The sequence below is a fragment of the Hordeum vulgare genome, chromosome 4H (genome assembly GCF_904849725.1).
Source record: "Hordeum vulgare subsp. vulgare chromosome 4H, MorexV3_pseudomolecules_assembly, whole genome shotgun sequence".
NCBI lineage: Eukaryota > Viridiplantae > Streptophyta > Magnoliopsida > Poales > Poaceae > Hordeum > Hordeum vulgare.
In genome coordinates, this window is record NC_058521.1 from 371,487,383 (window position 1) to 371,559,471 (window position 72,089).

The following is a 72,089-nucleotide window of genomic DNA, read 5'->3' on the forward strand; positions in this document are numbered from 1 at the left end:
TAAGTCTTAATGGGCCAGCATGCAATTCCTAATAAAAGGGATTTCCTTCCTATTCTCAAAACTCGGAAACTAAAACGTTAAAAAGGAAATCAAATCAATTCGGAATAAAGAGTTTTTATATACTAAAATTATCAGGAAAATAAAATATAGATGATGGGCATTTTTCCGCGGCAAAAATAAAAACTTCAGAAAAAAAATATTTTTCCAAAAATCCCTAAAAGCATTATTTCTTTTTGCAAATAATTTTCAAATGATCCTCTAAGTTCGAGGGTTCAAATAACTTTCAAAATGCCCGTGGGTTCGAGGGTCATGTTCCTCCTCTCTGGAAATGTATTTCCCGGCATTTTGTTGCACGAAGAAAACGAATGGAAATGCAGGGAAATTCAAATGCAAACACCTCCGTTCAAATTCTTTATAGTTGAAGAAGTGCCTATGGACAAATCCTATAAATCTAACTTAAGGCAACCATTAGTCCATAGGAATTGTCATCAATTACCAAAACCACATATGGAGATATATGCTCTAACACCTTCGTCCCTCGGGATGTCCACCATGTAGACATCATAAGTGGAGGTGGCAATCCATCGTCCTGTGACGGCAGGGTGTGGTGATTTAATAGCCATGTCCATATCTTCGGCTTCTTTGGAAGATAAGTCTAACAGATCGGTTAGATATTCAATGATGGAGACAAAGTGGGTGGTGGGCGATGAATGAAGTTCCGTGCACTTAGCTCCAAGGCCGGAAAGGTCCTATGTAGGAGGCCGCTTGTGTGAATAGGCATCGGTTCTTTCTTGGGTCATAGTCTCATTTGACCATGAGAGATCCGCCAGACCGACGATGGAAACCCCGATGGGACTGCACTCCGAGGCTCCGGTGTAAGAAGTGTATTCGGGTGGGATGACCGTCGTGCCCTCGAACTCCATAGTTGGATCTTGGCTTAAGGACGAATCGGTTTTAAAACCTATCCCGGACTCGAAGCCCAAAGTAGGGTCCGAAGTTGAAGCTTCGGATTCTCCGAGGTCCTCGGGAACAACCGGAATCTTGAAAAAGATCTCGTCTACCCGGGCGTTGGTGACGAATTCCAACTTGCCGAACTTAAATTCCTACCCTGGAGTGATCCCATCGATCTGATGGTGAGCCGCCTTGAAGTGCGAGGTGCTGCCGAAAGCAGAGGGTTGGTCAGATACAAAGATATCTCTGTGACCATTCTCTGGATAATACCTTGAATACCATCTTGGTCATCATATAAACTCCTTGAACCCAACAGATGGACTTCAAGAAGTGCCTATGGACAAATCCTATAAATATAACTTAAGGCAACCATTAGTCCATAGGAATTGTCATCAATTACCAAAACCACATATGGAGATATATGCTCTAACGATCTCCCCCATTTTGGTAATTGATAACAACCACTTCAAGAGAGTTTATACAAGCAAATAAGCATAACCAAGCGCACACATACAAAGAAATAATGCATGCGTGCAAGATGTAAATGCTTACACAATAAAAGAAAAACCCTCTAAACATATCCAAAGTAACTCTCTAAACTTCTCTCCCATTGGCATCGATTGCCAAAATGGACGAAAAGTTTAGAAAGACAGTATAGTAGGTGGTCCTCCAAAAAGTGTGTACTTCTCAGCAAATGAGTGCAAAGAAATACACAAATACAATGATAAGTAGTTGGAGAAAAACAAACTATATTGAGGACGGAAAGATTGCAAATAATAGGATCGTATGCCACAAAAACATACAAAAATAGAGGCAAGCAATCAAAAGATACCAGATGGAACAAACAATCATATGGTCCTTCGAACCACATGAATAAAAGATATTATGATAAAGGCAACATAGTGTTTTATCAAAACTAGAGAAGCTCCCCATGATTTGTGCACACATAAGAGATTTTTGTATTTGATACAAGTGCACAAAATAGGATCGTTGCTCCCCCAAAATTAATAAAAACACACAACGAGTGCAAGAAGATAGATGAGACAATAAGCATATCACTTGCACAAAACAAATAGTTGAGCAACATGTAAAAGAAGCAACTTAAGAATAGGCTCAACCAAAATAAGTGTGTGTGAGTCATGGCAAAGCACTTGAGAAGACTAAGATAAGGATTTGCATTACTCATCAACATAGTCTTGATGAAATGAGACACAAAGTGCAAGACATATCATTCCCACACACATATACTAGAAAATGGGTTCACAAGCTTACTAATAAACGAAATAAGAACCAACGCTTGTGACAACCCATGGTGAAGATAGGAAATAAGAACCTTGTCAAGAGGAGGGATACCAATCGAAATGGCAAAACCCTCATCCAGACAAGCATGAGGAAAAATAATCTTCACGGCCAAAGAGTGCATCAAGATGTAGGAAAATAAGATACGCACTCAAGACAAATCCTTTCACGAAGCTGTTAGAGCATATATCTCCATATGTGGTTTTGGTAATTGATGACAATTCCTATGGGCTAATGGTTGCCTTAAAGCTATATTTATAGGATTTGTCCATAGGCACTTCTTGAAGTCCATCTGTTGGGTTCAAGGATTTTATATGATGACCAAGATGGTATTCAAGGTATTATCCAAAGAATGGTCATAGAGACACTAGGTTGATCAAGATCTCAGACAAAGAGTAAATCAAGATGATCAACACACAAAGCGTATAAGATGTACCGAGAGGGATCAAGTGATCCCATGGTATGGTAAGCATTGTCCATTACGTGTTTGTGTACTAACCCATGGTCTTTGTGAGAGTCCTATGTGGGGGTTAGGTGTGCTTCCACTCCGCTTGCGTCAAAAGGAAGATCTCATACAACCCATGAAGGATGACGTCAAGTGGTGATCGTCATCAAGATTGTGGTGTGCAAGTTCAAGTGGATCAGCACGAATATATCATTGAAACTATTGTTAATGATCATGTGTTGATAAGGACAAGCTCATGTGCTAACAAGGACAAGATCAAGATAAGCATTCCTGAGCACTACATGTTTGATTCTTGTGGATGTTCACATGATGGACAAATGAGATGAATACATAATCTAGGCTTTCCACATTGTGTATGGGAGAGCTACTTGAAGACTTCATCATGTCTTGCTTTCAACTTGAGCCAAGAAGGAACAACAACATCAAGCTCAAGTGAAAGGGCTAACTCAAGGTATCAGTTACTTTGATGTTAGCGGTGCGGAGTGATGATTAGCGAATAAAAGTACACACTCAAGTATGGATCATCGGTATCCCTTTTACAATTCTTGAGTCTTTAGGGATCCCGCACTATTAAGAGGGGATCACAGGTTTTTGTGATGAACTTCCTCAAACTAGATATCCACTATTCTGCTCAATACCACATATTCTCTACTCTGCTCCTATCTCAAAACAGGTCTAATGTCTCGGACTTCCGGCTCCCTTCGGACGTCCGAGGGCCGGTCAAGGGTCGGACGACCGACAGGCTTCGGAAATCCGGAGCCCTGCACCAGAAGAACTTGAGCCCTATAACTCGGATTTCCGGCTCCCTCCGGACATCCGAGGGCCAGTCGACCGACCAACTTCGGAAATCCGGAGCCGTGCACCAGAAGAATGTGAGCTCTATAACTCGGATTTCCGGCTCCCTCCGGACGAAGTCCGTCCCCCTTCGGAAATCTGGAACCTCCCACCAGAAGAAGTTGAGTCGAGATTTCCGATCCTCTCCGGACGTCCGGTCGATGTTCAATTCACATTATTTTCAGTCATATCTACAGGCCTCGGACGACCGACACCTATCGGACGTCCGGTCCATGTTCAACTCACAGTGTTTCCAGACATATCTACAGCTCTCGGACGACCAACCCTTGTCGGAAGTCCGACCCCTTGCGGACGCCCGGACTTTCGTAAACTGCCGGACGTCCGACCCGTGTGTGACTTAAAGTGTCCCCAACGGCTGTTTTTCTCTCGTCGCTATAAATACCCCCCCCCCCTCCCACTTCATGAGAGGGTGCCCAACACAGCCTTATCCTCATAAGAACACACTTCTACCTCACACACATTTGCTCACACCAAATCTTAGATCCCAAGAGCATTTGTGAGCCCCTTTGAGAGTTGTTCCAATCAAAAGATAGATCGTCTCCCTCTCCTCCTCTCAACCCAAGCTATTTGAGATTTGAGCAAGTTTTGAGCATTCCCCGTGATCTTGTTACTCTTGGAGGTTGGAGACTCCTAGGTGGTAGGAGTTCTTCGGAGAGGAATCAATCCGTGTGATTATCCCCCGGAAAAGTTTGTGAGGGTTTGGAAGCCACCTCAAAGGCTTACCACTAGTGGTTGAGAAACGCCTTCGTGGTGTTATCTCAAAGGGAGAATAGGGTGAGCTTTCATGGCGTTGGTGTGCCTTCGTGGTAACATCCACCTCTCTAATGGTGACTAGCTTCCCTCCAAGGAAGTGAACATCGGGATACATCTTCGTCTCAGTGACCTTGGTTATCCTTAACCCTAACTTCTTACTTGTGGTTTACTTGTGTTACTTGAGCATACATACATTGCATATTGTTTGTGCTCATTATATTGTGTTGGCTATTTCTTGTACAAGATTAATCATTCAAGCATACCTTGTATATCCACACGTTCATACTTGCAGCTTTTGATATATCGTGTGATATAGTGTGATCTAGTATCTTGTGTTGTTCACCTACTCGTCGTGTGATATAGCTCAAGTAAGTTTGTGCAACTTACTTGTGCTTGTTAGTAACTATATTGTCTCCATCTTGGTAGATCGTGTTGTTGATACACGTTGCAGTGCCTAGTGCATTTAGGATTTGTGCTTGACAAGTACCCTCTTAGTTTATTTCTGCATTAGTTTCAAGCCAAATCCAAAGAAGTTTTGAAATAGCCTATTCACCCCCCCCTCTAGGCGTCATCGAGTTCTTTTCAGAAGCCACCAAAACTGAAAAAGAAAATGCAACGGTGGACATGAAAGAAAAGAGGATATCAATTAGAGATGTAACTTCTCTCATGTGTAAAAGATTCTAAGTAGAAGGCAATCGTGATGATATATATCCACAAAGAAGGATGTACACACGAAATGGTTACAAGAAGGAACAAACAAGATATCAAAAAGGAAGTCATAAATGTATCAATAAGATCTTTGCTTGGAAGCATAGTACATGGCCTGATATTTTCTTATTGTACAATATGAACTTCCAACATACGAACATCAAAGACATCCCAACTAGCAATAAGACATCATCATTCGGATGCTTTGAGAAAGGAAACAAGTATACAAGAACGAATCAAGAGATTCATGCCATGATGCAACATGGAAAAGAAAAGACAGGTTTGGGCCTTTGCAAGAAATGAATGCATGAAGTAGATACTTGTTATCGAGACAACATTGGATTGATGTAGTAGACAGTTGTTCGTTGATCATCCTAACTTGGCTCCAATAATCAGATGGTCCCAACACCTTCCTTATAGGTGAGCCAAGCATCGAATGCATCTCCAATTGTTCCTGGAACAACAAAACAAACAAAATGGTGCCCAAGCTCATTGGGACCAAAGAGTTAGAAAACCAACAATACATAGGACAAACTCCACATACATATGTGCACATAGATATGAATTTGAATTTCATGCACACTTTAGCCAATTTATGACAAGGTGGAGTTTCCCCTATATATTGGGTCAAAGAAAGAAAGCAAGCAAAAGAAGCTATATATAGTGAATATGCATGCTCAAGGCTTTCAAGAATCAACACAACACAAAGTTGATAATACACCAAAAGACAAGGTATCAAGTGATAATAAGATACCAAATGAAAAACTATCACTTGAAGGATATCAATGAAAAGATACCTCAAGGAATGAGATATCCATTGACACATGCCAAATAAAAGGAAACAAGATACCAATTGAAGGAAAACAAACACGAGGTATCTAGTTTCCAAAAGAGAGCTAGGTTCCAACAAACCAACCCTCGACAAATTTTCATGATGGCACAAAGCATAATAAAGAGCAAGACTTTCCTCCCTTCAACACACACTTGATGGGAATCACAAAATTTTATGATGGGCGAATAAAGAGAGTGTTCTAAAGAAAATAGGATAGCTCCCCCAAGAGATGTGCATTATATAGAATTTGCATTTAAATACAAAATGCACAAGATGGGATCGTCACTTTCTCTATATCTATAAAAACACTAGGCATGTTAAAATAGATCCACAAGAGGCAAGGAAGACAAACGAAACACAAAATCCAATGTAAAGACGATTAGCAATTCCTACCACATGATGGGAATACCAATTGTCAAGGACAAGAAGTATTTTGGAAATAATACTCATTGGTAGATCGCAAATATATCCAACATCATCTTTACCCATAAAACGAAAGCAAATGATACTTGTAGAGCTAACATGCCACCTAGGAACAAGATAATTTACAATATCAACACTAAGTGGCAATACCTCAAATGTACACATTTTCTAGGCTTGTAATATGCACATAGCATATTACTCCCCCATAATGTGATAACCCAACAATATTAACAAGTGGAAAATTAAAACCAACAAAAGATAATTAATGGACCATATAGAATTTGAGTTTCTCACGAGTAAGACATACCACATAGAAACTAGATAATCTTGAAATATCAATACTAAGTGGTATTCCCCATGTATACACATTTATAGGATTGTGAAGTGTGCAAAGCACATCACTCCCCCACGATGGGATAATCCATTAATCTCTCACAAGAGCCAACAAAGATACAAACAAGATGCAAAAAGGCTCAATACAAGACTCACATGTAGATGATATGCAAACCAACATACACATACTCGATTACTCAAGATAAGCAAGTTGGAAGCACAACATATACAAACACATGCAAGGTACAAAACCACAACATGCAAAGGGGCAAGCAACTAACAATGTAAACAGTTTAAGTACAAGTTACCGTAAGAAGGCACATTGGATATAAGATAGAAACTCGATAATCCAAATGACTTGGCTTGAGACAATATGAATGATGAAGACCCCTTAATTCTTCATTATGTATCCAAGTCTCTAATGTCCTCCACAAACACCTATTGATCAAGTTTGAGCTTGTTGGTCCCCAACCACGTTGGGTCCTAAAAGGTTAGTCACAATAGGCTTGGCAACCCAAATGGTACTTTTCTTGACACCACTTTGAGTACCAACAAACTTGGCAAACACATTGCCAACCTTATCCTTCCCAAGAGAATAGATATCATCAATAATGATTGGGTTGGATAAATTACCTCTCGTGCAAGAAGTAGCGAAGTGACCCTTCTCACGACATAACTAGCAACATCTACCCTTTAATTTCTTCCCTATTGATTTCTCAACATGAGGAGTGTTGGCTTGGGTCTTCTTGGGAAGGGGCCTTTCCTCAACTTGTAATTGAGTATGTGAGTGCACTTGTGGACTCTTCCCTTGTTGCTTGTGACTTTGGGGCTTCTTCTTTAGTGGGCAAGATCTAACATGGTGCCCTTCAATTTTACACTTGAAGCAAATAATCTTGGCTGGATTATTGACTTGTTCTTGGCCCTTCTTCTTGAAGTTTTGGACTTATTCTTCTTGTTGGAGTTGAATCCAAGTCCAAATTTGTCATTCGGAATTTTTGCTCACACAAAACATTGTTGAGCGTGGACATTCCTTCATGACTCTTTTCCAAGTCTTTATTCAAGGAAGTGACTTGGGCCTTGAGCTCTTTGATTTCCTCTACATGGTTAGTATAAACACAAGTACTAGAGGAAGTATAAGCTTCATTGTTAGAGCAACAAGGCATGGAAAGTAATTCATCACAAGATGTAGCAACATTATGAGTAGATGAATTACGAGGACTAGCACATGGCAATATAGATTTTTGACTAGAAGTAGTGCTAATGTCCATATGAGGCTCACTCGATGTTACCTTGGTAGTAATAGCCTCATGAGCTGATTTTAGCACATTATGGGATACTAGAAGATCATCATGAGAGCTTGTGAGCATTACATGACTTTCTTCCAATTTCCCATAATTGCTAGATAGCAACTCAAGTTGAGCCCTTAGCTCAACATTCTCCTTTAAAATTGATGCTTCACAAGAAGTAGAGTTAGTAGCACAAGCATCATTATTAACAATAAGAGGAGAAGGCAACTTGGCAAGCTCTTTAGCATATGAAGCTTCAAGTTGAGCATGAGACTCGGTGAGTTCGATGAGCGAACTCTTAATAGCCCTTGAGCCATTTTCGAGGTGCTCATAGTCCTCAACGAGTTTATCATGTGCAACTTCAAGCTTATCGGTTTTAGTTCTAAATTCATTAGCCACCTCGAGAGCTCTATCATGGGATTCCTTTAATCTAGATAATTCTATAGCAAAGGTTTCCTCAAGAGATTCCTTGGTGGTTTGTTCATTTTCAAGAGCTTGAGATAGCTCCACTATCTCGTTAGTGTAATCATGCTCATGACCTTCCATTGTCTCAATGGTGGCCTCATGCTCCTCGAGATGAGCTTCCAACTCCTCAATGTATTTCTTGCCCTCAGTGGCAATATACATGATTTCCAAGAAGTTGGAACAAGCAAGTTTATTCTTATAAAGAGATTTAAAAATAATTTCACCCTTAATTTTTAAGGATGCAATAATATCACTCTCTTCATCATTATTCTCATCCTCATTGTCATCAACATCATCATCATGAGATACATTGGGATTCAAAGTAGGAGATACCTTTGAAGCCTTAGCCATAAGGCAAAAGTGAGTAACAATAGATGATGATGTAGGATTCCTTAAAGCATCATTCAAGGCCACATCTTGTTCCATGGAGTGATGAATTTCCTCTACACTGTTAGCACAACAACTCGAGGAAATATATATATTTTTATCATGGCAACAAGATATAGGAAGCATATCATCGTGAGATTTAGTCAAGCAGTTTTTACATGATATGCAAGGACTATCAACACAAGCATGTAGAATATTTAGAGTGCTCGAAGTGTTAATGCCCAAAGATGAATCATTGCAATAATATAGTGATGAAGGATCATCAACAAGAAACCCACTATCATCATTGCAATGATCACCACTACTCACCATATCATTACCTTGTGGCAATCCACATGTAGGTGAAGTAGATGAAGTTGAGAAGACCACACGACCGGAGGTGGAGGGAGAACAATCATTCCCACAAATCTTGGACGTACCATATTTATCTTGAAGCTTTGACCACAACTCATGAGCATCCCGGAATGGCATGAGTTGAAATATAACTACATTGCTCAAAGCATCAAAAAGCACATTAGAAGCTTGAGCATCGAAATAAGAGTTTTTCTCATCCTCTAAAGATATATTTTGAGAATCCTTTGGAGGAGAAATACCCATATCTACAATTCGCTCTAAATTTGGGTACAAGACCCAAAAGTGATTAAGCATGCGAATTACCCAAACATCAAAATTTGTGCCATCGAAACTAAGAGTGGCAGTGAATCCTAAACCCCTAGTCGACATCCTTACTCTCTAGGTGGTTAAACCTAATAAAGATAGACCTACCTCTGATACTAATTGAAACGACGTGGATGTCGCCTAGAGGGGGGTGAATAGGCGCTTTAAAATAATTACGGTTTAGGCTTGAACAAATGCGGAATAAAACTAACGTTTAATTTGTCAAGCAAAAAACCTAAAACAACTAGGCTCACTTGTGTGCACCAACTCCTTATCCTAAGCAAGATAAATAACTAAGTGGTAGTGAGATATATGAAAATAAACAATATGGCTATCACAAAGTAAAGTGCATAAGTAAAGGGTTCGGGTAATAGATAACCGAGGCACGCGGAGACGATGATGTATCCCGAAGTTCACACCCTTGCGGATGCTAACCTCCGTTGGAGCGGTGTGGAGGCACAATGCTCCCCAAGATGCCACTAAGGCCATCGTAATCTCCTCACGCCCTCGCACAATGCTAGATGTCGCGATTTCACTAAGGTCCCTTGAGGGCGGTCACCGAACCCGTACAAATGGCAACCCTTGGGGGCGGTTATCGGTACCCGTACAAATTGCTCGGGGCAATCTTCACAACCTAATTGGAGACCCCGACGCTTGCCCGGAGCTTTACACCACAATGATTGAGCTCCAAGACACCACAAACATTCTAGGACGCCAAAGCATCCACGAAGAACAATCTCTAGGGTACTAAGTACCAAAAGGTAATATGGCTTCTCAAACTTCACTTCCATGTATCATTGTGGAGAACTCAAACCGATGCAACTCATGCAATGGCAATAACACACAAAGTGGTCAAGTCCCTCACACTCAAATCCTTCCACAACAACAAAAGCTATGGAGAAATATGAGAGGAAGAACAAGGAGCTCACAAAGAACTCCAAGATCTAGATCCAAGGGGTTCCCCTCACATAGAGGAGAAAGTGATTGGTGGAGATGTGGATCTAGATCTCCTCTCTCTTTTCCCTCAAGAACAAGCAAGAATCATTGGAGGGATTGAGAGTTAGCAAGCTCTAAGAAGGTCAACAATGGGGGAAGAACACGAGCTCAACAGATAGATCAGTCCAAGGGGGAAGAAGACCCCCTTTATATAGTGGGGGAAGAAATCAGACCGTTACCCCCACTTACAGCCCGAGCACAGCGGTACTACCGCTAGCCCTGGCGGTACTACTGCTAGACCCTGGAGGTACTACCGCTAGACCCGAGCGGTACTACCGCTAGCCCTCGTGGTACTACCTCTAGCCCCGGCGGTACTACCTTTAGAGAAAGTCTTCGCAAAAAGTCCGACAAAGAACAACCGCTCAGGGAGAGGTACTGCCGTCCCGAAGTGGTACTACCGCCCGCCCGGAGCGGTACTACCGCTCCTAGAGCGGTACTACCGCTAGGGAGTGGTAGTAAGAAATTACTACCGCCCTGGGGACAGTACTACAGCTCCGGGGGTGGTACTACAGCTACAGGAGCGGCACTACCGCTAGCACCAGGAGCGGTACTACCGCTCGATACTGAATCTTCTCTAACTTTCGCATACGGACTTCGATTTCAACGAAACCAAGTTTCTTGGAAAGCTAATGACATGGGATAACACAATCTTGATAGAAATATCAATAAGAATCAAGTGAGAAAAGGCACATAAGAAAATGGTGAGAATCCTTCTTTGAATAAGACCGGTAAAAACTTCCAACATCGAAAACATCATAGAAGATGCATATGGACTCCGTTTTCGATGAACTCGAGCTTTTCATGAAGATGGCCATAAGCTCTAAAACTCACAAAGAGAAAAACCAAACAAGAACCAAGAAGGATTATGCAAGGATGCAAATGGTTTGAGCTCTCAACGAACGATACGAAATCCTATCCTAAAACAGAAAGCCTATCAAGGGCAAACCTATACCTTGCACCTTGTCCTCTTGATCTTGATGATGATGATCTTGGATTCCTCAAGATGGACCATCTTTCTTGATTGCGTTGGCTTGATGAAGACTAGTTGATTGATCCCCCATACTCACTATGGGTGAGCCACTCTTCAGCATATCTTCACAAGGCAATTGCCACCACAATGGACGACAAGCTTCAAGCATGATATCTTCGTGCTGATCCACTTGAACTTGCACACCGCAATCTTGATGCCGATCACCACTTGATGTCATCCTTCATGGGTTGTATGAGATCTTCCTCTAGACGCAAGCCCATGGAGACACACCTAACCCCACATAGAACTCTCACGAAGACCATGGGTTAGTACACAAACATGTAATGGACAATGCTTACCATACCATGGGATCATTTGATCCCTCTCGGTACATCTTGTACGCTTTGTATGAGATCTTCCTCTAGACGCAAGCCCATGGAGACACACCTAACCCCACATAGAACTCTCACGAAGACCATGGGTTAGTACACAAACACGTAATGGACAATGCTTACCATACCATGGGATCACTTGATCCCTCTCGGTACATCTTGTACGCTTTGTGTGTTGATCATCTTGATTTACTCTTTGTCTGAGATCTTGATCAACCTTGCGTCTCTACGACCATTCTTTGGATAATACCTTGAATACCATCTTGGTCATCATATAAACTCCTTGAACCCAACAGATGGACTTCAAGAAGTGCCTATGGACAAATCCTATAAATATAACTTAAGGCAACCATTAGTCCATAGGAATTGTCATCAATTACCAAAACCACATATGGAGATATATGCTCTAACAGCTTCGTCCCTCGGGATGTCCACCATGTAGACATCGTAAGTGGAGGTGGCAATCCATCGTCCTATGACGGCAGGGTGTGGTGATTTAATAGCCATGTCCATATCTTCGGCTTCTTCAGAATATAAGTCTAACAGATCGGTTAGATATTCAATGATGGCGACAAAGTGGGTGGTGGGCGATGAATGAAGTTCCATGCACCTAGCTCCAAGGCCGGAAAGGTCCTATGTAGGAGGCCGCTTGTGCGAATAGTCATCGGTTCTTTCTTGGGTCTTAGTCTCATTTGACCATGAGAGATCCGCCGGACCGACGATCGAAACCCCGATGGGACTGCACTCCGAGGCTCCGGCGTAAGAAGTGTATTCGGGTGGGATGACCGTCGTGCCCTCGAACTCCATAGTCGGATCTTGGCTCAAGGACGAATCGGTTTTAAAACCTATCCTGGACTTGAAGTCCAAAGTAGGGTCCAAAGTTGAAGCTTCGGATTCTCCGAGGTCCCCGGGAACAACCGGAATCTCGAAAAAGATCTAGTCTCCTCGGGCGTTGGCGACGAATTCCAACTTGCCGAACTTAAATTCCTACCCTGGAGTGATCCCATCAATCTGATGGTGAGCCACCTTGAAGTGCGAGGTGCTGCCGAAAGCAGAGGGTTGGTCAGATACAAAGATATCTCCGGACTCAATGTCGTCGTTGGTGATCAAACAAGCCATTGATCCTTCCCGTGATCCAGTAGCAGAGCTCTCAATGAAAGCACCAATGTCGGTGTCAAAACCGGATGATCTCGAGTAGGGGGTACGAACTATGGATCTAGGGTCGATGGGTAACAAGAGACAATGGGGACGGTGTTTTACCCAGGTTCATACCCTCTTGATGGAGGTAAAACCCTACGTCCCGCTCTTGTTGTTATTGATGAGAGAGTTCACAGTATAGAGTTCATCTACTGTGAGATGGATGTTGTGGTCTAAACCCTAATCGTAATGAGCTTGATCTATCCTGCGAGCTATGACCCCCTGGCTTATATCGACACTAGGGGTGTCAGGGTTTACACAAGGTCGGTTACAACATAGAAGGAATATGTCGATGCATGTATCTCCTTCGATTGCATGCCAAGTCTTCGAAACATTCCATCTAGAATTCAACACTTTTGTCCATGGTAGAACAGCTCAGAGAGCCCGGCGCATATGGATAGGTAAGCGACACAAGAACCCCCTAATCCCGAACTCCCTCACTCAGCCTAACCCACTGGTCGGGAGACGATGTGTTGAGTACCCCCTATTCCCGGACACCGTCACTTGAGAAGGCTAGAAATCGAGATTCATATGGTTGGACTGGAATATCTTGATCTGAACACATGATTAGTGGTTCTCTCTTAGAAAATGGATGCGACAAGTGTTGGCTTGTTCTGAGTGCTCTCTCTATGAATGAGAGGGAGGTGGATGGGTATATATTGGCATCTCTAAAAATCCAACTGTTACAACATTATTGCCCAACTCGATGGAACCGAAGCAGAAACTCGGTTACACCAACTAGTGCAAAATGTGGCAACTTTCAGCGTTTCAATGAGATCGATGTATAAAACTCGGTAAGTGTTATATTGGCTCGCCTAGGTAGTTCCTCACTTCGGTGGCACCAATTCATAAAATTCAGAAATTCCGACTTTTAGTAAATGGATACGAGAAGGTTGATCACTGTTTTTGGTTGTAACAAAATGGAACTTGGTACCACCGAGTGGCTAGGGTTTGCCTCTGGATTCTGTCTAAGTAAAAACTCGGTAGGGTCGAATGTGTAAACTTGGTGGCACCGATTTTAGGTTTTAGGGTTTGGAAATAATATATTTGTGGGAGAATTCATGAGGGTTTTTTGTGGCTAACTCTAAGCACTTGAGCAACCATATCATCATAGATACCTCGTCTCGTTTTAATAGTATTGGCTTTCCTATGGACTCAAATGTGATTTCTCACAAAATGCAAAATGTAGAGTCTTGAAGCTTGTTGCCGTTTGATGTTCCATGCATCTAGGGAATCTCCTTATAACCCTTTGCCAATCCATTCATTGAACTCTTCCTGAAATATACTCGGTAGAATCATTCGTCCAATGAAATATATGTTATTATTAATTACCAAAACCACCTAGGGAGAAGTTGTGCTTTCAGTATCCATGGAAAAAAGTTTGTGGTGCACAACACTAGAGAGACACTAGCACGATTGCTCGAATAGTCATGATACAAACTTGTGCACAACATATAAGAAACAAAATGTGTCGTCTTTCTGTCCCGACTTTGCTATGTATGTATGAGGCGGGATGTTACTCGCTCAAGTGATCCAAGATGATCAAGTACGATATGAAATTTGGTGATGCTATTGCTTTTTATCTTTTCTTCGAATCCTTTCTTCTCCTTTTCTTTTGGCGGTGATATTTGTATAGTCACTATGTGGGACGTGCACACCAAGATAATAATTATGTATGTGCAAGAACTATTTTTGTAACACAAGAGATGATACGATGATATATGCACGGAATTGTAGCTATGCAGAGTATGTATCACTAAAGTGCACAACTAGCGTAGCCCGGCAATACTCAATGGCTAGTCTCGATAGGCAAGTTACGCAAATAGGCTCGGGGTAACAATGCAATGATAAGGGTATAAACAAGAGTGTCATCGCGGTTACCGCCCTTGCTTACGGTGAGGTGTCAACAATTAGTTGGTCAGAGATTATTCGCGCGAAGATGAGTGGCGGTAACGATGAAGAAATGCTCCTAAGTAGTCAAAACACCTTAGGAAACAACAAATATGCGACTCAAAATCTCAAATGGCGAAAAGATTGCGAGAATGCGGAAGCGAAAAAAACTGTTTAGGCAGGAGGTTTCGGGGATGCCAGATGTTCCGGAGGCCGGAAGGTCCATGTCGTCGAGAGAGTCCGATGGCCGAAAGTTCTGGGTGGGGGCGAAAGTTCCTTGGATCGGGAAAACTCGGACGAACCATAATTTCCAGATCTGAGACTTGGGCAAAAAAACGGAGAGAAACCAAATTCGTCGATGAAAAAGAAAATTTGGTATAAATTGGTCGGAGGGAAGGCCACATCCACTTGTCAAACACGAAATCCACTGATCAAAATCAACAAAATCCCCTCAAAACCAACAAATCCTAGAAATTTTGGTAAGGCTATTTTTATGGTGATTTTTGAAATTAGGTCAAATCAAATGAAAATTGGCTATCAGATGGGGGATGAGACTCCAAAATGTGAATCAATGTGGCTCATGATACCAAGATGATACAGGGCAAACCTGGGGGTGTCGATCTTTTCACACAAGGAGGGGTGAAAGGGAGAAAACCAAATATAAATCAACAAACTCTCAAGAATAATCTTCGACCACACATCATATAGATCCATAAAAACACACGAGGATACATTGATCTGAGTTCAACATGGGATACAAGTAATAGGGTAGTCTTCCTGCTCTCGAGAGATGGGGCCTTGAATCCTTGGAGGATCTTTCCTATGATATGGGCCTTAACATCCACTTAGATATTCTCACATAGAGGTCATCCCCATGGAGAAGAAGTGGAAGGAGCAATGCCCAACTAACTAAGATTAAAACATGTACTAACCCTAAAATGAGGGTAGGAGATAAGTATTTATAGTCTAGGGCGATATGTGAGGGAGGATGGCTGGTGGGAGCCCAGGTTGGTTCTGTAACCTGGAATGTCGTGCCCTTATGGTAGGGTTCTACATCCTACCACCAGGGACCTTATTGGTAGGGTGTGCTCACAATGCATTTTTTGCACATAACGGTAGGGTTCTGCACCCTACATCCCAGTCAATCAATTTCCTCTCCACATCTTTACGGTACCTCTGCCAGTTCCGCTCCTTCACAAAATATTTATGCTCTACTCCCTAGTCTGTGATCGAATGACATCTGTGCTTGCCCTTCCTGCAAGGCATAAGCAACGCAAAACATCATAAGAATTTCAAACGCAACGAGAACACGGTAACAGAGAACAATTCACTCACAAGTGGAGGTCATGGACACCGTTTTCATTCGGCATGCACGGTGGGGTATTTTGATAAATCCCAAACTGCATCACCACGCGGTGTGGCAAGTGCCACTCGACAGTGTACACATATATCATGGGTACCATGCACCGCCAGCTAGTGCAGTCCTTATCGCACATCACGTTCAGCTCGAACCCCCACTCTAGGTCATGAGACAACCACCAGATAACCTATTACAAAAACATTGGTAAGTCATCGATGCAAGTGGCTTCAAAAAGATAGGTGAGCTAGTTTATATACCTACAAAGGCGTCCAAGTGTCCAGCTTGCCGGTGAAGACCTTATACAAAGCCTAGGATGTGTCCATGTAGACACCCACCATGTCCGAAGAGTACACATACCGGGCGTTGCTTCGGTCCTTTGGGTTGCGTCGTCAAGCTACAAAACATCAATTGATGATCATATAACACAATATTAAGGAGCATACATCCATAAAAAAACAATGAGAATGGTATAAGTAGGCTAGTCCAACAGACCCCCAAATGTACCTTGCATCCTAGTCGGCTACGAAGTAGAGATACATGCATAGGGCAGTGTCCCCTGAGGAGTCTGGAAAAACAACCTCTATGAGAATAAACCACGGGTAGGCCCTCACGTATTGCTCCACCGTCCGATCATCGACATTTGTCACGCACATCCTCTGGGTCTTCAGGGGCTAGGACAGCGGTACACCAGATGTCCGATTACCCTTAGCGGGAAGGGGCGGTCATCGATGAGGGTGGTAACCCTATCCTGCCAGTTCGTCCTCTCCACTCGCCTAGTGAGAGCATGGCCCTCGATCAGTCGGGCTGTAATCATCCCTCAATCCACGAGGGTCACAGTCATCTCCCCACATGGGAGATGGAAATTGTGCATCTCGGACCGTCACCGGTCGATCAAAGCTGTGAGGGCTGAGTGGACGAGCGTCGATGGTTGACGCTTGAACCGTGGGATGAAACCCAACAACCAGGCTCTCCTGAAGTACGGCGCGCAGCGCTCGTCGTACCACATCTTCACGATATTCATGTGACCCCTCATGTGCAGTGGCGGGAGCATCTGTCAAAATGTGGCCGTCAAAAATTAGTAACTTATTTTCATTAATTCCAAAGATTTGGTTCAATATTTCTATCATAGTAATTACCACTCCGTTCCCTATGAAATGGGCATGATGGCCCGCAGGGTCAAGCATGGGGTACCTAATGTCGATGTTGTCCGCAAGAGGTGGCCACCTAAATAAAATTACCAAAACATAAGCATTATAAGATACACATATATGATTTTTTTTCAAATATAACATCCAAATAATTAATTCATTCATATATTTATTCATCCATTCATATAAATTTCTCCAACAACATCCACTATACATGCATCACATCATATCAACATGCATCATAGCAAAACAAACATAAGAGTTAATCCTCCAACATGCATCATACCATCCTTTTTTCAAAAAATAAGAACATGAACTAGGGTTCATCTTAAACATATTTCCTCCGACAGCATCCACTATACGTCATGCATCATATCATATCAACATGTGTCATATCAAAACAAAAGTATGATTTAATTTCTCCAACATGCATCATACCATCAATTTAAAAAAATGAACTAGGGTTCATCTTCACACTACCATTCCAACCAGTGATTAGAATTCATATCCAACCACATAGAACATCTAGAATCAATCTAAAACAATCCTAGGGTACAAAATAATTAAATCTAGTTCAAAAATATGGGTGATTTGAAGCAAATAATGCGATGAATCAGAAGCTATTTGACTAAAACTAATTTGTGGGATCGAAGGAGCTTAATTTTCTCGTTTCGAAGCCATCTCGATCCGTAAAAACAGTGAAGAAACGAAGAAGATCCGAGAGGGAGTGGAGTAGATGAGAAAGGGGCCGAGCGGAAGAACAGAAAGAGGGGAGAGGCAGCTGGGAAGGGGAGATTTGATGGGGTGCAGACAGGCCGACTGCTTATAACTGCGAGGACCCTACCGTCAGGGACCCTGGCGGTAGGGTTAGACAGGCTACCGTCATGGCAAGCGACGATAGGTGGGCAAAAGGGAACGACGTTCGTCTATCTATGCTGACGTGGATTAATTGCCTATTGTCACATCCTTGGGCGATAGGTTGTCCCCTAACGGTAGGGAAAATAGTCAAATGACAAAAAAATCAAGGAGGGTCGGCGAGCAACCAACATCGGCTATAATACTACTATATGGTGGTACGAGCCATATCGAATTTTCGTTTTAGTACAATCTACCTTGATGTACAAATACAAGTAGCAAGTTCTTGTACTATGGTGTATACTCCGATCCCTTTCGGTTTATATAGCTCAATTCAAAATTTTCACTAACCAGGATAGATTGTGTGGTGGAATATCTTTTTGTAGTTTGCAAAGTACAAAATCTCACTATCTTGATGTTTGTGGTGGAATATTTACTAATGTGCTCGTTTTCCATGCTTTAAGATTTGAATTGAAAACTGTTCATCCAATCATACAAACATCTCCCTTGAGTGTGTTAATCCAAGAAGCTTGGGGGTGGTTACATAAGTAATTATCGGATCCTAAAAAATTTGCCTGTACCAAACAAGGCCACTCTCATAGAAAACCCCATGTAACAACACCTTCTGAAACTGAGCCAGAGTCAGCTATAAACAGAACGAACTAGGGAAGCTCTGAAGCCATCCTCCTGCAAACTATGGAATCGGTCTTTCTTTTGCCTCAGTGTATCCTAAATGATGTACTGTATAAACTTCTACTTCTGGGTAAAGGTTAGCCGCCTTGGTCAAAACCCACCAGCAGACTGCTAGAACCACCTGCGGAGTCTGCGAAATTTGTTATACCTTTTCCTAGCTAATCCACTGTCACTAAAACTACCACCTGAAACCTGATCCTGAGCTTCTGAAAATTCCTCTGACCATGATTCCAGTGGAATAAGATGGCTGTCATCCTTTGCCTTCCTCTTTTGCTTCTCAATCTGCTTCACGTTCTCAGATATTTGGTGGAGTGTCTTGTTTATCTTCGTGAAACTCCTTTCCATAGGCTCGACGACGTGGGAGACTGTGTATTTGACATCATCGACCATCTGACAAGGTACCATAAAACAAGTGAGACGAATGTGAGAGAAAAATTGATAAAATTTGGTACAGAAAACTGATCACTATTACTCCCTGTGTATCACAATACTTGTAGTTGGGGGCACTTGTATTAGTGTTCCCCAACAAGTATTTAGGTACAGAGGGAGTAGAAACTTACAATTTCACCACTTCCTAACACAACATCACGAACACTCTGAGGAAAACTCAACCGCCTGTCTCTGGATTCAGGGCGAGAGGTTTCCATGATTGTTAAATTATCAATCTCTTGTTCTTCTTCAGGATCTGGAGCCCCCAGGGATGCGTAATCAGACATGACAGCAGCATTATAAACACTTCTCTCGCCACGCCTGTAGGGCTTAGCCGGGAATACTTTCATATGAACCACTGCCGCCACCCCCATCTGTCATGCAAGGAACACAAAACGCTGTGGGAATAAACTTCAAAAGACTCTTTTTCTTAAAGAATTAGAGAGCATACTAGCAGTGTCAGTAAATACCACAGCTACTTAAGCACAATGCAAATAACATCAGCGGTTGTGAACACAAGTTCATGTACAAAAATGTGCACAAGCAAATAAAATCACTGGTACAACAAACACATTGTATACACTGGTGATACAGGACAATTCAAAGCAACACATGAGCCAAGCAATATTGGAAAAGGTATATGGGAGCTTCCCATAACAATATCCTCCACATGAACATGCAACATGAAAAAAAGTAACTCAGAAACAATCTACAGTAAAATCACTCACTGATATGCAAACTACAAAAGGCACTCTAGGCATAGGCAATACATGAGTCAGAGGTTAATATGCATGAACAGACCTATACTTCTATAGTGCAAACTATCAGAGCTAACTCGTTTCCAAAGTAAACTACACCATGAATGAAAAAATGAAGCATAGGCATGTAACAGTTGAATAAACCAGCTGCTCGTGTTGGCGTTGCCAAAGAAGATTCTCAAGATGCTTGAGAGGATCCAGCGAGGGTTCCTTTGGGCCGGCCGCGCCGAGGCTAACGGCGGTCACTGTCACGTTAGCTGGCGTCGGATTGCGTGCCCAAAATGCCTTGGTGGGCTCGGAGTGCACTACTTGGAGCGCACCGGCATGGCGCTGAGGACTCGTTGGCTATGGTTCAGCAAAACTGATGACCGCCGTGCATGGGCTGAGCTCGACCTCCAGTTTTCTGCTGAGGAACGCGCCTTCTTTTTCACGAGCACCCACACGATCATCGGTAACGGCGAGAGCACTAGATTCTGGGAGGACCGGTGGATCAATGGCCGCTCCGTCTACGAGATCGCGCCCCTGCTCCACGCTTGCATCCCCAAGCAACGGAGAAAGAGCAGGACGGTGGCTGAGGGCTTACAGGCCCACCTTTGGGCGCTCGACATCCACGGTGTCCTGGGAGTCCACGAGACTGGGCAGTACTAGCTGCTTTGGCGTCTCCTCGAGAGCGTGTCACTCTCCCTCGAGCCGGATAAGCTGGTTTGGAAGTGGAACGAGTCCAGCACATACACCGCTAGATCTGCCTACCACGCATCCTTCCACGGATCGATCGCCTCCGATGACTGGAAGCTCATCTGGAGGAGCTGGGCGCCGCTGAAAGCCGCCGAAAGTGAAATTCTTCCACTGGCTCGCCAGCTTAGATCGCTGCTGGACGGCGGATCGGCTCGCTCGGCATGGAATGCAGCACCATGCGGTTTGCCCCTTGTGCGACCAGGCCCCGGAGACGCTGCACCACCTCCTGCTATCATGTCCCTTCTCGCGGCAGGTTTGGCATGAGCTCCTTGCTTGGGTGCGCACGACCTGCAGACCGCCCGACAACGAAAGCTAGCTGCTCGACTGGCGGCACCATGCTAGGTAGGACACCCCTCAGCTGATGCACAAGGGACTTGCATCCGTGGCGCTCCTGACACCTTGGATGATTTGGAAGCATAGGAACGATTGCCTTTTCGATCACGCGCAGCCGTCCGTCCACACTCTCGTGGGCAGGATCAAAGACGAGGCCAGGCTTTGGGCCACTGCTGGTGCCGAAGGGCTTAGGGTTGTGCTTCCAGCCTCATGGGATGTCCACTAGTGGCCATCCGATTTGTGTAACCACCTCCTAGGAGGACTGTAATTTCACAACTATCTCTCTTTTCAATGAAATGAAACGCAAAGATCCACTGCGTTTTCCCGGAAAAAAAATGTTTTTGCATGTGTTCTGGATGCTCCTATGAGGATAAAAGCAAGTGAATATAATCCATTTGAAAGGATAGAGGTGACTTGCTGAGAAAACAAGAAGTAAAAGCAAGTGAATCAACCCAAGACTAGAAACTGTAAAAAAACATAATGGATAGAACATACCTCCAGACATATTATATAATCCTGGATACGTGTTTGCAAACTTTGTGCCAGATGTCCATTAAAAAGCCCAGTTGAAAACAGAAATGCAACAGCAATACCTTGCCACCATGTCAAAAATATAATAGATTTGAAAGTTAGAAACTTGGACAGGGGCTTAATAGGTTCCAGCTTCTCCTTGGTAGCAGTGTAGAACTGTATGAGACAGTACAATGCCCATGTCTGGCTGAAATTTAGGACAACAGCCAAATATGGGTACCTGCGAAGGGATTGACTGACACTGAGAACGCCAAACTTGAAATATTTTGCTCATTCCCAAGGCAGAATCAGATTAATTATGCATAAAACAATGAGCATCTTTAAGTTTGCCACAAATATTCAAGAGATTGCTCAGGAAAAACAACATGCAAAGGAAACAGACTCCTACCCATATCTCCATGCAAATTTTCCTTCTCCATAGATACCCAGAAGTTCTAGAAAAATTGCCAAGATAGCACAAATAGGCTTGAGTATCATCTACAGAAAATCATAAACTACTACATCAGAGCAGTTACATACATGAAGCAAAGAGGCACAAAGGTAAAAAGCTTGTCACCATAAAATACGTACATATTGCACAATCCCAATCTTCACGGCATAATAGAAGTCAGGACCGAGGTACCAGTTTCTCATAAACCAGTTCAATGGGAATGGATGTTTCACAATACCATAATCATAATCAACGTCCAGCAGAGGAGAACTATCACTGGGTTGAAACTGATCCTCCATGTATCTGATGGTACTTTCCTCCCCACCTAAAATGATAAAAGATTAAATCAAATGAACAGCATAGATATAAACAAGGAAAACTGAGAGTTGTAGGCTAAAAAACTAGGTATTTGGCATATTGACCCTCACTCCAATATAACAGGTTTTATGCACTGACCAAACTAAAGCAGAAAACAGAAAAACGTGCTTCGTCAGCATCGACATTCTTACGATTAAAAACTGATGAGAATGTAACTCCAAAGTCAGAAAGGCAATGTCACTCAAATTGTAACTTCTTATAATTAAATTCCTCTTTTGACGATTGATATTTCTGCATTACCCGAAAAAAGAAACCTTTGTATTACCCAAGATAAGATTAATCAAGTAATCATTCCCAATAACGAAAAGGTTAGTTGGAAAAATAGGTTAAAAGTCACAACCGTGTACAATTTGACTTCCAACTATTGATAAAGAAGACAATTCTTATAGTAAGGATCCAAATGGAGAAAGTACCAACCTAAGCATGCTATCAGATATCTCTCAAAGCAATACATTGCGAATGCCTCGTAACAATCCCGCATCATCTCACAGATGAAAGCAACCTTTGAATTCAGTAATGAGAAGAACTACAAAAACATAAATAAGAAAGGACTGTTGGCATTGAAGGAAATAAAATCATAGTCACCACATATACACAGAAAAATAAAGTTGGTGAAAGCCAAAAGGAGGTACAAGAAAGGAACAAAGGCACTAAGAGTAATACTCCCTCCGTCCCAAAATTCTTGTCTTAGATTTATGTAGATATGAATGTATCAAGTCACGTTTTAGTATTTAGATACATTTATTTTTAGACAAACCTAAGACAAGAATTTTGGGACGGAGGGAGTATAAGTTATCCTCAATAAGCACATTTGCAAATGGAATTACAGGGTGCTATATCAAATATAAAAGAATATTCTAGACATACTACATACAAACACTCACAAGGCATACTTAAAATAGCGTAAGTATGTAATAATGCTACCAGGTATATGTTTATAAATTATGATCACAGAATAATACTAGCGAAGTAATCTTTAGAAAACGGTCACAAACATAATATAGTGAGCACAACGTTGATGCTGTCAGTTTCAAAAATATCAATTGTTCAGATGCTCACTCCATGTATCAGCAATGTGATATCAACGCTGAACTATGAAGTTGTACAAAAATTTGGAACAGAAACAAAAACAGACAGGTCTGCTTACTGATTGAACAGCATATACTGGAACCATCATAATGAGACCAATCAAGAACTTCTGCTCCTGCAATGGACAAGGTAAGGAACCGAAATTGAAAGTGCAGCAGTCCAAAAGAACAGTATAGATAGTTGAAAACTGAGAACAAATGCAGCTCATGGTGGTATGAAATCTTTCATATCAGAATATATTCTTCTAATAAACCAAAAGCTGAAATTCTGAAAGAAAGCTACCTCAGGTTGATGGTACGCACAGAGATGCTCGAAAGTTAGAAACAAGGACAGAACAAGTGCAACAGTTACAGATGCCCCTGCGCTGAAAATTGGCCAGCTTGACAATGACTTCGCCACTGAGATAAAGCTAGGAGAAAACATTTTCCCTGATCTACCCAAACAACTGCTCACATGGATCAGCACCAAAATGAAACGGATCACTTTTTTCGGCACCATACTGCCCAAGACTGTATTTTGGTGGGAAATTTGCTCGTGGTCTGTCCTCTATCTATAATTCCGGCTTTGTCTTCTACAAGCTAGAGAATTGAGGATTCAGAAACTGAGGCGTAAATCTTCTTTTGTGCTTCTTTAATATGCTCAAACTCTCTTTAGTCTTCTGCAAAACTTTGCTGCGTAGCATACTGGTCCTTCCCTACAGATTGACAACGATTGTAAGATAAACACAAAAATATTTGCTCTTAAGATAAAGTGACAGAGCTTATGGCAAAGGAATGCATGTAAGATAAGGGCACTTTTAGCTTATAAGTATCAAATAAATTTTTCATGCAATTATAGAAGCTAAAACCAACGACATGAACAGCATCCAGGAAATCATAGGAGACCCATCTTTTTTTCTAATAATTACGCCATGGAAGGTGGCACGATCGCATGTCTTAGATGCCCATCTCCATTGTGGAAAAAATGGCAATAATGAATTAATAAATTTCTTCCTTTTAGTGTCATGTTCCCTTTGATTCAGTAGAGCATACCCAGTGCTTAGAGCTCCCACATAAAGTGGGGCCCAGGGAAGGGAACTTCTAGACAGCCTTACCCTTGCATAATAATTCTGCAAGGAGGTTGGATCGAACCCAGGACCTCCAGGCTACAAGTGGACAGACTCTACCACTGCGCCAGGCCCACCCTTCATTCCCTTTAATTCAGCAGAGGTAACAAATAATCCAATGAAAAATACTCAACCTTACACAGATGCAGCCATTCAATTACTCTGCGAACGACAAGCCATCCCTCTTGCTAAATCTTCTACATATTCACACAAAACTTCGTATAAATAATTGACATACAATCATCATTATTGGAAGTTGGAACCAATCTTTATTTAACTACAAGGTGGTAAGAAGCCAAATCGTCAACAAATAAAGCATTTCCATCTTAGTAAAACAAAATACGAATGTAATTTCCCTCGAAGAAAAGTAGCAATTCGGCATAGAATTCCAAATAACTCGCTTAAAATTAAATTTAAGGCGAAGAGCAGAGTTAAACCCTGAAATTAATGTAAGCCCTATTCCAACAGAGTAGGCAATCAACCCAGGAATCAATGGAAACTCTCTTTCAGTTCAGCGATGGTTGCCCAAGGTTATGCTGGCTTTTACTGAGGGGCCAAGACCTTTTACTCTTGTACTACAATGAGTGGGAACACAGTTCTGGGGATACATCATGACGAAGTGTTAAGAGGGCATAGCAAGGGTAGAACAGGAGAGAGAAGTGTTCCTGCTACAATGACTAGAGTGCAATTATATTTGCTTGACTGCTTGATTTTTTAAGCGTGTGGAGGCATAAAGAGCTATTCCGTCCACAACTCAATCAAAACTAAGATAGAGTGGGAGACTCGAACCTGGGCCGATGGGTAGGCTCATAAGAGAAAGAGAATGCTGGCTGCTCAACTATTCTCTCCTTGGCCCTTGGGTATATTGAGTGACAGAAAAACTAGAGAACACACTGCCAATTATACGACACGATGTGATGCATGTATAGCATGAAAAACTCACATAAGGTCCACCTACCCTTCCCAACAACCAGTCAAAAGTTGGACAACCAACCAATTTATCCACATCACAAATTAGGAAACGACACAGGCAGACGTAAATCAATGGGATAGCCATCTCCAGTGTCCGCACTGCTTAAGTGTGCGGACAACTGACCATGTCCAGCCAATTAGCAATCTAGCGACCGATCAAGTAATAACAGCAGCAATAAAACAGGGCCAGACATCGACGCGGACTGATAAGTAATTACTAGTTCAGTCATCTCACTGGGTCGAAGCAGTTCGTAATAAAAACAAAAAATAATACTAATAGCAGAAGTGAAGCAACCGGAACCGCCCAAAACTACACCGACGCGCCTCGCGATTTACCCACCACCACCACGACCGCACGGACCACCCGGCATTGACGAGTTCTATGGATTAGCGCAACCTGCTGCCCCCTTCCCCGGCGCCCAGATCATCCTACTCCATGGTCCACACAAACAAGCCCGATTTCTTTCAGGAAAAGAAATAATAATAATAATAATAATAACAGCAGAACAACTAGCGAATCTATGGTACGAAATCAACCACCTCCGACGGGTCAAACTGGATGGGGAATCGCACTGAGACGAGGGATGCAGACCTTTGGAGTGGGAGGGGGGGGGGGGGGGGCGAGCAGATCGCACCGAGGCGGCTAGCCCCTCCGCCTCGGGTGTGGAGAAGGGGCCTCGGCCGGCCTCGGCTCCCGCTTCGCTTCCAACGGAGACGAGACGAGACGAGACGAGTATTTTTGTTGGAAGAAAAATCTCTGGGTTGGCCTCGACTGAGACTATGGGAGTCGAGAGCGACGGGGCTTTTGCACTTGCACGCCTGGGGCCCCTCCGAGCAGGTGGTGGTGGTTGACTCGTGGATGTGCCTATTCTGCGGATGCCCGCAAGCGGTGGTGGCGTGAATAGGCGGCCAGGTCGTGGGCCCATCTGCCTGCCGCGGGAGACCTGACCCGGATCGGATCGTGACTCACAATTTTCTCCTCTTTTTCTTTTTTTTTGAGCATTTTCCTTTACACAAATGTTTAAATATATATATATCTACTAATAGAAACACGAGAGGACAGATCCAACTCATCATCTCAACCGTCTAATCACTTAATGAAGGATCTAAACACGTCGTTAACGAAAGTAGACAGTTTTCGTTAGCGCTAAACAATCCCTCGCTCGCACGCTCCACGTCTCGCGAGGAATCAATCCTGACGGTTTAAAAAAAAGAATCAATCCTGGCTCGCACGCTCGACCGCCTCCTCCTGTTCGGACCGATCGCCGCGCCTCCTCCCGTCGCTCGCCGCGACCCCTCCCTCCGCTCGCCGCGCCTCCCCCCCCCCCCCCCCCCCCGACGCGCGCCGCGCCTCCTCCCGCCACCGCGCCTCCTCCCGTCCCTCGCCGCACCTCCTCCCCCCGCTCGACGCGCGCCGCGCCTCCTCCCGCCACCGCGCCTCCTCCCGTCCCTCGCCGCGACCCCTACGCGTCGCGCCTCCTCCCGCCACCGCGCCTCCTCCCGTCCCTCGCCGCGCCCCCTCCCCCGGCTCGTCGCGACCACTCCCGCCGCTCGCCGCGACCCCTCCCCCCGCTCGCCGCGACTCCTCCCCCCGCTCGCCGCGCCTACTGATCCACGAGCATATAGCCAGCGGCTCTTCCCCTGAGTCGAACTGTCACACGAAGAGGCTGCCCCCATCCTCCACCCCTCCACTCGGTGGTAGCTCCCTCCTTCTCATGCCATGCGCCTGTTATGTTTGCTTATTGTCTTTAATTTTCTTTTGACAGCATGTTTTTTGTTTTGAATTAAGGAGAAGACCATCTGTGATATCAAACTAGCAAGAAAAACATAACTATAGTGTGGAGGAAGTAGAGGGATTAGCCTTGCTGCAGGGTCTAAACTAGCAAGAAAAACAGAGCTATAGTGCCAAGATTGAATTGAACCAATTTGTAAGACATAGAATTCTTCTCTTTTTTGTTTTGCACAGATTGCAATTGAAACTGTTGTTTCTGGTTTTGCCTGCAACTGAAGCACCGATTCCTCTACTGGAGTTCGTGGAGGTTCATGTGTAAGCGCAGTGCTGGGCCAACCCTGACAAGGAGGTGCTGGGGATCTTACAAGCTGAATCCAAGGCCAAGCAGGTAATAAATCTACTGTAACGTCATACAGAGTACTTGCTAAATTAACATATGTTTGATGGATCATTGGTTCATATCTAGGGGATATGAGGATGGATGGGAGTGTTTGTCTATATTGATTTTTCTGCTGTTTGTGTTGATTTGAACCCTGAAATTTTTCTGCTGTAGAGATAATGAAAATAGAAACTGAAGACTGAAGCACAACTGAACCCTGAAATTTTATGCCTTTTCCAATGCACAATGCAAACTTGCTTCTTTTTGACAGAAACTATGGGCATATATGCATGAAGTTCTGAACCACCAGGTGTATCAGAGGGTTTGTTAGAAGTGCTTCATTGAAGAAGAGACCGGGTTTCAAAACTTCTTTTGTTCGCATGTAGTTGTTCTATTTAGCCTTTTATAACTTTTGACAAGTGAGAAGCTTGGAGGAATCTAACTCGAACAGTTTCTCAAATCCTGTATCAGAAGATTCATCTGATTTGGGGCTTGAATATGATCTGAAGATTACTCCGTTTCAAAAGAAAAATCCTATTCTGCTCCTCCGCTCATATGCTCCCTAATGAACAGTAGAATCGAGAAAAATAGTGGAAAAAAATCTGATTTCTAGAGGTCAACTTTGTATGACATTTGTGGGAAGTGTGTCAAAAATAATTATTCCAGTTTGCATCCAGTTCAATTACAACACAATTGAGTTGGAATTTTAACTTCTAACTCAAAATGCACACTACAAAATTAATTGTACAACCAAAAGAGGCAGCAAGCGGCTGGCTACAGCTCACTTTCCACTCTGATCCGTTCTCGATCACCGGATGTCTCCGTAAACTGAATCTTATTTCTCTGAATTTTAGCCGAATTGCAGCGAGAAGGAGGCAACGAGGACACCGACGCCAAGCCGACGACCAGGGTGGACACCAGCTCAATCTCCGGTCATTTCTTCCTCTGGTATGAACGCACGATCTCCACCTATACAAAATTAGTAAGATGACCGTGCATAATTTTCTACAAGTGGATGCTATAGACATAATTTTGCTGCATGTGCTCCTTGCTCCGGTGTTCTCACAAAACTATACAAAATATATATTTTCCTCGGAGAAAAGGATTATTTCAGTTTGCATCCAGTTCGGTTACAACACAATTGAGTTGGAATTTTAACTTCTAACTCAAAATGCACACTAAAAAATTAATTGTACAGCCAAAAGACTTTTCTCTCCACACACTTCACATTTTCATGCATCCCTACAAATATAGACTCAAATTCATATATATGAAAATGGGAAGATGAAGATCCATGTTAGGGAAAATCGAGTACCAAACACTCATGGAAGACATCCAACTAATATCCAAGAATCATAACTGGAGCAATCAGTATGCATAAAAATATTATATAAAAAGTTAGTTGATGCTTTTTCATATACTTACATGAAAAAAAATGCTACAAAATGGCTAAGAATTAAAGAAAAGAATTGTTCTCTACTACAAACTCTCCGTCACAATGTCTCAGACTCAAGAAAAGCACGTTCGGCTCCACAACCATATGCTTTCATGCTGATATTTTCTTTACTCATATAGTCTGCCTAATTTAAAATGTGTAGTTAGAAGTGGGATGTTAAAGTTTGCTTTAGACTTATTTTTCTATCAACTCTTCAGAACAAGCAGAAAGAGACTAAAACACCTCGATCCGTTCTATGTGTAATATGAGCTCGCGTCCCAGTAATGTACGAGCAGCCAAAAGCTTCAATTATATTGTATATGTAGCAGAAAGGGGGAAGTGCTATTCTCAGCCTGACCTCGTATGCGCCCGTAAAATCTTAAGGCCGTGTCGTAAAGGTTCGTCCGATACAGCATCAAAGAAACTGTACTGTAGACTGTTGTTGTCATTCGTTCACAGCAAGTTATTTATAATACACTCTTTCACTGCATGCACACGGTATGTAAGATGTGCATCCTTTGCCCTCAGTTCAGCAAACACTTCAATTGTCTTCTTCACATCGTCATCCGTCTGCTCCATCGCCGCCAAGGGCCAGCGTGGTCTTTGGATGAGATGAGGATGTTGTTCGATGAGTCTGGACACTTTCCAGCAATTTGCTGCAACAATGCGTATTATTTAATGGATAATTGTTGGAGCTAGCTCCGCCCCTGATTCCTTCGTAGATTGATTTGGTATTTGTGGGGGAGTTGACCCCGTCTTCATGGTATGTATATCTGTGTGTTGCAGGCTTGCAGCCCAAAGCAAATGCCTAAGATGAATGTCGAATGTCAGGCGATGGACGCGGTGGTGCTCACTTACGCGACATGTGCTCTCTGTTGAAACAATCAGTACGTAGTTGTTAGTGTGTTAATGCACGCATACTGTCAGCTAACCACGTCCTCCACTTTCTCCTAGATTAGCTGGATAAGATAGCATTCAGTTAGCTGATCATGTGCCTTTCTATATGTATAAAACATTAAAATTCCATGATGTCAATGTAAATAAGTGTGCCGCATAAACTCTCTCTATCATTCTTTACACTCTCCATGGTCGACAGGGTCAGCTCCTACTGGCTCCCGGATCTCAGGTGCATCAAGGTAATCTTGCGTTCTATGGCTTGGTTTGTGGTTGTGGCAAACTCATAGGTTAGGTCCTGACATGGTTGGTCATTCCCAGGGTTGTCCATCTTCATTTGTGCCTTCCAATGTTTTTGTGGTTACAATTGAAGACGCATGTGATCATGGTGGGGTGCAAGTTGGACTTGAGGGATGACCAACAGAACAGACTTAAGCAAACGAGGGCACCCAGCATGCAGTTGTTCCATGAGATGGAGACCTCCATTGAGATTTGAGTGCTCTACGCTTCGCCAAATCCAGGTCAATAAGACCGCATTGTATCAATTTGCATTGGTAACACGCAATTATGTCAAATCGTTGATTGTTCACCATGAAACTGGAATGCTCAAAATGCAGATGCGGCGTTGATACGTCTCCGTCGTATCTACTTTTCCGAACTCTTTTGCCCTTGTTTTGGACTCTAACTTGCATGATTTGAATGGAACTAACCAGGACTCACGCTGTTTTCAGCAAAATTGCCATGGTGTTGTTTTTGTGCAGAAATAAAAGTTCGCGGAATGTCCTGAAAACTTACGGAGATTTTTTCTGGAATAAAAGAAAAAATACCTGCGCAAGGATCCACCAGAGGAGGTGGACCAGTGGGCCACAAGCCCACAAGTCGCGGCCGCGCCATGAGGGCTTGTGGGGCCCACATGGCTCCACCGCCCCCAAACTCAGCTCTATATCTTCCGTCTCGCCCGGAAAAATCAGAGAGAAGGTTAAATCGCGTTTTGCGATACGGAGGCGCCGCCACATCCTGTTCTTCATCTGGAGGACAGATCTGGAGTCCGTTTCGGGCTCCGGAGAGGGGAAATCGTCGTCATCGTCATCATCAACCTTTCTTCATCAACAATTCCATGATGCTCTTCATCGTTCGTGAGTAATCTCATCGTAGGCTTGCTGGACGGTGATAGTTGGATGAGATCTATAATGTAATCGAGTTAGTTCTTGACGGGGATTGATCCCTAGTATCCACTATGTTCTAGATTGATGTTGTCACTACTTGGCTATGCTTAATGCTTGTCACTAGGGCCCGAGTGCCATGATTTCAGATCTGAACCTATTATGTTGTCGCCAATATATGTATGTTTTAGATCCTATCTTGCAAGTTGTAGTCACCTACTATGTGTTATGACCCGGCAACCCCGGAGTGACAATAGCCGAAACCACTCCCGGAGATGACCATAGTATGAGGAGTTCATGTATTCACCACGTGTTAATGCGTTGGTCCGGTTCTTTATTAAAAGGAGAACCTTAATATCCCATAGTTTCCATTAGGACCCCGCTGCCACGGGAGGGATGGGCAATAGATGTCATGCAAGTTCTTTTCCCTAAGCACGTATGACTGCATACGGAATACATGCCTACATTAGATTGACGAACGGAAGCTAGTTACTTATCTCTCCGTGTTATAGCTGTTACATGATGAATCACATCCGTCATACTCATTCATCACCGATCCACTGCCTACGAGTCTTTTACTACTGGTCCTCGCTACTTTACTTTGTCTAGGATTGTCCCTTGCTACAAAAGGGATTGGGTCACTTTGTTGCTACTGTTGCTACTGCTGTTACTCTGCTGCTGCTGCTGTTCCTTGCTACTTCGTTGTTACTTGTTGCAAGACCTTTTCCGACACCGTTGCCGGGGAAGAATATTTCCCGTCCATGTGCAACCTACTGGCGCCATTGATACAACAGTTAGGAATAGTTTGCCGTCAACAGATCGTTTCTGGCACCGTTGCTATCATACTACTTTGCTACTGATACTTTGCTTGCAGACACTAATCTTTCAGGTGTGGTTGAATCTGACAAACTAGCTGCTAATACTTGAGAATATTATTTCGCTTCCCCTTGTGCGAACCAACAAATTTGGGTTGAATACTCTACCCTCGGAAACTGTTGCGATCCCCTACACCTGTGGGTTATCAAGGCTTTTTCTAGCGTCGTTGCCGGGGAAGCACAACTATATTCTCTGAGTCACTTGAGATTGACGTTTGCTGATCACTATGAGGAATCGAAAGATCCAAGAACTAAAATCTTGCCTTCCACTACGAGGAGAGGTAAGGAATTTCCATCTAGCTCTGCACTTGATTCACCTTCAGTTTTGAGTAAGTTTGCGACTTCGCCTCCCGCTAGAAATCTTGATATGTCGCCTGTGCTTGATGATGCTACTTCTGTTGTCCATGATGCTTATGATGATGCTATGCTTGATACTATGCCTGATGATGCTATGCTTGATACTATGCCTGATGATGCTATGCTTGATACTATGCCTGATGATGGTATGCTTGATACTGCTTTGCCACTAGGTGCATTCCTTTATGCACAAATTGCTAGAGTTGCTGCTAGACGTGATGATACTTCTGAAACTACTGATACTATTGAAGTAGAACCTGCTACTATGCGTAAATTGCGTGTTATGCCTGAACGCTATGTTATGGAGGGAGAGATAGCTGAGGACTTTCTTGCGTGTAAGGATAGCTATGATGTTGAGAAACTACTGCTCAAGTGGAAAGAAAAATCTCTGAACGCTAGGATGAAATACGATCCGAAGTTTGGCACTTCGCCTATCTTTGTGGCCGATAAGGATTATGAATTCTCTGTCGACCCTGAGTTAATCATTCTGGTTGAATCTGATCCTTTTCACGGTTATGAGTCTAAAACGGTTGTAGCCCATCTTACCAAACTGCACGAAATAGCCACCCTATTCACTAGTGAGGAAAAGATCCGCCACTACTATATGCCCAAGTTGTTTCCTTTCTCGCTAAAGGATGATGCTAAGACTTGGTTCACTTCTCTTGCTCCTGGTTGTGTGCGTAGCCCCTGGGATATGGTCTACTACTTCTGTGAAAAATATTTCCCTGCCCATAAGAAGCAAGCTGCCTTGCAGGAAATATACAACTTTGCTTAAGCTGAAGAAGAGAGTATCCCACAAGCTTGGGGAGGCTCATCCAGCTGCTGAATGCTTTGCCTGATTACCCTCTTGAGAAGAATGAAATACTTGATATCTTCTATAATGGACTTACCGATGCTTCTAAAGACCATCTAGATAGTTGTGCCGGTAGTGTTTTTTGGGAACGAACTGTAGAACAAGCTGAGATTCTATTGAATAACATCTTGTGCAATGAGAATGGTTGGACTATTCCCGAGCCACCTCCTAAGCCAACTCCGAAGAAAAGAGGTATTCTATTCCTCAGTCCTGAAGATATGCAAGAAGCCAAGAAATCTATGCGAGAGAAAGGCATTAAATCTGAAGATGTCAAAAATCTACCACCTATCGAAGAGATCCATGGTCTTGATAACCCGATACAGGTAGTAGAAGTAAATTCTCTGCGTAGGTTTGATGAGAGTGATATTCCTTTTGATAAACCTGCTAGCCTATGCTTGGATGAATTTGATAACTTTGTTGCCAAACAACAGAGTTTCAATGATTATGTTAGCAGACAATTGGAACAGAATGCTCGTATGCTTAGTCATTTAAGTGCTTGTGTGGACAGAAATGTCAATGATCTTAAGCTTCTGAGAAAACATGCGTCTATGGTTACTACTCAAGTAGAACAAGTTCTTAAAGCTCAAAATGACTTGCTCAATGAGTTGAATGACAATCCTGTCAGAGTCGTTACTAGAGGCGGTAGAATGACCCAGGAACCTCTGTATCCTAAGGGTCATCCGAAGAGAATTGAACAAGATTCTCAAGGAGTTAGCACTGATGCACCTAGTCATCCTAGAAAGAAGAAGAAAGATGATAGGAACCTGCACGCTAGCAACCCTGTTGCTGCTATCCCTGAGAGTCCAAACGATGTCTCTATCTTTGATACTGAAACACAATCTGGTGATGAACATGAGCCTAATGATAATATCAATAGTGATGTTCATGAAGATGCTCAACCTAGCAATGATAAGGATGTGGAGATTGAACCTAGTGTTGATCTTGATAACCCACAGCCTAAGACTAAGAGATACGATAAGAATGACTTTGCTGCTAGGAAGCATGGTAAAGAAAGGGAACCATGGGTTCAGAAACCCATGCCCTTTCCTCCCAAACCATCCAAGAAAAAGGATGATGAGGATTTTGACCGCTTCGTTGAAATGATCAGACCTGTCTTTCTGCAAATGCGTTTGACAGATATGCTCAAGATGTCTCCGTATGCTAAGTACATGAAAGATATTGTGACTAATAAGAGGAGGATACCTGAGGTTGAGATTTCCACCATGCTCGCTAATTATACCTTCAAGGGTGGAACTCCTAAGAAACTAGGTGATCCCGGTGTGCCCACTATACCTTGCTCCATTAAAGGCAACTACGTTAGAACTGCTTTATGCGACCTTGGAGCCGGTGTTAGTGTTATGCCTCGCTCACTTTATCGTAGACTTGAACTGGATAAGTTGACGCCCACTGAAATCTCTCTGCAAATGGTTCGACAAATCAACTGCTTTCCCTATCGGCATTTGCGAGGATGTGTCTGTTGTGGTTGCTAACACCACTATCTTAACAGACTTTGTTATCTTGGATATTCCCGAGGACGATGCCATGGCTGTCATCCTTGGAAGACCCTTTTTAAACACTGCAGGGGCTGTTATAGATTGCAACAAAGGCAATGTCACTTTCCATGTCAACGGTAATGAGCATACGGTGCACTTTCCGAAGAAACAATATCGAGTACATTGCATCAATGCTATCGAAAAGACTTCATCGATTCTTATTGGAAGCTTTGAATGCCCTATACCTCGTGTCAAGATGAAGTATGATTTGCTTATTGGGGAGATACACATCCCCATTAAGGTGACCTAGTGACTATTCGAAAATTCTCCGTTCTCTTTTGCGATTCGAAAAGTTTTGTCGAGGAGGCTTGATCAATTTCACTAACGGATTTCTTTCGATGACCATGAGATGGATGAATCGAGGAGTCACAAACCTCTGTTCCAAGCTTTCTCCTTCGGTTGCTTAGAAGAAAAATGATAGATTTAGTTAAATTTTCCCTGTTTTCTGTTTTAGCGTCCGATGGAAAAGTACCCCGAAAATAAAAGTTCTCCGAACGTCCTGAAAATCAAGTATGATTTTCTGGATTTTTTGAAAAATACCGAGACAAAGAGTCTGTCTGGGGGCCACAAGCCCTAGGGGCGCGGGCACCCCCTGGCCGCGCCACCCAGGCTTGTGGGGGCCCACAGGCACCCCCTCACTCGTTCTTGCTCTCATCCGCTTCTCCTACCTCCAGAAAAAATCGTTTCGCAGCTCAAACCTGTGTTCTTGGTCCCACTACAAGGAATATGCTAATACACGACGCTATATTTTCGTTGCTACATCGTCACGGTTTTCAGTTTACGACGATCTCATGACGAAAAACCAAGCGTCGAAAACGGAGCGTCACAAATGAACAACAACGACGTTTTGATCAAAATCGTCGTAACCTTTACAACGATTCATGGATTGTCGTAACCTTTACGACGATCCTAAATCGTCGTTGGCAATCTAACCCAGTCCTACGTGGCAAAATTACGACGAAATCAAAACGTCATGGTTGAAATCAGCCCAACCCATTTCAATTGATCACATGGGCTGGTTTTATTTTTTGGGGCTTTTTCTTATTGGGCTTATTTTTGGGCCTTAGCCCATTTATAGCCACTTTTAGTTTTTATTTTTAGAATTTTTTTAGGCCCTGACCTTTTAGTGCCCAAATACATTTGGTCCAGTTTCAGTTTTGGCCTTTTTTCATTTTTGAATTGAGCAACTTTTTTTTGAACTTGGTTTCATTTCTCTTTATTGGGCCTTTTTAACCAATTATTTGTTCAATATTAAATGCAGCACTATTTAATATTCAAATCAAGAAAACTCCAAGTCGAATTAAAATCATCCATTTTATAACATCACATAGTACATCTCACAGGTTTACATAACACAATAACTCATCTGATGGATACATTTTCTTACACAAGAATATAGCAAAAACGGACAGAATTGCACAATAGAACAATGTCACATCTACTAACAATGGAGATCATTCCACTCTCCTATGAGACATAGGTTCAATTTTTTTATGTTGTATTGATTTGAATGTCCCAAGTAGGCATCATCGACATCTTCTCACCACTTTCCTAGCAACAGAAAAAGAGACAAAACAAAAAACATTAGACCGTAATATTACACCAGAGCACAGATCAATAACTCAAATCACAAAATATATCCATTATACTAGATATCAGGGTTGTATAAAAGCTGCTAGTTATAAAAAAACATGGAGCTACCAAATTAGCAGAAAATTAGGTGCTAGTTATAACGACAAAACTGGGGGACCCGCTGAATATTATGGATTGGAGGGAGTGTTTACAAGGTGCAGTGTATATTTCACATTACATCATCCATATTGTTGAGTATAGAATGCATTCCACATACACGATTTCTAGTGAAATCACAGTACTTTGTTAATAATGGTAAATATATATTGGAACTTTATGATTTTATTTTCACTACAAGATCATTCATGATGTTTCTATAACTTGTTGTCTTGCTGATGTATCCGTTGAAACTAATTTCCTGGGTAGAAACGAATCTGGACAACCTAATTACTACTAATCTGGATACTATATCACGTGTTATTATCTATAATATTAACTTTGTTATCATACATAAGTAGAACACATAATTTGACCAGTACAAATTGTTGACTAGAGAACAACTCGGACAAAAAATTGAACCTACTCATAGATATATAAACATCATAGTTCCAGCGAGATAAAAGTACGTGTGGACGGCAACATCCCACATCGGACATGATAATATCAACATCACAACGCTAGAGCAGTACACAGATCGCGCCATGTAAATAACACTAGCACAGATCTTCATGCTTGTAAGGATTCTTCTACTACTAAAATGACGAGGGTCTATACACTACGAAACAGCCTCGCATCCAGGATGCAGAGATGAAATCAATTGTTTGCCCAGAAGATATGTAGGAGGCAATACAAAAAATGACAATATAATGAGCAATGGCAATCTGATCTCTACCAGTAATGCAAGAAGTAACAACGAGGCTGGAAGTAATGATGAACAAAAGAGCTGTACAGCCAAGGATGGTTCACACACCATTTCAGAGAAGTAAATCTAAACTTTTATATTGTTATTGACTGAATACATTTTGTAGTGTTGTTGATGAAGGCCCTAAAGAATTGACATACCAAGTTCTTCTGTCTCCAGCATGGTTCTTCAACCATCTTCAATTGTGTAAGTGGACTGATTCAGTCATTCAGTTGTAATCATCAACCTTCATCACTGATCAGTGGACACCCTGGGCCGGGAACAGTGCTTAAGAAATCATAACAAACATAATAATACTGCATTAATATATACACTTTACATGAGTAGAGAAATGTCAGACAAGGAACACTAATTCCACAATACAAAAAGACAAAAATGCTATTGTAGAACGTAAAGCAACATCCAATAATACATGAAGTGGGTAACCACCTTTTCCTGATATATAAAGAAGCCTTGTGGAAGTGAATGAACCAGCACTAAAATCCCTTTTATTAGTCGATAAGAAGAGGTTCAATTCTCCATCTCTTTTCATTCTGGAAAGATACAAAAATGCACAGAAGATATGATTTTGCACTCTCGAGTTTACTTTCACACAAAACAGATAACAAAGTACAATCAAATAAAACTATAGCTACTTGATTACAATTGTCATTTTAATCAACTAGGAAAGCATGAACTAGTTTACGGACTATGAGGTTAATTTGCTACTACCTATAAATTCTATACCACAAGGATTAATCCCAGCTTAGCCTTGATCACACTTTCTCGATGATTCCTCCGTGAATTGCTTAATCGTTTGCTCGAGCGCACTCATCCTGGACGAGCATGGGGTTCTGTCCGGTGAGGCACTACAAAGCCTCAAGCTGCAAACAACTCAGTTTTAAAGAAGTTCAGTAACATTCAGTTGTTACAGAGATTTCACCGTCTATTTTACATTTTCTGCATATTTATGTACAACAGAAGCATTTCACTCTAAGACCCATTTACTACGAACCACACACTAATCCTTTTCCTAAATGCACACACTTCCTTTTGAGGTTCTCTTGAATGCCTCAAACAGCTAAATCATTTGTTATGCGTTCCCAGAATTATTCTAGTTCCTACCTGCTTGTTAAAATTTAGCTTCAGGAGTAACAAACAGCATGGCATTTAGTTCAACTCACCTAAAATCCAAACTACAAATATTACAACATCAATTCTTGAGAGGAAACATATAAATGAAAACTTCAAGAGAATAGGAATTTGTTCTTGAATGAAGATATAAAACTCTTTATTTTTCCATTGAACAAACTAAATTAATTTTTGCAACCAGATGTTGTAGAAATTGTTACTACATTCAATTGTGTTTTATTAAACAACAATTGTTAGATGTTATCCATGAAATAAATGTTAACCTGACCAAATTAACACCCACAAGATCAGTACCAAAGTAACATGAAGGCTGGTGCATCCTAGAAATAAATAACCATATCGTATTATGTGGATTTGCATTAGTTTGCCTTGATTAAATTATGTGTAATGGTGCAAGAGAGTAAGATCCACAACGTCAAGCTCACATGTTCATCTCATCAATTGAATCCACATGTAAACTGAACAAAAACACGATTTGTATTTAGATTGCAAGTATCATCAGATTTTGGTGTAGGGGGGAGAGGTCAGGAACCTACCACGCTAGGAGGGGAGGACGCGGCCATCGGTCAACACATCCATGTGCTGGACTTGCTGCTCCACCTAATCCAGCAAATAGAGCTCGTAAGGGACGATTGCGTCAAGGAGCATGTCCCGTACCCCGCTGGATGTGAGGAGAAGGTGGTACAGGGGCGGGGTGTGCTTGAGATGTACCGGCGCTCCTACTTGGAGGTCGAGGACAAGAAGGACCACCGGCGTTCACCGCCCCCATCGTCGAGCAGGTCAAGGCTGCTGTGCCCGCCCTCGTCCTGGACCAGCGGCTGCAGGATTCGCCGCATCCTTGGATCCTATGGGAGGAGGTCCTCCGTGCCGCGTTTCTCGAGGTGGACCATCAGAAGGCGATGGCGCGTGTGGGAGCGATGTACACGACGGAGAAGAGGCGCGAGAGCGTGCCGGAAATGCACTGACGACGAAGACGGAGGCCAAAACCTAGCACGGGTGTGGCTTTTGGGCGAGCTGTAGAGGTCGAGAGGGGAAAATCTTGTTGGAGGGGAGGATGGATCCGAGCGATGCGAGCTCGGAGGTGAGCTCCGTGCCGGCGATAGCCGCCGGAATCACCGGAATCGAGAGCGGGGTAGTTGTGGCGGCTGAGGGGAACGGAAGAGGTTGAGGATTAGGGTTAGATGGGTGTGGAAGTGGGTGGCCGCATCGGCGGCGGAGTAGTCGGGTGCCTGTGCGCGCGAGAGAGGGATGGATGGATGGATGAATGCCATGTCATCGATCCATTCCACAACCAATTCCATCAATTAGAATCTCTACTATTAAAGGGGGGTCTGCCGTCTGTCGTGATGGTTCGACCTCCAGCGACCCCCCCTCCTACCGCTAGCCTTTCCACCATTCCACCAATTTTTTTCAATCCCTCCATAAACCAGGCGATAAACCAGCCGATTAGTTCAATAAAAAACCCTTCTCTCGTAGCCTCGTGCGACCACCTCCCCCGCTAAAAGAAGCAGAAAAAAGGAAGAAATAACCGCAAGCCACAAGGCACGAACGCACGTCGCGTCCCCTGCTACCCCATTCCCACACCCTCGCTCCCGATCCCATCTCTCTCTCTCTTGAAATCTCACCGCCGATGGCGATCACCACCCGCCCCCACACACCTCTGCCCGCAGCCGCTACCCTACTCTTCCGCCTCTTTCGCCTCATGGTCGCGGGAAACGCTCGTCTTCGTCGCGCCTCCTTGATCCACACGGTCAGGCGCGTGCTCCGGCAGCGAGTGGAGGGGCTGCATCGCGGTGGTGGGGAGCAACAAGTCTGTGTCTATGACCGGACCGCCGGGGCTGAGGGCGGGGGCAGCGGCGGCAGGTACTGGCGCGTGCTCCGGCAGCGAGTGCAGGGGCTGCGCCGCGGTGGTGGGGAGCAGCAGGTCCGTGTCCATGAATAATGGCGTGCGTCCCCACGGCTGCCTTGCCGATTCTTCTCCACGCGCCACCGCCTCCCTTGCCAGGTCGCCGCCTCTCGGCGACCATGCAGGTGGAGGCCATCGTCAGGATACACAACCTGTTAATGCAAGATGCTAGCCGACGGTTCCTTTTCCTGAAATAATTGTTGCTTTTTTTATGTATATCTGCAGTTCTGAATTCATGTAGTGTGTGCTCCTGGTTCATCACTCATCTCGACCAGGACGATACGTGCGTCCAACTGATGGAGTGAGGATATTCTGTTTGTTATGAATTCCCCTACTGTGTTTTTGCATGCCATATGAAGCTATCATATCCACGCCCCGACGACCCGTACCTCCTCCTCCACAGCGCCGCTTACGGCCGCTACCTCGGCGTCACGTTCAAGCCGTTGCCGCTCGGCCACCACGGCTGCCGCACCGAGCAACACGACTACGACGACGAGTGGGACTTGATGGCCGTCATGTGGTGGGCCGCCGGGGCGGGCTTCCGGGGCGTCGTCTTGCTCCGCAGCGTCGCCGTCGCTTCCTCCACGCCAACGACAGGTACCTCCCGTGGAACAACGGCATCACCGTCGACGACAACGTCAGTGCCATGATGTACTGGACCGTCGAGCCCATCCCCGGCAGAGACGGTTTGCCTCGCCTTCCAGGATCGATTCACTTGAGTTTGCCATGACCTGCTTCTTGAATCTTGATAACTCTCGAATTGCTTCTTCAATCAGTCGAACGACTTGAGTTTTAGGGACTGCGAATTGTGTTTCATTTGCCCGAGAGCGAGTTACTAAGAGAAATTATCCTCAGATGTACACACAAATTGAGTTTTGGGGACTGCTTATTGGCTCTGTTACCTCTACATGAATTACAAACAATGTTGCCAAAGGGATTTTTCATTTTCTTTGCACAAAATATCCATTTTCCATTTTTCAAGTGCCCAAAGTGAGTTTTTTTATAAATGACCTACCAAATATTTGTTGCAAAATTGGACAAAATCGTTTTTCTAAAATTTTAAGTCTTATTAAATGTACAATTGACCAAATGGTTTGGTGCCAAAAGCTTTTGATCCACCTCTCGTGAAAAAGACAGATTTCCTTTGATTCAGCTGGAAGCATGTTAAATTTGAACTACAACTGTTTCATAGATTGCTCTTTAATTTACCCAAAAATCATTTCTAAGTACATAATTATCTATTTAATCATAGAAACACCAAAAAAATTGTAATAGTCAAGCCCTAGCTACGAACGGTCATACCCGCCGTTTGGACCGCATTTTGAAACAGGCATGAAAAATTCAAAAACAAATTCAAAAAATTGAAAAACCTTTGCACTATGTCATTATATGTGACCAAGTTACCAGGAAAAATAATAAAGTTGTAATATGGCAATTATTTAAAAAAAAGTGTTCTCAGAAATGGGTTATGAGGTGTGAAGATTCATGGCTTTCAAGCCAAATGATCAATCTTATGGCCACATTCATGGCATAGTTTGTTAAAATGATCTAATATTGTGCACAAGGGTGTGTATTGGAATGGCAAACAATGTTGCTTAAGGAAGTTTTCATTTTCCTTGTATGCAAAATTCATTTTCCATTTTTCAAGTGTCCAAAATGAGTTTTTTGTGAAGGACCTACCATATATTTGTAGCAAAATTGGACGAAATCATTTTTCTAACATACTAGGACATATTTAATGTACAATTGACCAAATGGTTGGGCGTTAAAGGATTTTATTGACCTTTCGTGAAAAAGACAAATTTTCGTTGAATCAGCTGAAATTGGGTCAAATTTGAACTGCAGCTACATTATAGTTTGCTCTTTATATTTCCTAAAAATCATTTCTAGGTACACAAGTATATATTTAATCATAGAAACACCAAAATATTTTCAAGATTCAACCACTAGGTAGGAACGGTCATACCCGCTGTTTTGACCGCGTTTTGAAATGGCCATGAAAAATTCAAAACAAATTCAAAAAATGGAAAACCATTGCATTGTGTCATTATATGTGACAAAGTTACCAGGAAAATAATAAACTAGTAATGCGACAATTATTTTAAATAAGTGTTCTTAGAAATGGGCTATCAGGTGTGAAGATTCATGGCTTTCAAGCCAAATGATCAATCTTATAGCCACATTCGTGACATAGTTTGTTGAAATGATATAATATTATGCACAAGGGTGCATATTGGAATGGCAAACAATGTTGATTAAGGAAGTTCTCATTTTCCTTGTATGAAAAATTCATTTCCCATTTTCCAAGTGACCAAAATGAGTTTTTTTGTGAAGGACCTACCATATATTTGTTTCAAAATTGGACCAAATCATTTTTATAAAATACTAGCCCATATTTAATTTATAATTGACAAAATGATTGGGTGTTAAAATATTTTATCCACCTCTCGTGAAAAAGACAAATTTATATCAATTCAGCTCGAAGCGGGTTAATAAATTTGAACTGCAGTTGCATTATAGTTTGCTCTTTATTTTTCCCAAAAATAATTTATAGGTATATAAGTATCTATTTAATCAGAAATACATGGTGTGGTTCCTTGACATCGAGGTTTGGATGGTGGTCGAGGGCCCCAACTCCAGAGCGCGTGAACTTGCATGTCAGCCGCATGGTCACCGCCTGACCGTTGCGTTGCCACGCGTTCTAGGTGGAATAGGCATGTCTCGTGGGTTGGACAATCCCTCGGTAGGTGTTAGCAAGAAAAATACAATAGATGAATCTCATGAGGAGACTAAACTAAGCTCAAACATGAATTAGCAGCCAAGTGTTTGATTAGCGGTGCGGGTAATTAACATAGACAATGGGACTAAATTTTGGCTGAGGATGATCATCTACTAAGGGGACTCTCTTGGCAAATTTTTAGCTCAAATGGATGAATCTAGGTGGCACTTGCTTTGCAACGTAACACATTATGCAGAAATATGGATGTTGAAGCTGGGATCAAATGAATGAATGGATTGAGCTGAAATTTGGTGTATGATGTTAATTTGCGCATATGAAGGCACTGTATAAAAATTATACCATTTGGACATGCCAAAGTGACACTTCCTTCACAATGTGCCAATCTAGACAAAAAGTAGTAATTGAAACTAGGCTCACATAGATGATTGGATTGAGCTGAAATTTGGAGGAGGATGATAATTTGGGCACATTAAGGTACTGTAAAAAATTCATAAAATTTGGATAAACAAAAATTGTACTTCCTTCACAAACGCCCTCGATTTAATCGTACGCTAACCATACACGCAAATGCGTACGATCAAACCCAAGGACTCACGGGAAGATATCACAACGCAACTCTAGACACAAATAAAATAACATCAGCTTCATATTACAAGCCAGGGGCCTCGAGGGCTAGAATACGAAAGCTCGATAAACACACGAGTCAGCGGAAGCAACAAACATCTGAGTATAGACATAAAACAAGGGGTGCCTTAGAGAAGGCTAGCACAAAAGGAACACGATCGAACGAGGCGAGGCCTCCTGCCTGGGAACCTCCTAACTACTCCCGGGCTTCAGCGGCCTCCACGAAGAAGACACCATCGGGACGACAGGCGTCGGCAGGAAAACTCCATCTCCTGGGCTCCATCATCTGGTCGCAGCAACGGATCAAGGGGACAAAGGGCGGAGCAAAGCAACGGTGAGTACTCATCCAAAGTACTCGCAAGTCTTACATCAGAACTATTCTAATTATGCATCAGTATCAAAGAAGGGGGGTGTTATATGTGGACTGACTGCAACAATGCGAGAACAGAGAGAGAAGGCCTAGTCCTATCGAAGACTAGCATCTTCAGGGTCTTGCAGCAATAGACGAGAGTAGAACAGGGGTAACACATTCATAGTCATATTGTTGCAGCAATATTAAAGTGAGGTCACGCCTAAAGATCCTCCCTCGACTCCCTGCGAGGAAGCAATCCCGAGGCAAACTAAACCCAGTTAAGTAACAATTGTAGTTGTAAAAGATCGGGGCACAACTCCAAGTCGTCCTGTAACCGTGGACACGACTATCCGAATAGTTAATTTTCATCCCTCCAGGGGTGCACCACATGTCCCGTCACGCTCGATAACACTCTGGCCGGACATACTTTTTTGGGTCCTGCCCGACCTCGGAATATCGACACGTCGCAGCCCCACCTAAGACTAATCAGAGAGGTCAGCCCGCCGGTCTAAATCCTAAGCGCAAAGGGTTCATGGGCCCAGTTCCCCTCCGCGCTCCTGCACGATGCGAGGGCGGCCGACGTTAGTCCTAGCATCCCTTAATCACAAGCACAGTGCATCTCGGGACCACTCGGGCGCGCGCCACTACGATTGTTGACATCTGAAAAGCTTCGGCTGATATCGCGACGCCGAGTACCGATAATTCTTCCCGCGTAGCCGGTTAGTGCGAAAAGGTCTCCGACCAACCCAGATCAAATACCCAAATACATTAACATTTTAATTAGGCCAGCAACACAGTCTCACGGGAATCCACCCGTCTTACAACTAATCACCAAAGATCCCAGTAACATGGTCGAGTAACTGTGTGGCTGTAACATCGGGGGGAATCCGAGGTATCACCCTCGTTGGATTCCGAATGATGTACCCGTCAAGGTGGGCTTAGAGGAATCACCCTCAAGGGTCCCACACTTGAGGGGTTGCACGACAGAGGCGTCATCGGGAATGGTGAAAGAGGAATCACCCTCGATAACCACGACCGACTAGCTATACTACAGAGATATCATCAGGAGTACTTAGCGAGGTGTCACCCTCGGTACCCGATAGTATCTCTGTAGCTCGTACAACGAAGGGGGTGAATGTGCTGTGTCGGGTCTTGCTCGTCGATCAGAGATCGAGATTTGGAAACAAGCGGGGCAACTGAATTACGGGGTCAGAGGGGATGACTGCTCCACCTATACTAAGCATATTAAAGGTACATGACTGAAAGTAGCAGTTCATCAAAAGTAGGCTATGCATCAGATATAGGAGCTAACTACAATAGTAGCAAAATACTAATGCAAGCAGTAGGAAGAAAGACATAGGCGATATAGGAATGATCAAGGGGGGTTTGCTTGCCTGGTTGCTCTGTAGACAAATACGGATCCTTGACAGGGAAGTAGCCGATCACCGGATCAACATCGGTCTTGGGGTCTACCGGAAAGGAAGTAGCGTAGGGAAAACACAATAAATAACAGAACAATCAAAAGCATCACAAAGCAAGACATGGCTAAAGGCAGTGTTAGGCATGAGCTAGCGCGGTACTAAACGTTACACACGATATTTATCGGGTCTTTGATTATTACCGAGCAGATGATCCTAATTAACGCAAAACGTCCACGTTCATCATGCTAGAGGTATGTTACAGATGAACTGACAACGTATTCGGATTCATGGGATTTTTCTAAACAACTTTCATGTATAAAATATTATCATCCGAGTTATGAATTATTTTATATTTATTTCCAAAGTTTTATCAATATTTAGAAATTTCTGAAATTATTATACTTAAAGTTGACCAAGTCAACTTGACTAGTCAAAAGGTGAGGGTGTGGCTCACATGTCATATGCAGCAACTAAATTATGCTAGTTAATTAGATTAATTAGTCTTGGTTCACTAAACATAGGCTAGTAGTTAAACCAACTAGTAATTAGTACTAACCCACTAATCTACACACAACACACACTCACGCACATGCAAAAGACACACTCACGCTCATACACACAGCCATGGCTTTGTCCATGGCCAGCAGCAATGACTAGCTAGGCAGTAGCAACAGCAGCAATACGCATTGGCCTTAGCGGATAGTCAAGCAGCAACAACCGTATGAGAAGCAAGCGGTAGCGACATAAGCAAGCAACAACACCACTAGTGAGCAGCACAGCAGCCACGACAACAAACATCAGTAGCTAGCATTTGCAGTGGCAGCAACAAATAGCAGTAGGTGAGCAGCTGGAGCAGTAGCAAGCAACGAGCAGCCGAGCAACAGCAAGCGGCAACATCAGTAGTGGCAAAGCAGCAACAGCAGATAGCAGCCCACAACAGTAGCGACAGCCAGTAGCAGGACACAGCAGCTGCGGCTATAAGCAGCAGCGCAACTAGTAGCAGACATCGACGGCGACGGGTAGGAAGGAGCAGCCGAAGCGAGCAACATCTCAGCACGGGGGCAGCAGCGGCCCGCGGCACAGGGGAGCATGGGGGCACGCGGACAACACGGGTGAGATGCAGCACGTAGCAGGAGCAAGGAGGAGTAGCCAGTGACAGAAAGCAACACATGAGGAGCACACACACACACGCGTACACATACACTCGAGGACAGCGGTAAACGGCGATGAATCCAAGGGTAAACGAGCGGGAATCGGTACAAGAGCTCACCGCGGGCGCGATGGCGAGGTCGGGGAGGCCGTGCGTGGACCGGAGCTCGCAGGAGAAGGGCGACGCGGCCGGCGGGGGCCGGCAATGTCGGCGGTTCCGCGCGGATCGGAGGCTGGTCCCGATCTGTTCGGTGGGGAGAGAGAGAGAACGTGGGGGTGTCGGTGGTGCTCTCTCACAGGAGAAGGGGATTAGGCTAGCGGCTGGGCCAGCCGATTGGCCAGCTGGGCCAAGGCCGCATGGGGGGGTGGGGGGTTCCTTTTTTTTATATAGTGTTTTCGGTTTTTATTTATTTATTTAGAGGCTCTAGATTATTTCTAAAAATACCCAATCTAATTTTCTAAAATCGTAGCTAATACTTGTAACCCATCCAACATTTATATTTTTAGATCCGTAAAACTTTTAAATTCTATTTTTCAAAAAATCAAATTTGCAACGGAATTGAGCGGGGTTTGAACCGACGTGAGTTTAACAAAAGAACCACGGTGATGTGGCAACATTAGTGTGGAACACTGTAGCTTGATCACAAGGGTTACTATAGCCTAATCCGGGGATGTCACAACTCTCCCCTACTAACAAGAATTCTCGTCCCGAGAATTAAGAGGTAGAAGGAAAGAGCTCGGGGTACTCATCATGAAGATGATCCTCGCGTTCCCAAGTGGCTTCATCTTTAGAATGATTTGACCACTGCACTTTAAGGAACTTGGTGACTTTGCGACGAGTCTGACGTTCATCCCGGTCGAGAATGTGGACTGGTGTTCTCTATAAGAGAGGTCTTGTTGTAGTTGAAGCATATCATGATCCACTGCTCGGATAGGATCCTTGAAGCAGCGGCAGAGCTGAGACACATTGAAGACATCGTGAACCTGAGAAAGGTTTGCCGACAGTTCCAATGGAGAAGCCACTTTTCCACGCCTTTCGAGAACAGTGAAAGGACCAATATAGCAAGGAGCTAACTTGCCCTTGATCCCTAAACAATGTGCAACTCTGATCGGTGTGACGCGAAGGTAGGCCCTTTTTCCAGGTGGATAGACCATATCTTGATGATGACGGTCATACTGACTTTTCTGACGAGACTGAGCAGCTTTCAGATTCGCATGAATAAGGCGGACTCGATCTTTAGTATGTTGAATAATATCCGGACCGAAGAGTGATCGGTCCATTGAACGGTGGCTCGAGAATTTCATACTAAGCCAAGTGTAAAGGATAACTAGAAGTCAAAGATGTACAGGAGAGCCAGGTTTCAATCCTGTGGAACTTGGGTTATGGGTCCACCATGTGGGTCGGGAGTAGGTAGAGGGGTGACATATTATACGGTCTTGATAGCAAGACATGTCAGAGGATAACCTGTCAGTTATGTTGGCAACCACATCGGTACCAAGGGCGGGGGGCGACTAGAACCATTTTCCTGCTCGTTGCAACGAGGCGGACCAATAGGCAAGGTTCTCGTCCACCGGCGACTACCGGGAGGTTATCCACAATAGTAACAGGGTCTTTCTGACAGAGTTGTATACCGAGAATTTTACCTAAACAGGGAATTAACACTGCTTAGATAAGTTATGCCACAAGAAAGGTCAAAGAGACCAACGGGAAGGAAAATGTGTTCACACACACAAGTATTAAAGTATACCATTCCCGAGGAAAACATAGAGTATGGTATACATGATAGATTGATAGGTCATCAAGTACATAACCATCTTGATAAAGAGGCAAGAAGAATCAAGATGTTTACCCATACCACACGGTCTAGATAATTGATCAGGAACAATTTAGCATTGCGCTTCCAATGTTCCTGTTGAAATTTGAAATACCACAACCGTGCTTTGGGTTAGTCTCGACATGGTCATCAGGTAAGGTCAGACCAATAGGCACACAAAGAGAATCCATGAGGAACAATTTATGAAACAAGTCACATAGTTTCTGAATGAAAGGATGGCGAATCTTTCATATGGAAGAATTTATAACGATAGGTCCTTCGGCCCGGTGTGCGAGATAAGACATCACCGTACCGGGTTACATAAGACCAAAGTTATAATTATTGGGAAAATATTCCACCCATCATATTTGACCGAGATTCAGATCTGATTGGTTTCAGGATACCTCAAATTCAAGATACCTGATAAGAAAAGATGAAGATGCAAGATTCTCATGATATGAGCTACGGAAGCAAGTATTGGATCACGAGTTGGATTGTAACGCACATGAACACAATGTCAAAATAGTTGTGCCCACGTGGAATTCTTATAACTCAATGCAATCGAGTTCCGTTTTGAGAACTACCAACAAAGATACCAAGGACCATGGTTAAGCCTGAATTAGCTCTTATGAAGGAACTTCTTTTCCTTGATCAAATCAGTCAGTGGCTTCGCATGCTAGGAGAAATTATATGAAGTGCAGATAAGAAATCTTCAAAACATATAACACTTCGCGCATGCATGGATGATTTGGTATTTCACGAGAGGAAGCGAAACAAAACTTTCACATATTCACGGCGGAAATAATGCACGTGAACTTTGGGAAATACACTCCTACTATCCACATATTCTTCATGAGCTAGGCACAAGGATAATGATTTCAAGAGCTTCATCGTGGAACATAGAGAAGTTGAGGGTGTGGCCGATGGGCTCAACAACAATCCCTCAAAATTTTGACAGCCAAAATTATAATATCAAAGAGATAGCATTTGTCAAATCAAATGGTATAATGTCGTATGCTCGAGGGAACAACAACAATTAAACATTGGTAAAAGGGTGCACTTGGAATTACTGAGTGAGTAGCACGACAATTGCTAAAATGATGAATCAACACCCAACACACTAAGAATGAAACAATCAGTTGTTAACCTCAAGGCAACAGGGGTGCCAGAAGTATTGGATTCACACATCAGAGTTCACTTGTTGGTATCCTGGTTTGAAACAACACGAGACCAAGAAATGAATGGTGATGTCGAGAAGTATCACTATATCAAGAATTCTTAAGAGGTGCAATGATTCTCACCACATTCTTGACAGGAAAGATACTAATACTCCAAGGTAGAAGATAACGTAAGCTGAATAGCAAGGGACTTAAGAGACAACACAAAACATGAACACGTTTGTGTTGGAGGGAAGGTAAACAATGATGCCGATGATAATACAATCATCGAGGGGCAAGGATGGTATTTCTCATCATGCATTCGGTCCATACCCTGCAAGAGCTCGGGATGCTGATGATGATCACGACACCTTTGTCGAGAAGCTTCACGAAGATGTAAATGATCGGCGACGACATCAAGCAATGGAATGATGAAGCAAGAGGTTGTCGGAATCACAGATAAGACTGCTAGCTTAGAATTGAGATTGCCTTTCAGGACAACCAACATGATGTGGAAAGCACGACGCAAGCTAAACACATAGTTGGAATTGTGTTCCAGGGATGAACGGTATAGGTAGCATGGTCGAGCTCCAACATGATGATGATGATGTAGCTTAACAGCTTGGAACGACAGGATCGAGTACAAACTCGTAAACAAGGAAGATTACTAAAAATTGTTGAATTGTAATGCATACTCGATTCAGTTATCGATGTACTCGCGTGTCCAACAACTCAAACACGAGGCAACTGGAATTAAGGAAAATATCATAGTTGATGAGGAGCTCACAAGAAGTTCCATAGCTCCACGATATCCTCGAGCTACAAGGAATAATACTCGGAGGTAGATCAACTTTAAGGTTTGGATCGGCGTGTTGATCTGAAGAAGACAAGTACTTCAACTCGTTTGAGAATGAAATCAAGGTAGGACAACATGGTCGGAACCATGATTGCAAATGACAAGATCACCAATACCAGATTTAAACCACAAATTGAATGATTATTGATACGAGAAGTTTCTATGATAGGATCAACGTCGTTTCCATGGGCATGAACACAAAGTTCAAGGTCGACTCCCACTTCATCAATGCATCACCTGCCATTTATTCCTCGCCTTTGATCAGGTTGTAGCTTTGAAAGAACATTCGGCAAAACACCAAAAGAGCAAGACTCGTGAAAACTCTTCGGATCATATTGATTTAGTAAGGCATAGGTTCAACCCATAGGGGCATCTTAGGAACATATACCATACACTCCAAGAGCAATTAACACATGCTTGAAGGGCATGGCTCACAAAAGCGTAGGGTACAACTCATCAGAGGGAGAAGACACAATTTACCAATGACATTATGTATCAGTGGAACACTATCACAAGAATTTTTGAATGCAAAGGGATGCCATCGGATAATAACCCAGAATGAGTCTGACAGTACACAAAAGACCTGATGTGAGTATCGGTACTCAATCAGAGGGGGATATGATGCAATGCATCGGGTTATAGAACATCTGAAAAATATCGATACTTAATCACCAAAGGAATTATGATTTCCAGGTTGGCGTATCATAATCAGATGCTCCGATCAAAATACCAGTAAGTTGAATGGTCTTAGAAGGACAACCAACCAAAAATTGATTTGTCGAGAACCAGCTCGGTCTGGAAGGACGTCTGAGCCGGTAGATAATTTATGAGTCACAACAGATGATTGTGTGCATTCACAGAAAGGTAGAATCAGTAAGATCACAGGAAAATCACAAAGGTTTTTAATGAATGCTGCTAGACATATGGGATTTAACCATAATGCAAGCAGGTGAGAAAGGTCATGAACATTTGGCCACGGAGGATTTCGGAAGACCGAATAGTAATTCAAAGAGCTATCAAAACCCATGACAACTGAAGACGGACGAATCCCCGATAAGGTAATTCGTTGCATCTCATAAAACAAGAGCAATTGGAGAAGAAAGTATGAACGACATAGGTATGTAGTCATCCATAGTGGTAGACGGAGGAAAAGGAAGTCGCAAGAGCGATGGGCACAAGTTCTCGATAGAAACATCGGAGAGTATCTGCAGCTCTCTTGACGGATAAAGCCATCGTCTCGAATACGGGGCTCTCTAGATAGATGTGCTTACGATAACCTAATGTTAGAGTTAGTAAAACCTTTAACCCGAAAGAGAAGAGAGAGTAGAGCCCAGAGTATAGGAAAGGAGTAAAAGATACTAATACCACCCAATTGAGATGTGGGCCCGTAAGCCACAACATCAGTGTTAGTAAAGTTTTTCAAACACTAGACTCAACTTCGGCCAAGGAGTTGGAAAGGGGGATACCTACAGGCAGTCGGCTCTGATACCAACTTGTGACGCCCTCGATTTAATCGTACGCTAACCATACACGCAAATGCGTACGATCAAACCCAAGGACTCACGGGAAGATATCACAACACAACTCTAGACACAAATAAAATAACATCAGCTTCATATTACAAGCCAGGGGCCTCGAGGGCTAGAATACGAAATCTCGATAAACACACGAGTCAACAGAAGCAACAAACATCTGAGTACATACATAAAACAAGGGGTGCCTTAGAGAAGGCTAGCACAAAAGGAACACGATCGAACGAGGCGAGGCCTCCTGCCTGGGAACCTCCTAACTACTCCTGGGCTTCAGCGGCCTCCACGAAGAAGACACCATCGGGACGGCAGGCGTCGGCAGGAAAACTCCATCTCCTGGGCTCCATCATCTGGTCGCAGCAACGGATCAAGGGGACAAAGGGGGGGAGCAAAGCATCGGTGAGTACTCATCCAAAGTACTCGCAAGTCTTACATCAGAACTATTCTAATTATGCATCAGTATCAAAGAAGGGGGGGTGTTATATGTGGACTGACTACAGCAATGCGAGAACAGAGAGAGAAGGCCTAGTCCTACCGAAGACTAGCATCTTCGGGGTCTTGCAGCAATAGACGAGAGTAGAACAGGGGTAACACATTAATAGTCATATTGCTGCAGCAATATTAAAGTGAGGTCACGCCTAAAGATCCTCCCTCGACTCCCTGCGAGGAAGCAATCCCGAGGCAAAATAAATCCAGTTAAGTAACAATTGTAGTTGTAAAAGATCGGGGCACAACTCCAAGTCGTCCTGTAACCGTGGACACGGCTATCCGAATAGTTAATTTTTATCCCTGTAGGGGTGCACCACATGTCCCGTCACGCTCGATAACACTCTGGCCGGACATACTTTTTTGGGTCCTGCCCGACCTCGGAATATCGACACGTCGCAGCCCCACCTAAGACTAATCAGAGAGGTCAGCCCGCCGGTCTAAATCCTAAGCGCAAAGGGTTCATGGGCCCAGTTCCCCTCCGCGCTCCTGCACGATGCGAGGGCGGCCGACGTTAGTCCTAGCATCCCTTAATCACAAGCACAGTGCATCTCGGGACCACTCGGGCGCGCGCCACTACGATTGTTGACATCTGAAAAGCTTCGGCTGATATCGCGACCGACTAGCTATACTACAGAGATATCATCAGGAGTACTTAGCGAGGTGTCACCCTCGGTACCCGATAGTATCTCTGTAGCGTCGTACAACGAAGGGGGTGAATGTGCTATGTCGGGTCTGGCTCGTCGATCAGAGATCGAGATTTGAAAACAAGCGGGGCAACTGAACTACGGGGTCAGAGGGGATGACTGCTCCACCTATACTAAGCATATTAAAGGTACATGACTGAAAGTAGCAGTTCATCAAAAATAGGCTATGCATCAGATATATGAGCTAACTACAATAGTAGCAAAATACTAATGCAAGCAGTAGGAAGAAAGACATAGGCGATATAGGAATGATCAAGGGGGGTTTGCTTGCCTGGTTGCTCTGTAGACAAATACGGATCCTTGACAGGGAAGTAGCCGATCACCGGATCAACATCGGTCTTGGGGTCTACCGGAAAGGAAGTAGCGTAGGGAAAACACAATAAATAACAGAACAATCAAAAGCATCACAAAGCAAGACATGGCTAAAGGCAGCGTTAGGCATGAGCTAACGCGGTACTAAACGTTACACACGATATTTACCGGGTCTTTGATTATTACCGAGCAGATGATCCTAATTAACGCAAAACGTCCACATTCATCATGCTAGAGGTATGTTACAGATGAACGGACAACGTATTCGGATTCATGGGATTTTTCTAAACAACTTTCATGTATAAAATATTATCATCCGAGTTATGAATTATTTTATATTTATTTCCAAAGTTTTATCAATATTTAGAAATTTCTGAAATTATTATACTTAAAGTTGACCAAGTCAACTTGACTAGTCAAAAGGTGAGGGTGTGGCTCACATGTCATATGCAACAACTAAATTATGCTAGTTAATTAGATTAATTAGTCTTGGTTCACTAAACATAGGCTAGTAGTTAAACAAACTAGTAATTAGTACTAACCCACTAATCTACTCACAGCACACACTCACGCACACGCAAAAGACACACTCACGCTCAGACACACAGCCATGGCCTTGTCCATGGCCAGCAGCAATGACTAGCTAGGCAGTAGCAACAACAACAATACACATTGGCCTTAGCGGATAGTCAGGCAGCAACAACCGTATGAGAAGCAAGTGACAGCAACATGAGCAAGCAACAACACCACTAGTGAGCAGCAGAGCAGCCACGACAGCAAACATCAGTAGCTAGCATTTGAAGTGGCAACAACAAATAGCAGTAGGTGAGCAGCTGGAGCAGTAGCAAGCACCGAGCAGCAGCAAGTGGCAGCAGCAGTAGTGGCAAAGCAGCAACAACAGATAGCAGCCCACAACAGTAGCGACAGCCAGTAGCAGGACACAGCAGCTGCGGCTATAAGTAGCAGCGCAACTAGTAGCAGACATCGGCGGCGACGGGTAGCAAGGAGCAGCCGAAGCGAGCAGCATCTCAGCACGGGGGCAGCAGCGGCCCGCGGCACACGGGAGCACGGGGGCACGCGGACAGCACGGGTGAGATGCAGCATGTAGCAGGAGCAAGGAGTAGTAGCGAGTGACAGCAAGCAGCACATCAGGAGCACACACACACGCATACACGTACACTCAAGGACAGCGGTAAACGACGATGAATCCAAGGGGAAACGGGCGGGAATCGGTACAAGAGCTCACCGCGGGCGCGATGGCGAGGTCGGGGAGGCCGGGGGTGGACCGGAGCTCGCAGGAGAAGGGCGACGCGGCCGGCGGGGGCCGGCAAGTTCGGCGGTTCCGCGCGGATCGGAGGCTGGTCCCGATCTGTTCGGTGGGGAGAGAGAGAACGTGGGGGTGTCGGTGGTGCTCTCTCACGGGAGAAGGGGATTAGGCTAGCGGCTGGGCCAACCGGTTGGCCAGCTGGGCCAAGGCCGAGTGGGGGGGGGTTCCTTTTTTTTTATATAGTGTTTTCGGTTTTTATTTATTTATTTAGAGGCTCTAGATTATTTCTAAAAATACCCGATCTAATTTTCTAAAATCGTAGCTAATACTTGTAACCCATCCAACATTTATATTTTTAGATCCGTAAGACTTTTAAATTCTATTTTTCAAAAAATCAAATTTGCAACGGAATTGAGCGGGGTTTGAACCGACGTGAGTTTAACAAAAGAACCACGGTGATGTGGCAACATTAGTGTGGAACACTGTAGCTTGATCACAAGGGTTACTATAGCCTAATCCGGGGATGTCACAACTGAATAGAATATTGGGAAAAATATTGAGGGAAACTAGCTGAATTAAAATGGGCTAAAATTTGGTGGAGTGAGGTTATATGGTCAGTGTCATCCTGTGGTTTTTTCATCAATTATAAAGCAATAGAAAATCTAGTTGCTTCACAAAATGAAAATATTACCAGAAATAAAGATTGGATGATGAGCTCACATCGATTGTTAGATGTGGCTAAAATTTTATGGAGAGCTATGTTTTGGGCACATAGATGATGTGGAATTTTTTTAACTCATCAGGATATTCCTGTCTAGTACTTCCTTCACAAAGTTGTTAGTTGAACACAAACTTTGGAAATTTGCTGAGAAAGATTTACTAGGCAAATCATTACGAAAGTTTTCACGAGGCAATGATTTGGATAGGAAAGAGTGCCCAAAAGATATGAGGGTAATCAAAGAAATAGAAATAGCACTTCCTTCACAAAGTGCTATTCTGAACAGAATAGGAAAATGAATATTGCTGAATTTTTTTTGAACTCTGGAAGGAAGGGTTTTCACATATTTGAGAAATATATGATCCAAACTATCTATGAGAATTTTTCAAGAATTTTTGGAATGACAGAATAGTAGGTTGCTTCACAAACTAGGATGAGGTGGGATAGAATGGACCCATGAGTGACATGTCAACATAGTTAGAACGTGTTACGACATTTTTACAATCGTCGTAGAAGTTATGACGATCTCATCTTATGCGGTTACGACGTTTTTGACTCACATCTCGTAATTTATATGTAGATTTGGTCCCCTCAAATGGTTAACGACGATCTCAGATGAAATCGTCATAGATTTATGACGAATTCATCAACGACATCTTAAAAAACGTCATGTATGAGCATATTTCTTGTAGTGTCCTCTTGCTGGGATTTTCGATCTCTTTGCTCAAATCACCATTCTCCGAACTGTTTTGGGGAAATTACTCCTTAGTAAGTGACTCCTCCATTGGTCCAATTAGTTTTTGCTCTAGTGCCTTATACTCCGCGTATTTTTGCTGCCTTGGTGACCATGTTCTTGAGCTTTGCATGCCGATTCTAGCTGGTCCCAAGTAGTTTTGATGCGTAATATGGCCTCTAGGCACTTGTTGGAGTAGTTGCTACGAGTTTCGTTGAGCCTTATTCACTTTTCCTTAGAATCACTAAAAATTTCAGAAATTTTCAGAGATAGAAAAGGGAAAAGATGAGGAGGTTCTTAAGAGGCTCGTCAAGCCATGATCCCAACGATGATGGGAGTGAGAAGAAGCCCAAGTATTTGGTCCCTCGAGTCGCAGAAGTTCGAGCGTGCGAGTGGCCAAGCGACGTGTTCTTATGCATCGCTGGAATTTATGAGGACTTTTATCACTTGGTGGAGAACGCAGGCCTCACCGCCTTCGTTGAAGATAAGTGTCCGTAATACCTCCTCCTCACTAATATCTTCATACAAAGCTTTAACTTCTATCCAAGGAAGAATCCTCCTATGGTTGAGTTCAAACTTTACGATATCCCCCATCGCATGTCACTCCAGGATTTTTTGCAATGTTTGCAAATTACCTTACGTTGGGGATATTCATGAACCTCGTCCACGTGACTTGGAAGCTTTCATCAGTACTATTACTGTAGGAGAGGAGAGAGGAGTGTCTTGCGCTAGAGCTGCTAGCATTCATTTTCCCGTGCTTTGGTACTTCTCATTATTTGTGGGAAAATGTTTGATTGGCCGTGGGAAGGCTGGGTCACTTAGTTCCCCAGATCTTGCGGTCTTGCGTGAAGCACTTTATAATGATAAAACTTATAGCTTGGGCGCTATAGTAGCTTAACGGTTGAACCTTAACCGTTCTAAAGGTGTTGTCTATGGAGGTATCTATGCCACCCGTCTTGCTAGACACTTTGAGATACCTATTAGACTGGAGGAGGAAGAAGAGGTTCTTCTTCCCGAGAGATATCTAGATTACGATAGCATGGGTCGCCATGACTTTCTTGATAGAGATATAGGTGGAAGGATGATTTATAACCTGGTATTTAGTCAGGGTACTCGTGAGATTATTACTTTGCCTACTCCTTCTTTGTTCAATCTTCATGCAGGCAGGTACATTATTATGCCCTCGGACATCTATGCATATTGGGGCCTAGCCCAACCACAGGTGCCCGTGCCCGAGCCACCAGTCAAGTATCAGACGCCAGTTTATCAGTGGGAGCCAGAGGAGCTCACACAGCAGTGGCATCCTTAGTCCACTCCAGAGTATCCCGGAGCTGCTTATTTCCCTCCTTGGGAGTAGACCAACTTAGGCCAAAAGCCTAAGCTTGGGGAGTACGTGTTCTCACCGACTTTACATTCTTGCTTATGCTTTCACTTTGCTCGTCGGTGTTCACACTTTCCCACTCTATCATCCATGTTAGTTTATTTTCTTTTTCTCATTTTATTTTCTTGTGTCTGTCCAGTTTGAGAAAAACCCAAAAATATTTTCTTTTTCTTCTTTTGCTTGTTGGGAGCTTTCCCGTGTAAATAGTTTTCTTTTTCTTTGGGTCAAGGTAGAAGATATTGGTTACAATGTTTAAGTGGCTCTTGCATGAATACCTGTTTAGCTTTCAAAGAGCCATATTACTTTGTCTTCTCCTTTGTGTTTGCCTGCAGATTCTAGCGTAGTCCAATGCACGAGCACTCTTATTATTGTTCACATCATTCGGTCGTGCAAGTGAAAGGCAATAATGACGATTTATGATGAAGTGTCTGAGCCTGGAAAAGCTGGTATGAACTCGATCTATTTTGTTTTTGTAAATATGATTAGCTCATCATGCCTGCTTCAGCTTTTTTGTGAGAGAAACATGTTTGCAATGACAACTTAGAGATCATAGTTGCTTATGCCATGCTTACTTGGCTAGGAGCTTATAATGGTTTGTCTTGGTTGCCAACATGAATGTTGAGATGACTGTGTTGTAGTATGATAGGATGGTATCCTCCTTTGGATGATTCAAGTGGCTTGACTTGGCGCATGTTCACGCATGTTGTTGAAACAAAATCAACATAGCCTCTATGATGTTCATGTTCATGGTGATTTATGTCCTACTCATGCTTGCACTCAATGTTAGTTAATCTCAATGCATTTTGATGACTGTTGTCGCTCTCTAGTTGGTCGCTTCCCAGTCTTTTGCTAGCTTTCACTTGTACTAAGCGGGAATACTGCTTGTGCATCCACTCCATAAACCCAAAGTTGTTCCATATGAGTCCACCATACCTACCTATGTGCGGTATCTACCTGCCGTTCCAAGTAATTTGCATGTGCCACTCTCTAAACCTTCAAGAAATAATCTGTTTTGCATGCCCGAACCGCTCATGTGGTGACAGGGGGCTATTGGTATCTTCCATGCTAGGCGTGTTATCCTCGATATGTGTTCATTCGCTATCATTCACGAGAAAGGGGCCGGTAATTGGAATTCCCAGTTCCATGCTCAAATCGAAAAGATAATTGCGAACAAAAATCCCTAGGATTGATGTTGGTATGGACGGTACCCGAGGATTCGGCTAGCCGTGGAGTGTGATTGATTGGTGGTGGGGGAGTCAAAACTTTACTTTTCTGTTTGGGAACCGCCTATAGCATGTGTAGCGTGGAAGATGTTGAGAACTCTTAGTCATTGCGTTGACAATGAAAGCATGCCACCCAAAATTATTATCTCTGTTTTCAAAGCTTGAGCTCTGACACCTGTGCAAATCAATGCTTTTCTCTGCGAAGGGCCTGTCTATTTATGTTCCTATTGAGTCATCCTCCTCTTACAAAAGCACCAATTAGAGAGCACCTCTGTCATTTTTATGCTTTGCTTTTAATTGTGTTGAGTGTGACTGGATCTTCTTTTCCATGAATTACAATGTTTAGTCAGCCCTTGGTCTTTGAAGGTGCTCTGCATTTATGTTTTGCGGTCTCACAAAGAGCTAGCGAGATACCATCTATTCGTACTGCTTCATATTGTTTTGATTGAAGTGTTGACGTTTGAGACTTATTATTATTTGCTCGCTAGATGATTATGCCATTGATATGAGTTTACCGTGAGACCTTGATACCATTTGCTTATGTAGTTTGCTTGTGATGTTGCTGAAATTCTGGTTATGAGTTTGACATAGTTGCAACCACAAGATCTAACAGAGTTCGTCAAAGTTTTTTTTGTCTCTTTCAGTTTGTCAACTGAATTGCTTGAGGACAAGCAAGGCTTTAAGCTTGGGGGAGTTGATACGTCTCCGTCGCATCTAATTTTCCGAACTCTTTTGCCCTTGTTTTGGACTCTAACTTGCATGATTTGAATGGAACTAACCCGGACTGACGCTGTTTTCAGCAGCATTGCCATGGTGTTGTTTTTGTGCAGAAATAAAAGTTCTCGGAATGTCCTGAAAATTTACGCAGATTTTTTCTGGAATGAAAGAAAAATACCCACGCAAAGATCCACCGGAGGAGGTGGACTAGTGAGCCACAAACCCACAGGCCGCGGCCACCCCCTGGCCGCGCCGAGAGGGCTTGTGGGGCCCACCTAGCTCCACTGCCCCCAAACTCAGCTCTATATCTTCCGTATCGCCCGGAAAAAAAATCAGAGAGAAGGTTTCATCGCGTTTTGCGATACGGAGGCGCTGCCACATCCTGTTCTTCATCTGGAGGGCAGATCTGGAGTCCATTTCGGGCTCCGGAGAGGGGAAATCATCGCCATCGTCATCATCAACCTTTCTCCATCGACAATTCCATGATGCTCTTCATCATTCATGAGTAATCTCATCATAGGCTTGCTGGACGGTGATGAGTTGGATGAGATCTATCATGTAATCGAGTTAGTTCTTGACGGGGATTGATCCCTAGTATCCACTATGTTCTAGATTGATGTTGCTACTACTTGGCTACGCTTAATGCTTGTCACTAGGCCCGAGTGCCATGATTTCAGATCTGAACCTATTATGTTGTCGCCAATATATGTGTGTTTTAGATCCTATCTTGCAAGTTGTAGTCACCTACTATGTGTTATGACCCGGCAACCCCGGAGTGACAATAGCCGGAACCACTCCCGGAGATGACCATAGTATGAGGAGTTCATGTATTCACCACGTGTTAATGCATTGGTCCGGTTCTTTATTAAAAGGAGAACCTTAATATCCCGTAGTTTCCATTAGGACCCCGCTGCCACGGGAGGGATGGACAATAGATGTCATGCAAGTTCTTTTCCCTAAGCATCTATGACTACATACGGAATACATGCCTACATTAGATTGACGAACGGGAGCTAGTTACTTATATCTCCGTGTTCTAGCTGTTACATGATGAATCACATCCGTCATACTCATCCATCATCGATCCACTGCCTACGAGTCTTTTACTACTATTCCTCGCTACGTTACTTTGTCTAGGCTTGTCCCTTGCTACAAAAGGGATTGGGCCACTTTGTTGCTACTGTTGCTACTGATGTTTCTCTGCTGCTGCTACTACTGCTGTTCCTTGCTACTTCGCTGTTACTTGTTGCAAGACCTTTTCCGACACCGTTGCCGGGGAAGAATATTTCCCGTCCATGTGCAACCTACCGGCGCCATTGATACAACAGTTAGGAATAGTCTGCCGTCAACAGATCGTTTCTGGCACCGTTGCTATCATACTACTTTGCTACTGATACTTTGCTTGCAGACACTAATCTTCCAGGTGTGGTTGAATCTGATAAACTCAGCTGCTAATACTTGAGGATATTCTTTCGCTTCCCCTTGTGCGAACCAACAAATTTGGTTTGAATACTCTACCCTCGAAAACTGTTGCGATCCCCTACACCTGTGGGTTATCAAGCGTTCAAGAAAAAGGGAACCCAACTGCCTATAGTTCACGCCAGCCTCTTATATGTCTTTTCTCTTGAGTTAACTGGCACTAGAATCTGGATGTCTTTCAAAGATTTATGGTTGTTCAGCTCATGCAGACATTTTGTTTCTCCTGCAGCAAACTTCCTATCTTCTGTACTTCCAAGCTCCTACATTTCTGAAATAGGCAATTAGCTGCTAACTGTGCTGCACTTGCAATATTTTTTCTCAAACTAAACCTGTACACCAATGTCATTTTGTGTTATTTTTTAGAATTATGATGTTATTGTTTTAATCATTAATAAGCATATTTGATATTTATCTGTGCTTTGGTAAGGTGCCAGGTGCTACTGGACAAGTAGATACAGAAATACTTATCAGTGGTGGTCAACATCAAGTAAGAGAATTGTTTCCATCTCGTGCCATATATTTGTGTTGTATTGTATCAGTATCTAAACTACTCCTTTTTTGCAGGTAACATAGGCAACAATTTAGGTATCAAAGGAACCTATGGCTTTTGGTATTCTATTAGGAAGATTCTATTTTGTAAGAAGGCCAAATCTTTTCCAAGGATTTTCAAGTGACCATGTATTTCAGGTTTTGTTATGTCTCCATTTTTATGCTTCCTTGAAGTTCTACTCTTTAAATGGTTGTTCTGAGTGTCCGCTATCATTTCAATATGAACTAACATGAGAAGTCAATTTTTTTTGCATTTTTTATCCATATATGAAAAGAAATTAGTCTTAAGTAAATTTTAAAACTGTTATCCATAAAACAAATAACTTGTCGCTATAAAGAAAAGTTTAATTGTGTTATGCTTCATGAACATATTGCCATCTGTGATAAGATGGTTTCGAGTTATATATTTCTATTTTACGAATGCTTTGCCTTATTTTAGTAAAAGCAATAGGGGAACACACAGAAATGAGCCATATATAGCGGAATTTGCTATATGCAACTCGAATTTTACTACTCCCTCTGATCCAAATTAACTGACACAGCTATAGTTCAACTTTGTAAAAAAGTTGTACTATTGTGGCGTCGATTAATTTGGATCGGAGGGAGTATGTATATTTTGGAAGTGCATTTAAAAATATTAATGTATGAGGACAAATTTTGGTCTATGTCGCTAAGTTTGTTGTTGTGTGCATCACAATAAGAGGTACCGCAAGCAGCATGGTGTGATGGTGGTTGATGGCGGCGACGAGATGGTTGGCAAGGACTTCCCACTGAGTATAAGAGGCCGATGACCAGCACTCCCAGGATTCTTCCTCTCATCCATGTGGGGGTGGCATGCAGCTCTGTGATGCATGGCAAGGCCTTCCCAGTGAGTATTGAGTTTCCTCGAAAACCTCTTTCTTATGGCAAGGTAAAGTTCGGTTTGTTGGTGACCATGTTTATTAAATTTCTGTGCTAGAATCCTCACCATTTTTAGTTTGTGATTGATATGCTATGGTATATAAATTTGATTGGTTGATAGGCATAGTTGTGTTATTCCGGAAAAATATTACGTTGCATCAGATTGTAAGAATCAGTAACCTTAACAATTATAAGATCCTTGTCGATCTTGTCTTGGAGGGCCAAACTTAGCAACCTGGTCTATGACCAAAATAAGAGGCTAAAGTTGTGAAAATCCCTATCATCTTACCCACAAGAATATGACATTACAAATGTTTAACGTATGGTAACAATAGAATTGCTGATGGTACTGGCATGTGACTTTGGTTCCTCGAGGGACAAAATTAAGCTTTCTATAGTCATCTGATGGGACAACAATTGATTATTTCTCTCCGTATTAGTTGTCCCTTTGTTGATCACATGTTTATTATGGTGCCTTTTCTTGATCTTCCATGAAGTGTCTTGCCTTCTTATATCTTAACCTAATATTGGGTGTAATGTACTACTCCCTCTGTACTGAAATATATGTCGGTGGAGTAGCTCAACTTAACTACTCCATCGACATATATTTCGGTACAGAGGGAGTACAAATTTTGTATCTGTGTTCTGCTTAACTGAGATGTGCTTTCAATCCAAATCGAATCCAACCATTTGCTCATCCTATTCTGACTTTCATGTATGCCCAGTGTATAACATCAATTGTAACAATTATATAGTTCTGCTGATTTCATTGCTTCCCCATGGTTTTAACGTGTCAGAGCTCGAGAATCATCATGCAGCTGTAGCTCCGTTAGGATCATGGGATCGTTCCCCGTTTATAAAGACCAAATGAGCACAATATTTTAAGAGTAAGTTCGTTTTTGATTGAACTCTGCCAACATTTACAATGGTTGTGAGGCTTCTTGCTCTGATTTGTCGGCTGAAGTAGTAGAGATCATCGTGGGATTCATGGCTAAATCCTTTTTTATGGTGTGAGAGCCTGCTGATTTTGTGAATGTTCTTTATTCTACAAATGAGTGTAAATCATGTATGCTACTTGACTATTAATGATTATTTACGGCATTCAAAGATGTGAACACATGCATTATGTATCTGAATCTGATTTATTGTGAAGCTTTTTAAGTGACTAAGCACATTTCTCATTTAACTGCTCAGTCTGTATCTATACACAAGACCACTCTATGGGCATGTGCATTTGTAGCTCTGTTTGAAGCCATCTCTCTAAAACCATTTCATTCTCCATCCAAATTGGATTCCCTGGTCACAATACATACTTATTTTAAATTATCTTTTGTACAAAGTTTACTCTGGATGACAAGTATGCTTGTATTTTGACTACAAGTCACATTGTTTTGGCGTGGTAGTTGACATGGCTACTAATGAAGGTGGTGCGTGGCTTTTGGAATGACGGGGTCACGTGCTTTATGTACACATTGTACCCCAAATATGCGACAAAGATAGATTGAAATAAAAAATAAAACATTGCAACCTAGACATGACTCGGTCGAAACCATGCCGACTCAGCACATATCCCGCTTCAACTGAGTCAAGGGATGAAACTTCTTTGATTTGAAAAGCTCAAGTTGCAAGTTGTTCTGTTTTTAAGTTGAGGGATGAAATATGCACTTCTCGATTAGTTCACGACTAAAAATAGTCTTTCTTATTATTTTATAATGGTATGATTTTTATATTTGGTTAAAATTTAACGTGTGTTGCACGTGCAAGCTTACTAGTAGAGAGAGAGAGTGGTAAGAGAATCTAAGTTGTATTTGCTTCAAAGTCAGCTTGACAAGTTAAGATTAAGTATGGTGAAGGTGTCGCTAAAATGTACTCTAGGCTAGCTCCCATCATCAATGAGATTGTCGGCTTAGGAAGTGAGGAGATGACCGACAAATTCATCATCAAGAAGATACTTAGAGCTCTTGATGGTAAGTATGATACAGTGTGCACATTGATTCAAATGATGCCAAACTACAAAGATATCAAGCCAACTTAAGTCATTGGTAGGTTTGTCGTTCATGAGATGTCACTCAAGGACAAAGATGAGCTGCACAACCAGTCAAATGGTGCTTACAAAGCTTCAAGTGATGCTCCGCTACTTCAAAGGACAATCTTGTCACTGACGAAGAGATAAGCCTCATGGTTAGAAAATTTAACAAGTCCTACAAGAGTAGAGGCAAAGAGAAGAGCTCAAGCTCAAGATACGATGAGAAGCATTCGTCTAGTCGTGACCAAAACAGCTACAAATGTGGTAAGCCTGGACACTACTCCAATGAGTGTTCAGCTCCCTACAAACGAAGAGAAGATTCACCTCGAAGACGAAGCTCAAGAGATGACTCACCTCATAGAGAGAGGAGTATATAAGATCATTATGAACGAAGACACTAACAGAGAGGCAAGGAATCAGAGAAGAAGGACAAATACACCAAGAGCAGCTCAAGAAGAAGACATCAAGCTCATGTTGGTGAATGGGTTTCTGGCTCCGAGTCTGACAACCACTCCAAGAGAAGCTATCACTCCAACTCCGACTACAGTCAAGATGAAGGTGTTGCCGACATTGCACTCATTTCCTCCAACTCCTACGACTTATTTGATTCACCAAATAAGGGAGTCGGAAACTGCTTCATGGCTAAAGGCCCCAAGGTATCACACCCCGAGTATCTTGATTTCAATAGTGATGAGGATGACTTATTAGGAGAAGACGACTTGCTCTTTGATAAAACTAGTGATTGCACTGAAAATGAACTTGCTAATTATCATACTAGTCAAGAGAAATCAGGTGATGACGATAAGAAAGAGATTGAACGACTAACTCAAGAATTAAACACTCTTAATTTAGCTCATGAAACTACTCTAGAAGATCATAGAGAGCTTGCAAGAACTCATGAGAAGATACGCTTCGAGAAGCTCAACTTGGAGCAAGAGCATGAGTTCCTAAAAGCAATGAGTGATGATCTTAGAAAGAAGAGTTCTTCTTATCTAGCCAAACGATTACTCTTGTCTACTTTTGTTCCACAAGTTAAACCTAAGAACACTAGTAACAAAGGCAAGAAAGTTTCTTCATCTAGTAACAACAATGCTTAGTCTAAACGTAATATTGCTGCTAGTAGCTCTCTTGATTCCACTAATGATCCTCTTAGCCAAGTTACACTTGAGGAAGAAAATGATTTATTGAAAGGGATTATAGAGAGAGGTGTCTTCAAGAGTCTTGCCGAAAGTAAAGAATTTGAATAAATTGTACGCAAGCAAGGAGGACATCAGAAGAAACAAGGTGCTGGTTACTTCAACGTCAACATAGATGATTGGGAGGAAGGTCCATATCTCATTCCTAAGTTTGTTCCTCAAGAGGAGAAGTATGATACTACTCCTCCCAAGGGAACAAGCTCACAAGATGACCTTCCACCACAAGACCACAAGGGCAAGGGAAAGCTTCAAGATGACATTGACCTTTATGAAGAAGAACCCCAAGTCAAGGTCAAGTGGATTCCCAAAGACACTTCTAGCTCTACCTCAACTAGTTCTACCACTACTACAAGGATCCCCATCAAGTTGATGTCGATTCCCAATAGGAAGAACTAGAGAGTTCTTGAGGGGTGACTCTGCCAATAAAATTAATTTTTATTTATTTTGGCAAGAACTATATGCAATCAACCTCAACCATATGCATTAGTTCAAGGAGTCACACATTCCCTCAAAGGTAAGCAAGGGACAAGGTAATTAATGCATCTTTGGACATCATCCCATTTTTGTTTCACTTCATGTCCATGGATACTCTTGCATATGTTCCTTTCGCTTTGGGACTAACCCATATAGGTGAGAAGAGTAAGAAACAACAAGGATTGCTGCCAACTCAAGATGATCTTCATCATCATTGAGCATCCACCACTATTTCACCTACTTGAAGTATTATACGAAAAACCCAATGTTAGTTTGTCCCTCTTAAGGGGGATGTCCTATCAAGGGGGGGGGGGCTTTACGCTAAATATTGAGTATAAGCATCTCCTAAGGATATGAACATATTAATGCTTATGTAAAAGTGGTAACCGCACTTGTGCTTAACGATGAGTATGACCTATGATCAAGCATTCTTACTTGGCTCCTAAGTCAATATACTCATACATAGATGACTTTGTCATCGCCCATGTGCTTGATAGCTGCTAGGATGCTTGTGCATGTTCACCATATTTTCTCCATCATTCTTATTGTGTGAGCATGTTGGTGTGCATGTGTTTGCTCATTCGAGGACATCCAATTGTTGTTATTTAGCCTTTGATTTATCTTTTGCCAATTGGATGGACAAGAATGCCTAGGACCCTTCTCTAGCTATCTATGTTATCTCATATCAAGTTATATTCATGCTTCATCACAAAACTTGAACAAGCACTTGTCAACCCCTCTGTGTAAATAAGCACTCGGAGTTCCGTATCGTCAATGGCTGACCTCCAAAACCTCTGTGAAAATGAACTCGGTGAAACCAACTCCACAAACTCAGTTCCATCGAATTCCAGAGTTGATCTAGGATTTTTCATCTTGGTACCACCGAAATCACAAACTCGGTTACACCGAGTTTCCCTGTCAAATAAGAGTAGAGGAACACGATGACACCGATTTTGTAAACTCGATGACACCGACAACAAAAGGGTATAAAATCCAGTGGACCGAATCTTTGATTTTAGTTTGTCAAAGCCGTTTCGTCCCAAACCCTACGCTTCCTCCTGGACCCCTGGTCGTTGCCCTTTGACTCCTTGTGCATCTCTGCCGCTGGGAATCGTCGCTGTTGATGGATTCTTCACCGTCGTCGCCGCCATAGCCGCACCACCGTCGAACTAGGGCATGGTTTGGACCCTCCTCTGTGTTCCTTCATCAAATTCTCACGCATTGGAAAGTTTTATCTATAATCCACAATGTGCAAACCCCTCCATCCACCACAAACTTCTATAGACTAACGAACGAGAATTTTTTTAGGGTTAGCTGTCCATAGACCCCATCTCGGTGCCTGATACATCCATTTTGCATCATGCTTTTATGTTGATATTTATCGCTTTATGGGCTGTTATTACACATTAAGGTACAATACTTATGCCTTTTCTCTCTTATTTTATAAGGTTTACATGAAGAGGGAGAATGCCGGCAGCTGGAATTCTGGGCTGGAAAAGGAGCAAGTTTCAGATACTTGTTCTGCACAACTCCAAAAGCCGTGAAAATCAATGAGGAATTATTTTGGATTTTATAAAAAATACTGGGCGGAAGAAGTACTGGAGGGGAGCCACTAGGAGGCCACAAGCCTGCCAGGCGCGGCCTACCCCCCTAGCCGCGCCTGGGTGGCTTGTGGGCCCCGTGTGACCCCTGCAGCTCCCATCTTCCGTTATAAGGAGGGTTTCGTCCCAGAAAAAATCAAGAGGAGGCTTTCGAGAAGAGACGCCGCCGCCAAGAGGCGGAACTTGACCAGAACCGACCTAGAGCTCCGGCATGGCCGTCCTGCCGGGGAAACTTCCCTCCCGGAGGGGAAAATCATAGCCATCGTCATCACGAACACTCCTCTCATCAGAGGGGACTCATCTCCATCAACATCTTCATCAGCACCATCTCATCTCCAAACCCTAGTTCATCTCTTGTAACCAATCTCCATCTCGCGACTCCGATTGGTACTTGTAAGGTTGCTAGTAGTGTTAATTACTCCTTGTAGTTGGTGCTAGTTGGATTACTCGGTGGAAGATCATATGTTCAGATCCTTAATGCTATTCAATACCTCTCTGGTCATGAACATAATTATGCTTTTGTGAGTAGTCACTTTTGTTCCTGAGGACATGGGATAGGTCTTGCTATAAGTAGTCATGTGAATTTGGTATTCGTTCGATATTTTGATGCGATGTATGTTGTCTTTCCTCTAGTGGTGTTATGTGAACGTCGACTACATAACAATTCACCATTATTTGGGCCTAGAGGAAGGCATTGGGAAGTAATAAGTAGATTATGGGTTGCTAGAGTGATAGAAGCTTAAACCCTAGTTTATGCATTGCTTCGTAAGGGGCTGATTTGGATCCACCAGTTTAATGCTATGGTTAGACTTAGTCTTAATTCTTCTTTTGTAGTTCCGGATGCTTGCAAGAGGGGTTAATCATAAGTGGGATGTTTGTCCAAGTAAGGGCAGCACCCAAGCACCGGCCCACCCACATATCAAAATATCAAAGTAGCGAATGCGAATCATATGAACATGATGAAAACTAGCTTGACAGAAATTCCTATGTGTCCTCGGGAGCGCTTCACCTCATATAAGAGTTTGTGCAGGCTTGTCCCTTGCTACAAAAGGGATTGGGCTATCTTGCTACACCTTTGTTACTATTGTTACTTGCTACTCGCTATGAATTATCTTATCACACAACTATCTGTTACCGATAATTTCAGTGCCTGCAGAGAATACCTTGCTGAAAACCACTTGTCAGTTCCTTCTGCTCCTCGTTGGGTTCGGCACTCTTACTTATCGAAAGGACTATGATAGATCCCCTACACTTGTGGGTCATCAAGACTCTTTTCTGGCGCCGTTGCCGGGGAGTGAAGCGCCTTTGGTAAGTGGAATTTGGTAAGGAAACATTTATATAGTGTGCTCAAATTTATTGACACTTGTCACTATGGAAACTAATCCTTTGAGGAGCTTGTTCGGGGTATCATCACCTTGAACGGAAGCACAAGGAGTTTCTCCTCAACCTACTGCACCTACTGAAAATATTTATTATGAAATTCCTTCGGGTATGCTAGAGAAACTGTTGGCTAATCCTTTTACAGGAGATGGAACATCACATCCCGACTTGCATCTAATCTATGTAGATGAAGTTTGTGGTTTATTTAAGCTTGCACGTTTGCCCGAGGATGAGGTCAAGAAGAAGGTCTTTCCCTTATCTTTGAGGGATAAAGCATTGACATGGTATAGTATATGTGATGATACTGGATCATGGAACTACAACCGATTTAAATTGGAATTTCATCAAAAGTTTTATCCTATGCATTTGGTACATCGTGATTGGAATTATATTTATAACTTTTGGCCTCGTGATAGAGAAAGTATCGCTCAAGCTTAGGGGAGGCTTAAGTCAATGTTATATTCATGCCCCAACCATGTGCTCTCGAGAGAAATTATTATTCAAAACTTTTATGCTCGGCTTTCTCATGATAATCGCACCATGCTTGACACTTCTTGTACCGGTTATTTTATGAAGAGATATATTGACTTCAAATGGAATTTATTGGAAAGAATTAAACGCAACTCAGAAGATTGGGAGTTTGATGAAGGTAAGGAGTCAGGTCTGAATCTTAAGTTCGATTGCGTTAAATCCTTTGTTGAAACAAATACTTTTTGTGCTTTTAGCGCTAAACATGGACTTGACTCTGAGATAGTAGCTTCATTATGTGAATTACTTGCTTCTCATATTAATCTCCCTCAAGAGAAGTGGTTTAAATATCATCCTCCCATAGAAGTCAATGTAGTTAAACCCAATCCAGTTGAAGAGAAAGTCATTCCTTATAATGATCCTATTGTTCCTTGTGCTTACATTGAGAAACCACCTTTCCCTGTTAGAATAAAGGATCATGCTAAAGCTCCAACTGTGATACGTAAGGGCTACATTAGAACACCTACACCCCCTGAGCAAATTAAAGTTGAACCTAGCATTGCTATTATCAAAGATCTCCTGTCCGATAATGTTGATGGGCATGTTATTCACTTCTGTGAAGATCCTGCTAGAATTGCTAAACCTCATGCTAGAGACAAACACAGGCCTGTTGTTGGCATGCCTATTGTTTCTGTTAAGATAGGAGATCATTGTTATCATGGTTTATGTGACGTGGGTGCTAGTGTTAGTGCAATACCTCGATCTTTATATGATGAAATTAAAGACGAGATTGCACCTGTCGAGATGGAATCTATTGATGTTACTATTCAGCTTGCCAATAGAGGTACTATCTTCCCTTTGGGAATTGTTAGAGATGTTGAAGTCTTGTGTGGTAAAACAAAGTATCCTACTGATTTTCTCGTTCTTGCTACCACACAAGATAGCTTTTGCCACATTATATTTGGCAGACCTTTCCTCAATACTGTCAATGCTCATATTGACCGTGAGAAGCAAATTGTCACTGTTGTCTTTGAAGGTGTGTCACACGAATTCAATTTCTCCAGGTTTGGTAGACAACCTCATGAAAAAGAATTGTCTAGTAAGGATGAAATTATTGCTCTAGCTTCTATTGCTTTGCCTCCTACTGATCCTTTAGAGCAATACTTACTTGAGTATGAAAATTATATGCATATGGATGAAAGGAATGAGATAGATAGAGTTATATTTGAACAACATCCTATCCTTAAGAATAATTTGCCTGTTGAACTACTTGGAGATCCACCCCCACCAAAGGGTGATGCTGTGTTTGAGCTTAAACAGTTACCTGATACTCTTAAGTATGCTTATCTTGATGAAAAAGAGATATATCCTGTTATTATTAGTGCTAGCCTTTCAGAGCATGAAGAAAAGAAATTATTGAAAACTCTGAGAATGCACCGTGCTGCTATTGGATATACTCTTGATGATATAAAGGGCATTAGTCCCACTCTATGCCAGCATAAAACTAAAACTGATCCTGATTCGAAACCAGTTGCCGATCATCAACGAAATTAAATCCTAAGATGAAAGAGGTAGTAAGAAAAGAAATACTAAAGCTCCTGGAAGCAGGTATTATCTATCCTGTTGCTCATAGTGACTGGGTAAGTCCGGTGCATGGCGTCCCTAAGAAGGGAGGTATTACCGTTGTCCCTAATGATAAAGATGAATTGATCCCACAGAGAATTGTTACTGGCTATAGGATGGTAATTGATTTTAGGAAATTGAATAAAGCCACTAGGAAAGATCATTACCCTTTGCCTTTTATTGACCAAATGCTAGAAAGATTGTCTAAACACACACACTTTTGCTTTCTAGATGGTTATTCTGGTTTCTCCCAAATACCTGTTGCACAATCTGATCAGGAGAAAACCACTTTTACCTGCCCTTTCGGTACCTTTGCTTATAGACGTATGCCTTTTGGCTGATGTAATGCACCTGCTACCTTTCAAAGATGTATGATGGCTATATTCTCTGACTTTTGTGAAAATATTGTTGATGTTTTCATGGATGATTTCTCCGTTTATGGGTCTTCTTTTGATGATTGCCTGAGCAACCTTGATCGAGTTTTGCAGAGATGTAGAGATACCAACCTTGTCTTGAATTGGGAGAAGTGCCACTTTATGGTTAATGAAGGCGTCGTCTTAGGACATAAAATTTCTGAAAGAGGTATTGAAGTCGATAAGGCTAAAGTTGATGCGATCGAGAAAATGCCATGCCCTATAGACATCAAAGGATAAGAAGTTTCCTTGGTCATGCTGGTTTCTATAGAAGGTTCATTAAATACGTCTCTAAGATTTCTAGGCCTCTTAGCAATCTCTTGCAAAATGATATTCCATTTGTTTT

The 72,089-nt window shown here is 42.8% G+C and overlaps 1 protein-coding gene and 1 long non-coding RNA gene across 7 annotated transcripts; one reads left to right on the plus strand and one right to left on the minus strand.

The window, feature by feature from the left end:
- Window positions 1-18,678: 18,678 nt before the first annotated feature.
- On the minus strand, window positions 18,679-26,451 carry LOC123448648 (protein LAZ1 homolog 1). 4 transcript variants are annotated; one of them, XM_045125608.1, is made up of 9 exons: window positions 26,269-26,451; window positions 23,882-24,293; window positions 23,658-23,714; window positions 22,928-23,036; window positions 22,273-22,457; window positions 22,091-22,179; window positions 21,667-21,922; window positions 19,477-19,719; window positions 18,679-19,306 (listed from the first exon to the last, which is right to left on the minus strand). In XM_045125608.1, the coding sequence occupies exons 2-9, from the start codon at window positions 24,095-24,097 to the stop codon at window positions 19,028-19,030; spliced, it is 1,434 nt and encodes a 477-aa protein (XP_044981543.1). In that variant the 5' UTR covers window positions 24,098-24,293; window positions 26,269-26,451; the 3' UTR covers window positions 18,679-19,027. The 4 variants fall into 4 exon arrangements, with proteins under 4 accessions (XP_044981543.1, XP_044981546.1, XP_044981545.1 ...); XM_045125611.1 differs by lacking the exon at window positions 26,269-26,451 and adding an exon at window positions 25,494-26,084; XM_045125610.1 differs by lacking the exon at window positions 26,269-26,451 and adding an exon at window positions 24,839-26,084.
- A 767-nt stretch (window positions 26,452-27,218) lies between these two features.
- On the plus strand, window positions 27,219-30,774 carry LOC123448649. 3 transcript variants are annotated; one of them, XR_006631882.1, is made up of 7 exons: window positions 27,219-27,374; window positions 27,469-27,604; window positions 27,687-27,796; window positions 28,642-28,735; window positions 30,009-30,109; window positions 30,319-30,358; window positions 30,438-30,774. It is a non-coding gene; the product is annotated as an uncharacterized LOC123448649 (long non-coding RNA). The 3 variants fall into 3 exon arrangements; XR_006631883.1 differs by having other exon boundaries at window positions 27,472-27,604; XR_006631881.1 differs by having other exon boundaries at window positions 27,220-27,374; window positions 27,466-27,604.
- Window positions 30,775-72,089: the final 41,315 nt, after the last annotated feature.

Excerpts from the sequence above, each read along its gene's own strand:
- LOC123448648 (XM_045125608.1), bottom strand. The coding sequence starts at position 24,097 with ATGGTGCCGAAAAAAGTGATCCGTTTCATTTTGGTGCTGATCCATGTG. Across the intron at positions 23,715-23,881 it reads GTGCGTACCATCAACCTGAG|GAGCAGAAGTTCTTGATTGG; the intron begins GTAGCTTTCTTT and ends TGTCCATTGCAG. Across the intron at positions 22,458-22,927 it reads ATATCTGATAGCATGCTTAG|GTGGGGAGGAAAGTACCATC; the intron begins GTTGGTACTTTC and ends TTATCATTTTAG.